General features: G+C 32.5%; 1 protein-coding gene across 1 annotated transcript; it reads left to right on the top strand.

Moving 5' to 3' along the window:
• Positions 1 to 42,593: 42,593 nt before the first annotated feature.
• On the top strand, positions 42,594 to 44,780 carry LOC149559972 (F-box/FBD/LRR-repeat protein At1g13570-like). The gene is made up of 4 exons (XM_089827531.1): positions 42,594 to 42,658; positions 42,806 to 43,387; positions 44,381 to 44,605; positions 44,696 to 44,780. The coding sequence occupies exons 1-4, from the start codon at positions 42,594 to 42,596 to the stop codon at positions 44,778 to 44,780; spliced, it is 957 nt and encodes a 318-aa protein (XP_089683657.1).
• Positions 44,781 to 72,089: the final 27,309 nt, after the last annotated feature.

Below are 72,089 nucleotides of genomic sequence, written 5' to 3'. Positions count from 1 at the left end.
TTCACATCTTTCAGTTTACTTCCACATCAAAATCACTAGTGTTGATTTATTCAGTTTCCTATCCACCCATTAAGGCAGGACTACCAAGCCTACTTCACGCTTTATTAAATTAGAGATCTGTTATAGTTTTCGGTCTGTTGTTTTACCATAATCTTGCACTCCATTTATGTTCAGCCTCTGGATTTTTTAGTTGAGGCTCTAAAAAAAAAATTGGGCTTGCAGCTTAAAACTTGATGCTGCCTCTGTTATCAAGTTCTAGTCTTCGTTGTTGCCTAATTTGTAATGTCTTGCCATTTGATAAGCAGTGCAGAATTTTTAATATATTTTTTTTGTGTCGAATGATTCCCGAGTAATAATTACTTGAATTCAATCAGCCGGTCAAAAGTTGGATTGTTACTGTAGATTAGTTAACAACTTGAGCTTATTAAAAGTAAAGAGTTGGTTTATAGTTAAAATAATACTCGAGGTTATTAAAACTCAGTTCTATGTTTTGCGATGCAGGGCGAAGCAGAGTTGACTATATGACTACCAAATTTGAAGACATTTAAATTATTGTGTATATATGTAGCAGGGGTTATGGAGAGTATGAAGATGAGGAATATCATGACGCTTCTATGTTGTGCTCCTGTGTTTTGAAAGGCTCTCCACTCTTGAAGACAATTAGAATCGGCATGGAGTCCGTTTTTGAAAGTCGCTGGTTTGATTATTCTCTTCAATTGATTACCAGTTTCCTAAGGCTTGCGAGGGATTTTCCAATCACAGAATTTTCAGTGTCAAGGAGGAAAGCAAATCCCAGGTTGGCGATTCTGCACAATTGACATCGAGCTGCAGTTGTTTTTATCTACTGGGTTTTCATTTGTTAATTGTAAGATTGTTGTTGTTTTAGCCAGTATATTGAACATAGAATACATTCGATTTCCAACTGTGTTAAACGTGCTGCACGGTTTAGTGCGCTTAGAAGAACCATGTAATAAGCTATGAAATTTAGTGCGTTTGTAGGGAATGTCAGTCTCGCACAATTTTTGTTTCGAGAAATGCTATTATCTTTCAAAATATAGCTTTTAATAGATAAGTATTTGTATGGGAATGATTTATGTTATTTTTAAGTTCAGTAAATCAGAAAAATATGAATAATCAATATTAATTATATTTAATAGCTACATCAGATGCACTGAAGTTGTCCAATCAAATTTTCTAAAGATGGCTATGTCAGATAGCTATGTCAGATGCCCAGCGTGAACTACATTTGATAGTAGAAAAAAACTCAAATTGTTGGTCTTCTTCACATGTTTTCAGAACTACAAACATTGAGTAGGTACTATTTTTTAATCCTATAAAAATGGGAGATTTTTATGGAGATGGTAGTTGTGGGCAATGTCTATCTAGCAGAAAATATGCACCTAATGTGACTGTTTCTGTGATGTATAAATTAATTAATACAATGCAGAAACAGTCACATCGGGTGCATATTTTCTGCTGTTTAGCCATGGGCGTAGTTGTGACTGTTGATGCACTTTTTTAATTTGTAATTTTTGTTCAATTTATAAATAGGCTAATGTTGTCCATTCATTATGTCTTTTCAATTAATATTAATATTAGATTGTATTTTTGTGAGAGTAAATTTATAATTTTAATTTTCGGGGGTCAAATTGATAGTTGAATATGCTTTTGCCTTTATTTTATATTTATAATTTTCATTTTATAATAAGTTATAAATATATTCAATTTTTTTAAATAGATAAGTTTTTAAAAAAGTTGTGTATAATTATTTTACAAAAACATTAAATAATCAATAGACTGGTTTATTACTTCCTATTGTTTATGTTAGTACATTTATTTTTTGTTAGTCCAATTGTTTCCCAAATAGCTTCATATTGTTTGCCTATTGTTTATGTTAGTGTGTATACCTTCCTGTCTATTGTATCTTTGTCTATTGTTTATGTTCTCTATTGTATCTATAGATATTTATTGTATACCTTCCTGCCTATTGTCCATTGTATTTGTTGTCTTAATTATTTCCATAACATATAGCTTTTAATAAATCAGTATTTGTGTGGAATGAAAGTTAAATAATATGAATCGATTATTTCTAAAATTTAGTATAAATAGTTTTTATCAATATTCTAATTAGCTATGAATAAAGGTAAAAACTTCAAATTCAATAATCTAATCTATCACTTAATGCAATTCTTGGAAATTCAAGAAAACACCAAGTTTTTGTTATTTTTGATCGCAAAAGATTCAAATCATGAACTTTTCAAAAAGAAGTCAGTATTTTGAAATTTGGTCAATTGTGCATTTTGTAGGGAGGATAATTGTGTCCATTCTTACATGCAATCAAATGCCATGTAATATAGTTTATTAACCAACTAAAAATGTGTACTGTTCCAACAAATTAAAAAAATTATTTTTGGGATAATGATATGGAAAACATATTATAAAATCTTTTTTAACAACTTGTTTCAGCCATTGCAATTTTTATATAAAGCGAAGTAAACTAGTTTAAATGTACTTATATATAATATGTAGAGAGTTATCCTTTATAGACACCTATTTTAATTCAAATCCTAGGATTTTTTTTTTTGTGTGGGTTAGGTCACTCTACCATGACATTTGTTAAGACATCTAGATGGTTATGTTAGGAGCAAGCAATATAATATTTTAATTTTAAAATATTTTCCCTTTGACGAAATTTGGATGATAATATTTTAATTTAAAATTTTAATTTCTTTTATATATGTATTTTTAAATTTCTCTATTTTTGATAAAGTTAGTATCAAATTATTTATTTATATTTAAATGTAGTTGTATAAATTTAGTATAAAATTTAGTTTTATAAACATACATTAAATTTATTAAATAATTTTTAACTATAGTTGTATAAAGTTATTATGAAATTAATTTTTGATATTTTATATTTTAATTCTATATATTGTGTTTAATTTGTATAACTTCAATTTGTTTTTATTTTAAGGACATAGTTACTATAAAATTATTCTTCAATATTTTATATTCTAATTATATATATGGTGTTTAATTTGCATAACTTTAATTTTTTTTTATTTTAAGGGCATTGTTACTTAAAATATTTAGTTATGAGTAGAATTATGGTTATGGTTATGGTTATTGTTAGGACTAGAGCTAGGGTGAGGGTTAGAATTAAAATTAGGAATAGGGATAGAGATAGATTTCAAGTTAGGGTTAGGGTTAGAATTAGAGATAGAGTTTGGATTAGGGTCAGGGTTAGAATAAGAGATAGAATTATGGTTAGGGTTAGGGTTAAGGATAGAATTAGAGTTCCAGTTCAGGTTATGGTTATAATTAGAATTAGGGTTAAAATTAAGGTTGGGTTGGGGTTAGGGTTAGAGTTAGAGTTAGAGTTAGGGCTAGGGTTAGGGTTAGAGCTAGAGCTAGAATTAGAGATAGAGTTGGGGTTAGAATCAGAGCTAGGGTTAAAGTTGGAGTTAGGTTGAGAATTGTTTATGTTAGTACATTTATTTTTTGTTAGTGCAATTGTTTCCAAAAAAGCTTCATATCCTTTGCCTATTGTTTTTTTTAGTGTGTATACCTTCCTATCTTTTGTGTCTGTTTTATATTTGTTGTCTATTGTATCTATTATATACCTTCTTGCCTATTGTTTCTATTAGTGCGTGTTAGTGCCTATTGTATACCTTCTTGTCTATTGTATCTATAGATATCTATTGTATACCTTCCTATCTATTGTCTATTGTATCTGTTGTCTCAATTATTTCCATAACTTATAGCTTTTAATAAATGAGTATTTTTATGGAAAGAAAGTTAAATAATATGACTAGCTTATTTCTAAAATTCAGTATAAATATTGTTTTATCAATATTCTAATTAGCTATGAACATGAACATTAAAGATAAGAAATTTTTTTTCTTCTAAAACTTCAAATTCAATAATCTAATCCATCACATCTAACACAATTCAATAATCTAATCTATCACCTAAGGCAATTCTTAAAGGTGCTGGCAATTTAGGAAAACATCTAAATTTTCTCCAAGTTTTTGTTATTTTTATCACAAAAGATGCAAGTCATGAAGATCAAATGGTGAAAATTTCAAAAAAATCAGGTTGTGGTTTCGATTTTTTGAAATATGGTCAACGTTGCATTTTGTAGGGAGGATAGTAGCGTCCATTCTTAAATGTTGTTCCAACAAATAAGACATATTTTTGTGATAATGACAGGGAAAACATATTATAAAATATTCTTTAACAACTTGTTTCAGCCATTGCAATTTTTATATAAAGCAAAGTAAACTAATTTATATCTACTTATATATAGTATGTCGAGAGTCATCCTTCCAAAGACACCAACTTTAATTCAAATCCTAGGGTTTTTTTGTGTGGGTTAGGTCACTCCACCATGACATTTTTAAAGACATTTTAGATGGTTATGTTAGAAGCAAGAAATATAATATTTTAATTTTAAAATATTTTCCCTTTAAAGAAATTTGAATGCTAACATTTTTATTTAAAATTTTAATTTTTTATATATGTATTTTTTAATTTCTCTATTTCTGATAAAGTTAGTATCAAATTATTTATTTATTTTAAAATGTAGTAGTATAAAATTTATTTTTATATGCATACATTAAATTATTAAATAATTTTTAACTATAGTTCTATAAAGTTATTATGAAATTAATTTGCAATATTTTATATTTTAATTCTATATACAGTGTTTAATTTGAATAACTTTAATTTGTTTTTATTTAAAGGACATAGTTACTATAAAATTATTCTTCATTATTTTATATTTTAATTATATATATGGTGTTTTATTTGAATAACATTAAATTTTATTTTTTTGAAGGACATTGTTACTTAAAATATTAAATTATGAATAGAATTATGGTTATGGTTATGGTTATGATTAGGTCTAGAGCTAGGCTGAGGGTTAGAATTAAAATTAGGGATAGGAATAGGGATAGATTTTGAGTTAGGGTTAGGGTTAGAATTAGACATAAAATTATGGTTATGGTTACAGTTAGGGTTGTGGATAGAATTAGAGTTACTATTTATGTTAAGGTTAGAATTATAATTAGGGTTAGAGTTAGAGTTATAGTTAGGGTCAGAGTTAGAGTTAGAGTGAAAGGTGAACCCTGTTAAAGGTTACAATGCACACTATTAAATGTGACCTAGTTAAAAGGATTTCAATCACCCTCTTAGGAGTGAGCCTTGTTAGAGCACTTTTGACCATTCACTTGGAATGTCACCTAGTTAAAAGATTTACAAATGATTGTTAGGTCAACCTTAATCCAAACGATTTACCGTACACTAATACAATTATTATAAAGTAAATGTAAGGCTTGATCTGATAACAACTTACAACTCCATTTTTAGATTATAGATCTCTGCCTCAGTCCTCCATTTTGCTTGGCTTACACACACTTAAGCTCTGATAGTCTATTCAATCTTCAAGCAGCCATGCCCTTAAGCCTTCTTTCTTAACTTGTCAATGCAAATTCTTCACTTAGGTCACTTAATGAAGTAATACCCTAGACACCATGTCTTCCTTAGGTTCTCACAGATGACAACCCTTGCTTCTGACCAACCATCCCTATAAATAGATAATTAACATATTATGTCATCCATTATCCATCATCCAATTTAGGGTTAGGAAAGATTAGGTAGGATTCAATGAATCCACGCCTCATTCCATTTTATTTCTAGAAACTTATCCTTCAATCCTCTTTGAATTTGCCACAACGATTTACCATGAGTTCTGTGCCAGCAGCTCATTAATATTATCTTCCATCTAGTTCACACAATCCAAGAAAAAAAAATTGTTTACTCAGGCCCATTGAATTCACGATCTTTCTAATAATGATGACACTTGACATTAACTTGCTTTTGATTCTCGGCACAAACTACATTGCTTGACATCCTTTGAAAAATTTCTTGGCACAAACTAAAGTTTACTGATGCTCGACATCAACAAGACTTTACTCAGCATCCTATGTTTTGCTTGGCATACACTAAAATAGACTTTTACTAGGCTCCAACTGATATTTTGCTTGGCTTGCATTAACTTTTCTCAGCACCTACCATCCATTCGGTCAAGCTTGGAAGAAAATTTTTTTGTAACTTATTCTTCTAAACTTTCTTAGTGTAACCAATCTTTACAACCTTAAGTTTATTATCAATGCACTATGATATCATTTTCTCAGCTAATTCTTGTACTTCTTTTCATATCATAACTCAACCTTTCCTCTAGGTGCTATTGTTACATCATTTGATCAAATCCACTTCATCAATCAAATAAGTGACAGTACTTAAATCATATAAGAAGCTATCTTGATAGTGAAATAGCAGGTTTGACATCAGTGAGAAAACAGTGATTGAAACACATTTATCATACTTGTATTGATCTATTTTGAACATCTTCAGCTAAGAATTCCTTATACGAAGGCTTCTCACTGGTTTTGCTATTATTTTCAAGGTTGGCATTTCCATCATTAATAAACACACTATAAACCCTCTCGTTGTCATCATTACTCAAAGCACATTGATCATATTACATAACATCATTGTTAGCGACTTCATTGCCTCCTTGCAAATCACCCGAGTTTTTTCCATCATTTCCTGTTAACCCTGATTCACATGAGCAAGCTAGAGAAGAGGTCAAAGGTACCCAACCCACCTTGGCACACCATACTCAACACTACAAAAAATAGTCAGAATAAAGCAAGACAATTAAGTCACCAAAAAATACCCATGCACCACACAAGATTTCATAGAGGACACATAGGGCCACCACAAGAGGCCACCAATCTCGCATGCACTCCAAGGTTATAGAGTCCTATAGAGTTGCAATGCCTCCACAGAAGATGACCTTTCTATTCAATAAATTTGAGCATAATTAAATCTAAAATAAAAAAATTTGAACCATAATCAAATTTAAAATATAAAAATTTAAAGTCATCATAATAAAGATAGGAACCATCTCTAGAGAGAACAAGCCTTCAAAAATAAAGTAGAGAGTAATCAAACTTATCTCTTTCCTTTCCCAACCTTATTATTATTTTTATTTTTAATAACATTCCTTCTCAATTAATAGATTTGATTGGATTGAGTTAACAAATTTTAGAATCAACTTTTATGATGCAATCTAATTTAATTTGTATTAAAAATTTAGAAACATAATCAAATTCAAAATAGAAAAATATTATTGACATGGATTGTAAAATATATATAAAAAAAAAAATATTGACATGGATTGTAAAAAATTGTTTGCACTAATAATCCTTTTTAATTATATTTAATTAATATCAATTTGTGAATATATCATTTTTTTATTTTTGAAATTAAGATATCTATCATATACTTATATCACAATTATATTTTAAAAATTTGTTTAAAGATTTTTTGTAACCATATTTATACTTCAAAATATTCAAAATTAAGATTCGTTTAAAGGAAAAATAATTTGAATATTTTTTAATATTGATAAACATATTTCTAAGCAGAGGTAATTCATCAGCATACCTCCTTATGAAATCTTTAGAAAATATCTTCAAATACCTTATTAAATTCAAATTCATCCAATCATTCACCATATATAACAGAGATACTTACTGCCCTTCACATGCCTTATGAAGTTCAAATTCATTGAAATCAAATATCTTTAGACAGAAAGGCTTCAAATAGCTTACTAAATTCAAATTCATTCGAATCATTCCCCATTCATCATATAAAATAAAGATTATTCTCTTCTCTACTTCTTTTTAGTTCACTAGGTTCACGTATATTCCTCGTGAATGGAACAGAGCTGCTGATTGTTTAGCCAAATGGGCTTCTAGTCATGATCCAGGTTTGAATATTAGGGATAGGAGGCAACTGTTCTTTGAGATGGTGCTAGAATTTGATGATCGTGTTGCTCAGGATCGAGCTCCTTGTTGAGCTCTCCTTGTTGTATTGCTTTCTGTCTTAATAAATTTTTACCCCTCTTTTCAAAAAAAAGAAGATATTTTTGACCTTCAATATGCATTAATTCATTCATTCTTCCAACTATTTTATGACCCAAAATATATTGAGCACAAACCAAAACCCATCCTTCCATTTATGGTCACATAAATTCCACTGTCCTATTCGCAAAAAGATTTCATTTCATGGACAGTTCTTTCATAAGACTGTAGTTGAGGCATCTTGTTTCCTTGATATTATTTCGTGACAAAATTATTTTAGTCTCAGTGGATGTTCGCGGAATATTCACCAATCGGTTGATAAATCACAATCCAGTAATACCTTCGAATCCTTTCTCCCGAGACACCAAAATAGTTTTCATAGCAGGAGCCAATCGAAAAAGATAAGTAAGAACAAGAACAAGATCCTTAAATGAGTATATTCTCAGATGAACCCACTTCAGATTCTCCAATAGTAAAAGTGTTTCGTCATCAAAAGCAGGCGAGTTTTCCTGCAAAGCACCATAGACCAAGGCAAAACATCGATAACTTAAAAAGAATGAATGGAAGATTTCAGACATGCAAGTCTACTGTTCCTTTGAGTTTTATAATTAAAATGGCCAAGAGATGAAATATTCCAATTCTTTTATAAGCCAAGATTTTAGAAATTTAGAAATTTGATTTCTGTGTCATGTTTCTACCACAACTTGGCGTATCAACCCCTTTCTCAAATTGTAACATTTGTTATCACTCAATAAGCATTGTGTTCTTTTGCTCAATTATTAGTATGTAGCTAGACATACACTATACTATCTCACTCAGCATCAACATGCTTGCTCGACCATAACTATGCTTTTTCGCTATTGACACTTCTTCATACCATTGCTCAACAATAGCTAATACTCAGTTTGAATTGCTTTGTTCAACTTCTCCTTAAGTTCCTTAATCTTCTGCTTCAAATCCTTCATTCACTGTGCAATGCTGATACTAAATGAAGCTTATCCTTATGAATTGTTTCAACTCAGATCTTTATCCAAATTTCTTCCTCACTTCATGTCTTGATAAAGAAAATGCATTATCTTGTCAATGACTAACTTATCAAGTGCCCATTGCATTTCCATAATACTTGAAACATCCCGACTCAACCTTTCACTAGGGCATCTCATAATCTCTTCTTTTCAAATCCTCTAAATCAATCAATAGATATGACACTCTCTACTATTAGTAAAATGTCTCTCTGGTAGGTTTCACACTTTTTCTTCCCAATAGGTTTGACATCAATGGAAACATACCAATTGCTTCAATTGTAGTTTCCAACACACATGGCCAAATGTAACAATTTATAGGTGCGATTATTTAACTTTGCATACAAAACAACAGGTCTGATTGTGAGGCCTTCTTAGTTGCCACATTATACATATTTTAGAAATAAAATTTTGGCTCATCCAAGCTTGCACTTTTAGTTTCTATTCTCTAATAATGCTTACTTTCCTACATCTAACCAAGCTTCTTTTATAGCTAGCTAAGCCACAAGTAGGCTAGTCAAACATTTAATTACAATATAGGTCCAGACTTGGAAGAGTAAACAAAAACTCAAGAAAATGAAAATATAAAAAAACTTGCACTTAATAGTATGCCCACACGTGTGTTAAAGGAGTCGGCTCCCAACTGTGCAAGACACTACATGAGCATAAGAAACCATGCCAAATGGACTCGCATGCTGAAAACAAGGACCTCAATTAACAACACAGAACTTGAAGTAGATGAAACATAAGAACTCACACACTTAGGAAAAGGATCTAGGATAGGTCCTCGACGTGATATCAACTGCACATCACATGAAATCAAAAGTAGCAACAACCACTTTGTGAATAACAGAGACATATAGAAAATAAGAAATATTTTTGATTGATGTAAGATTGCTCAAAGACCAAGATGCTCCTTCATTAATTTTAATCTCTACCCAATATTACAAATATATATGTTAGTTGAGACATGATGTCAATTTATTATTTATAATTAATCATTATGAATTTAGTAAATTTTTCTATATCATTGACAATTAACACACCATATCATATTTTAATTCAATTTAAAACTAAACTATATTAACCACTTAAATACAATTCAACCTATAGAAGCTTCCATATATAAATCCATTATTATAACAACCTTACATTTATCAATCATAATTACTCTATTAGTGTTAATATTATTTTATCATTACTTTTACCATACCAATTACAAAATATATTGGAGAAGTTAAAACGAAACAAATAATTTATGGAAGAATGCTTCTTCATATATCTATTTTACTCTTTTATAAGATTGAATTTTCAATTAAAAATTAAGTAATAGAATATCTTGGTAAAATCTCAAATTATGCATTATATATAATTTAGAAGCTAAAATTATGCATAAGTATGGTTTGACCCCTACACCCCAACAACCATAAGTGACAAAAACAAAGGGGAAAATTTGTCATCATGGGGATATGCAATATATTTGTATGAGGGAAATATGTCATAAAATAAAAAGTACATGTATTGTTCTTTGAACATTCTTTTACAAGTAAAATATGTCGAATTCATGTATATATATTGTACATATTGAAGTCTTTATGAAGACAGAGTCATATTCTAAGGGGGGGAACTCTGTTTTTTTGCCAGTTTTGAGATGTAATGTTGAATCATGACAACGTGTTTTTGCCACTAATGTCAAAGGGGAAGATTGTTGATCCCTATAGTTTGTTGTCTATTAATGTCAAATAGTTAGTCATTTATTTGGTAGAGTTGGTCAATCATCACTGCAACTGAGCCATCCATTGAAGGTCGAATAATATTTTTAGAATTGTTCATATTCTAGTTATTGCCAAGCATTTGTTATTGTTGAGCAATTTTTATTGCTAAGCAATTCTATGGTCACCAGGTGCTCCTATACATGTCGAGTAAGGTAGAAGTTAGTTGGTGCTGAGCAACACAAAGTTAGTTCATGTCGAGCATTCAAAAGCCGAGGGACAACATGAAGACTAGTCATGACCGAGTGCCAGAGTGTTCATGTGCCAAGTGAATCAGTTTTGATTTTTTTTTTTGGAATTACACAAATTTACTGAGGTAAACATTTTTTGGCCTACTCATTGCATGTTTTGAGGATCGAGGAGTAATTTAAGGAGTTAATTGTGCATTTTGAGTTGGATCATTAATCCCTATGCAAGGTGTTTAAACTATACAAAAAGTGGAATTTTTAAGTAGAAAAAGGGAGAAATCTAGATCGTTGATCTTAATCTAGAACCTTCTCCATTTGGTTATATATGGAGGATATGAACCCTAATGGAGGATATGAACTCTAATGGAGGATTTCAAAGAGCGTAATGGCCAGAGCATATGTGTGAGAAGTGAAGTTTGAATGCCTGTGAAAAATTTGAAGGTGAATCAATCCAAAGTGACCAAGCAGAGTAGTGAAGTGCAAAACAATGTTATATCATATTAGTAAAGGATTAGACAGTGGAAATAGGAGATCCATAATCAAGCATTGCATTATTAAGGTAAGGATCATGTACTGACACATTTTGGAAGAGTTAAATGGGGTAAATCTCTTAACTAAGTGGTCCTAATAGGCTTATGTAAATATCTTAACATATTTCCTACTTTATTGTAAGTTTTAGATCCTTTAGTGAAGGTAGACTGAATAAGTCTTGTAGGCTCCTAGCTAGGAAAACCCCTTACAAGGTATATCATCATAAGTAATCAAAATTGTAGCCCTAACATGCAAACTTTGTTTACTACAGTAGTGAAGATTTGTCGATCGCATCCCCACTCGAGTTTTACCTTCACCTTGGAGGGTTTCTAGGTAACCAAATCTTTGTGTTATGTGTTGATCATTCAGTTTATGTTTATGGTTGTGATCAATAGATTAGATTTGATACATCATTACAATGTATGTTTATGTGATTTGTGATATTGATGAGATAAGAGTTAGTGGTGAAAGATATTAGTTTGATAATTGTTTAGAAGGTTAAAAGTTTTATAGATCCTAATTCAACAACCCCCCCTCTCACCCCCCCCCACCCCCCCCCCCCCCCCCCCGCCCCTCTCAATATCTTAGTTTCCCAACAGACTTCTAACATTCACCTCTATAGTTTCCATTTCACCTAAATTTTTCTTTGGTCCAGTGATGCAGATATTAACTCAATGGAAGCAAAAATAAAAAGGAACCGACACTAGAAAGAGATAGATAATAATATTCTTCTAATTGATTCATCAAATGAACAACATATACACTTGCTCTCCTACAGATTTCTTCTCCTTGTAACTTTGTATCCAAAAACTTGACCTAAACCTAAACCTAATAACTCTATTTATACTTGCTAGGACTATTTATGGAACATTCTAGATTATTACAAAATAGCAAAACTGACCCAAAGAGACATCCCACCAAAATGGCTTACAGAATACTCTAGATCAATATAGAACATAGAAGGATGACCCCACAATGGTCAGAAAAAATCCCAGGAAAAGATCTTATCCTAATGACAAAATGTCTAAAATGTGGCAACATGTACAATCATTATGTGGGTGCTCCTACACCATACTCCTAGGGATAATAGAATCCAAGTCCCTTCGATTGCCCTTCCTCTTTCTTATTTTCCAATTCCTTGGTATTTGTTGTTTGTACTTTGGCCAAGTACCCAAGTCAACTTTCATATTTTCATAAACCTCTTCCATATAAGAATTTAGGTAGAAATCCTATACACCTACAATAAATGGATTGGAAAAAACAAATAGGACCTCATCATATATGAATTCATCAATTTGGTTCACTATAGGAACCTTTGCATCCTTTTTTCAATGTCTTTATGCTGTAATATCTCCATGATTGGAGACGAATTCATCACTATTTGATCCTTATCTATCCTCTTAGCTTCATCATAAATCTTCTTCCTTGTTGCAACTATTATCCTTTTGATAGGCCATATCATTTTCTTACTTAACTTCAAATGCCATCTCTTGGTTCCATCAAGAACGAGCACATTCACCTCTTTTCCATCTTTATGAACCTTTTCATGACAATGCTCATCAAAAATTACATTTACAACCTCTTTGCTCTCTTCAAGAACCTTTTTATCATAATGTTCATCAACAACTATTTACTGCAAACTTTTTATATCAACATCAATTTGTTCATTTTGTCCTTCCAATGGGAAAATATTTGCTTCATTAGAAACCAAGTTCTCTATTCCATCTTCACAAGTTTTTGTAATCTCAATGGATTGTTTCTCCAAATCACTACTTTCTCTTCTATCTCTTGATTCATTCTAGCTTCCTCTCTTTTTTTCCTTTTTTTTTTTCTCTTGCTCTCTTTTCTTTCTCTAAATATCACAATATGAAACCCATGCATCTAAAAGTATCCTCTTATCATGAGATAAATCCCCTCTTGTGACCATTTTCTCCTATCTACGTTCTCTCCACTCAACCTAGACTTGTGGCCACTCTACAGGTTAAGCAAAAACAAAAAGGAACGAACACTAGAAAGAGATAGATAATAATATTCTTGTAATCAATTCATCAAATGAACAACATATGCACTTGCTCTCCTATAGATTTTTCCTCCCCGTAACTTTGTATCCAAAAACTTAACCTAAACCCAAACCTAAAAACTCTATTTATACTTGCTAGGACTATCTACGGAACATTCTAGATGATTACAAAATAGAAAAATCAAACCAAAGAGACTTTCTGCCAAAATGGCTTGTAGAATACTCTAGATCAATATAGAATAGGGAAAATTGACCCCACAATGGTCTGAACAAATCCCAAGAAAAGATCTTATCCTAATGACAAAATTTCTGAAATTTGGCAACATGTACAATCATTATGTGGGTGCTCCTGCATCATCTGACTTTAACCAAACTTGGGTTATCCTTTAGTTTCTTCTGAAAATCTTTTTTAAGATGCTCATTAAGCTTGCAATGGAAGCAAACATGAAGATTACCTAATAGGGCAATTTCACAGGAGAAATTTTCTCCTTCTAAGTCCAATGAAATGACTTTTGGGATATCAACTTTAGGAGTGAGCTAAAAGGTCTCTTGCTTTTAAATGTGGCAATGTAACCCTAGATTCCATGACTTGCAGAACAGACCCACATAGGCTTAAAATTTGAGAAATAAATGGCCAAAATTCCACTTGAAAACTTTTAATCTGAACCAAAATATGTGTAGATCTCTCTACAAATTTATCAAAATTCCCTTTTGGAGACCATATGAATGCACGAATCACATTCCAGAAACCTTTTTTTTTAACACTCTTTATGACTTTTAAACAAAAACAACGAAGAAACCCTTTAGAATTATTCTACAAAAACTAACATGTATTTCAATTTTATTTTTCAAACTAAATTTAACCATTCATCAAAATATTCTTGTAATGGCAAAACTTTATGATCTAAGAAAACAAAGAAAATAGCATTTTTTTTCAACCTACTTTATTCTATCCCAACTATCCTAATCATGTCTTCATTGGGAGATGGAGTAAGAGTTTTCTAACTGGAAGATGATGCCCTACCATTGCTTCCATTTTTGGCATCATGTCTGTGTCCTCATTTATTTCCTCCAGTTGCAGCTCCTGCCAGTCCTCTTGGGTATACTGCAATTTGTTTTCAAATACACCATTGAAACTAGGTAATGTTGGACAAACTGCCGTACAATATTCAGCTAAAATGTCCTTATACGAAGGTTTCTCACCGGTTTTACTATCATTTTCATGGTTGGCATTCCCATGATTAACAAACACACCCAAAACCCTCTCATTGTCATCATTACTCGGCACACATTGATCACATTACATAACATCATTGTTAGTGACTTCATTTTCTCCTTGCAGATCACTTGAGTCTCTGCCATCATTTCCCATTAACCTTGACTCACATGAGCAAGCTAGAGAAGAGGTCGAAGGTACCCAAACCACCCTGGCACACAATACTCAACACTGCAAAAAATAGTCAAAATAAAGCAAGACAATTAAATCATTAAAAAAATACTTGTGCACCACACAAGGTTTCATAAAGGACACACAAAACCACCACAAGACGCTACCAATCTCGCATGCACTCCAAGGTTATAGAGTCTTACAGAGTTGCAAATCCTCCATGAGAAAAGATGACCTTTCTATTCAATAATTTGAAACATAATTAAAAGTAAAATAAAAAAATTTGAACCATAATCAAATTCAAAATATAAAAATTTAAAGTCATCATAATAAAGATGTGCACTGTTTCTAGAGAGAACAAGCCTTGAAAAATAAAGTAGAGAATAATCAAACTTATCTCTTTCCTTTCCTAACCTTATTATTCTTATTTTTAATAACATTCCTTTCTAATTAATAGATTTGTTTGGATTGAGTTAACAAACTTTAGAATCAACTTTTATGGTGCAATCTAATTGAATTTGTATTCAAAATTTAGAAACACAATCAAATTCAAAATAGAAAAATATTATTGACATGGATTGTAAAATAAATAAATAAAACTATTGATATGGACTATAAAAAAATTGTTTTCACTTATAATCCTTTGCAAGAGCTTCTTAATTACTGGGGCAATGCCCCTTGTATTGTTGCTAGGGTACCTCCAGATGCCTTGGTGGATACCCCAATGCCGAGAGGCCGCCACCAAAGGCGTAGTTCTTCAGGTCGCCGCTCGCACACACCACGTTCACATGCCTCTCACCACTACTTTTCTAGTTGTGGCAAAGGTGGGTGGAGGCACTACTCCATTTTCCTACTTCGTGGTGGCACTGGCTATCCCTGAATCCTCTTGGTACTCTGCAAGTGGTTTCTGGAAAGTGGCCTTTTCACCTAGAATTCATCATCTCTCCTCTGTTCCCTGATATGAAGGATGCTAACCAAGCCCCTGATGATGATGTTGATGACTAGACTGTTCCTAGCTCACTTGCTAATCCCAAGGATGACTGGGGATTTTATGATAAGGATGAATCGTCCCCCTTAGCTGGCACTACTATAACTCCCTGAAGCTTGCTTTATACCATGTGAATTCTTGCGGAGTGATCTTGTATCCCGCAACCCATTTTTGTGAGCCGTAATCTTAGTATATTATTTATTAATAGAAAAGAAATATTTTTCAGAAAAACTTATTTGCACTAATAATCCTTTTTAATTATATTTAATTAATATCACTTTGCAATTATATCATTTTTTATTTTTAAAACTAAGATATCTATCATATATTTATATCACAACTATATTTTAAAAATTTGTTTCAAGATTATTTCTAACCATATTTATACTTCAAAATTAAAATTTCATTTGAAGGAAATATACGTTGAATATTTTTAAATATTGATAAACATATTTCTAAAATGAGGCAGTTCAGATTAAATGAAAAGAAGTTTGATAACTGAAATATATTTAGAAAAACGTTCAGCATACCTCCTTCTTCTGAAGTCTTTAGAAAAATAGTTTCAAATACTTTAGTAAATTCAAATTCATCCAATTATTCCCCTTATATAACAGAGCTACTTTCTGCCCTTCACATACCTCATGAAGTTCAAATTCTTTGAAACCAAATATCTTTAGAAAAAAAAGGCTTCAAATAGCTTACTAAATTCAAATTCATTCGAATAATTCTCCATTCCCCATACAAAATAAAGATAATTTTGACCTTAAATATGCATTAATTCATTCGTTCTTCCAACTGCTTTATGACCCAGAATATATTGAACACAAACCCTAACCCATACTTCCATTGATGCGCGCCCACACAAATTGTACTTTCCTAATCGCAAAAGTATTTCAAATCATGTGTTCTTTTGCAAGATCGGAGTTGAGGCATCTCGTTTCCTTGATAGTGTTTCGTGACAACATTATTTTAGTCTCTGTGGATGTTCGCGGGAGATTCCCCAATCGGTTGATAAATCGCAATCCACTAATGCCGTCGAATCCTTTCTCCCGAGACACCAAAATAGTTTTCACACCAGGAGCCATTCCGAAAAGACGAGTAAGAAGAGGAATAAGATCCTGAAATGAGTATATTCTCAGATGAACCCACTTCAGATTTTCCAGCGGTCAAAGTGTTTCATCGTCAAAACCAGGCGAGTTTGCCTGCAAAGTACCGTAGACCAAGGCAAAACATCGATAATTAAAAAAGAATGAATGGAAGATTTCGCACATGCAAGTCTACTGTTCCTTTGAGTTTTATAATTGAAATGGCCGAGAGATGAAATATTGGATTATCTACAACCCTGAAGAGAAATGGACAACACTCCAATATTACCAAGGCCGTGGCTTAAAATGAGTATTGGCTAAAATCTAAACTAAAATGTAAATCTTGCCAAGCGGTAGGGTATCCCTAAAATGCTATATACTCGGAACCATTATCTATTTCTCACAGTTCAATTTAATTTGGAAAATGGGAAACGCAATATTTGCAATTGCCTGTGCCGCAGACTCAGCCCCGTCTATGCAAATTTGTTCCAAGTGTGGAAATTCTCTTAGAAACATTAAATCACGCATAAAGCCAAGCGCGTTCACTAAGGAAATCTTTCTCAGCAACTTTAGACACGTAAACTCCCTTAGTGCTAGATTCATGCATAAATGTGAACATTCAGGCAAATACAAATCCTTCTTGATTGGACCAAACCGTTGTTTGATCGTGAAGTTCCTCAATTGCGGGCAACTCACTATTACCGCTTGGATTTTACAGTCGAGATAGAGGGAAGTAAGACTGGGGGAACAGATCTTTAATCTGTCTAGTCCATAGCAAAGGCTAACGATTACAACTTCTAAAATTGGGCACAAATACAACATCAGTTCAACCGTTTTATCATTTAATTGAACATGTGAAAAACTCCATGTTGTGAGACAGACGAAGCCACCAAAACAACTAGGTATACCTGTAAGAAGGAAATCTTCGAGAGCCAAATATCTGAGGCGATGGCATGAAAAAATGGATAGAGGAACCTCAATCATTTCTGAGCAGAGGCGTCCTTTAATTTTCATCTCTCTAACATCTTTGAGAGCAGCGCAGTGAATCCAATCATAAACCTTAGCCTTGTCAAGTTTGAAAAAGACATATCTTAACTCTAGAAGCTGAAGAGGAGCACAATGGCGCTCAAAGATTCTATCAATTATATTTTGGAATTCGACTGGAATATATGGGGAACAGAAAAAATCATTTGAAAATTTCAGATCTGGCAAGCGGTTCCAAAGGATTTTCCACTGTTTTGAGACAACATAACAACGCACAGCCTACTACAAAGGAATATGATCTGCAGTAGAAATAAATTCCCACCGAACAAATCTCGAGGAATATTATTAGCCAACGACATAAATGCAGGAGGGAGATTGGGCGCTGGCGAAACGGAGTAAGGACAGAGCTTTTCACGACGCCACAAGGTATTTATTTATTATTCCTCCGAAGAATTGAATGTTTTATTGTGTGGTGAATCCAAACAAGGGTCTTTCCATTGCAATATCTTCTCGGCGCTTCTCGTATCGCGCATAGATCATTTCTCTTTCAAATTGTATGTACAAATTGTTAAGCGAAGAAATGGGTAAAATAGACCTTATGAATTTTCCAGACCAACTGTTTTGTTCTGAGATTTTAACAAGAATTCCTCTGAAAGAAGCTATTCGTTTTTCTGCGGTTTGTCGGAAGTGGTGTAAAGCGTGGACTCACTTACCTCATTTGAAGATTTCTGACGAGTTTTTTACTTCTATAACACCGAGAGAGTCTGAATCAGAAGATATAGTTGTTGGCATCATTAACAAAATTATCGTTGTGCAGTGTGCTGATGTGGAGACTTTTGAAGTTCGTAACTGTAACTGGTTTGAAAGTAGAATTCTGTTAAAAATAATGTTTATTATAGTAGCTGGGCATTTAATGCACAGTCCAGAACTTTCTACTTGCTTCTTGGAGCCTCTCTCTTTGTGCAAAATTTGAATTTTAAAATTATGTAGAAATCTCTAGAGTGCTTCCTTTCTTGAAGCTTCTCAAGAACCCTCTAGAAATATGTATGAGCTCTATAAATAGAGCATTCCTCTCAGCTGTAATAACAAGAAGAAACTTTATAGCTCTTTGATATATTTGAGTTTTGCTGCTCTGTTTTTAAGCTCTGTTTTATGCTCTGCTTTTCTTTCTTTGTGCTGCTGTTTTAATTCATCATGGTATCAGAGCACTTTCAGTTCTTTGGGCTGTGAATATATGATGCTTTTGGAATGAATATATGTGTTTTCTTTGTGTGAATCTTTACATTTGCAGGCTGTAACTAAGGAGTGAACAGCAGTTTGGTTTGGGACAAAAAACTACATCAAAGGAAGGATATTGCAGCAAAAGAAAAGTTTTTTTTCTTCAACAAATTGGTGAGACTTTTTCAGTTTCAAGCTTGGGTGTTCAAGTTCTTAAATATCTTTCATTCTCATCCAAAAAAAAAGGGGAGAGAATTTAACAATGGAATCACTTGGTGTGACTTTGCCTACAGTTAAATTAAATGGAAAAAATTATTATGATTGGGTATCTCATGTTGAAATCACTCTAACCCTTCAAAATTGTTATGATATTGTGACTGGTAGTGAACAAAGGCCTACAAATCCAGGAAATGATCAAGATAATTGGGATAAAAGGGACAAGAGGGCAGCAGCACTAATCAAGCTTACACTTTCAGAAGAAGTTTTTCCAGAAGTTCGTAATGAGAGAAGTGGAGTCAAAGTTTGGGAGATTTTGAAAGATTTATATCAAAATTCAGGTGATGTATGGATCTTATCTCTCACAACTGAATTATACAATTTGAAATTATCAAGCTCACAAGAGGTAGTCCCACATTTAAGTAAGTTAAAGGAAAAGAAAAATGAGCTTGCTTCTCTTGGAAAAGATATAGATGATAAAGATTTTGTGCAAATTATATTACAAAGTCTTCCAGGATCTTATCAATCATTTATAAGGGGTTTAGATACTGCAGATAAATTAAAAAGTATTAAATCAGAAGAATTGTGTGCTAAGTTGGTTCAAGAAGAGAAAAGACAAGTTAAAGAAAAAGAATCATTTGATGGTGAATCTCAAGCATTTGTAATGAAAGGAAAACAATATTATAAGAAGTCACAAGAAAATGAATCTAAAGAAAGAAATTGGAAGAATGAAAATAAGAGTATTTCATATATAGATCATAATAGAAGTAAATGGAAATGTCATTATTGTGGTAAAGTGGGTCATAAGGCAAATGAATGTTTCAAGAAGAAAAGAGATGTAGAAAAGAAAGTAAATAATTATCCAAAATTAGGAGATTCTAAAAGAAATGCATTTTGTGTTGCACTTAAAGAAAATAATACTTTCAAAGAAGATTGGGTTATTGATTCTGGTGCTACACAACACATGTCTCATAATGAGAATCAATTTGAATCAATAAGTGAAAATAATGTAGAGAAAATATATTTGGGGGATAATAGTGCTTTAGAAGTTAAAGGGACTGGTAATGTCATAATTGATAATGGTTTGTTCAAAAATGTGAAATTAGTCCCTGAATTAAAAACAAATCTGCTTTCAGTATCTCAAATTGCAAGTCAAGGACATAAAATAGAATTCTACAATGATAAGTGCTTAATCAAGGATGTCAATGATAATTATAGAGTCATTGCAATTGGTAAAATGGAGAATGGTTTATATAAATTTCAAGAATTTACTTCTAAATATGGAGATAAACATATGTGTGCTATTGCTCAATATGATGATATGAGCAGGTTATGGCATGAGCGTTTGGGGCACATCAATTTTCAAAGTCTCAAGCTTATGGAGAAATTACAAATGGTGCATGGGCTGCCAAAGATATCATTAAGCCCTAAGGTGTGTGAAGGATGTGCAATGGGAAAACAACATGTGGAAAGTTTTCCTCAAGGTAAATCATGGAGAGCAAAAACTCCTCTACATTTAGTCCATAGTGATGTAATGGGTCCTTTCAAAACATCATCAATTGGAGGATCAAGGTATGCCCTCACTTTTATAGATGATTATAGTAGAAGAATTTGGGTGTATTTTCTACAAAAGAAAGATGAAGTGTTTCAAAAGTTTAAAGAGTTTAAAGCTTTGACTGAAAAACAAAGTGGAAAGTACTTAAAGATACTAAGAACTGATAGAGGGACTGAATACATGAATAAAGCTCTTTTAGATTTTTGTAAAGAACATGGCATTAAAAAGGAATCAACTGTCTCTTATTCACCCCAACAAAATGGTGTTGCTGAAAGGAAAAATAGAACTATAATAGAAATGGCTAGGTGCATGCTTCATTCTAGAAATCTAGAAGCTAAATTTTGGGCTGAAGCAGTTCATACTGCCGTATATATCTTGAATAGAACACCTACTAAGGCAGTTTTGAACATAACACCAGAAGAGGCATGGAGTGGAAGAAAGCCTACAGTATCTCATTTTAGAATTTTTGGTTGTAAAGCATATGCTCACATTCCTGATGAAAGGAGGAGCAAACTTGAAAGGAAAAGCGAGAAGTGCATAATGGTTGGATATAGTGAGGAATCGAAAGGATATAGGTTATACAATCCTAGAACTAATGAAATCTATATTAAAAGAAATGTATGGTTTGATGAAGATGTTAAGAATGATAATTCTCCAACATTATCTTTCTTTCCAATTTTGATTGATGAAGAAAATTCTACTTCTACCAATAGTCAAAGTCAAGGTGTGCAAACCACTACATGGGATGAGACTCAAGAAAGTGATAATGAAAATCCAAAGAAATTTAGAAGCATCAAAGAAATTTATCAAGAATGTCCTAGATATATATTTGCTAACTATGCTCTTATGACTAAGGTGATGCAGGTTGACACTCCAAACACATATGAAGAAGCAAAAGGAAAAGAAGAATGGGAAGCAGCTATGCAAGAAGAATACAATTCTTTGATGAAGAATGGAACATGGGAACTAACAACACTTCCAGAAGGCAAAAATGTGGTTGGTTGCAAGTGGACCTATAGAACCAAATTCACATCAGATGGAGCTATTGAAAAATACAAAGCAAGGTTAGTGGCTAAAGGTTTCTCACAAGAAGAAGGTATAGACTATACTGAAACCTTTGCTCCAGTAGCTAAGATGACTTCCATTCGTACAATAGTTGCTTTAGCTGCAAAGTTTGGTTGGAAAATTTTTCAAATGGATGTAAAAAGTGCATTTTTGCATGGTGACTTAAAAGAAGAAATTTATATGCAACAACCACCAGGATTTATTAAGTATGGAGAAGAGAATTTGGTGTGTAGATTAAGAAAATCACTCTATGGTCTCAAACAAGCACCAAGGGAATGGTACTCAAAAATTAACAAGTACTTCCTAGAAGTTGGATTTAAAAGAAGTAATGCTGATCCAGATGTGTATGTAAAATATTGTGATAATAAGGTTGTTATCATTGTATTGTATGTGGATGACTTGATTATTACAGGAAATCACGCACATGATATTGAGATAACTAAAAATCAACTCAAACAAGCTTTCGAAATAACTGATTTAGGACTAATGCACTATTTTTTGGGTATGCAAGTATGGCAAGAAGAAGGAAGAATCATGCTCTCTCAAACTAAATATGCTCTTGATGTACTTAAAAAATTCAATATGAGTGATTGTAAACCATGTAATACACCATGTGAAATAGGAGTAAAGTTAGGTGCTAACTCTACTCAAAAGAAAGTGGATGGAAAATTATATAGGCAGCTTGTTGGAAATCTTTTGTATCTTACTATAACTAGACCAGATATTGCATATGCAGTTGGTATTGTATCAAGATACATGGCAGATCCACACATTGAACACTGGAAAGCAGCTAAAAGAATATTAAGATATATTAAGGGTACTTACCAGCTTGGCATTGAATACAAATATGGAGGAGAACCTACTTTAGTTGGATATACAGATTCTGATTATGCAGGTGACATTGATGATAGAAAGTCAACTTCAGGATATATCTTCCATCTTGGATCGGGACCGATTTCATGGAGTAGCAAGAAGCAATCAACAGTGTCACTCTCATCTACAGAAGCTGAATATATTGGTTTATCAAAGGCGTCTCAAGAAGCATTATGGCTTAGGAGGTTACTTGAAGAATTGCATCATCCACAAGACTCTCCAACAACAATATTTTGTGATAATCAAAGTACTATCAAGCTAGCAAAAAATCCGGTATATCATGCAAGGTCCAAGCATATAGAAGTGCATCATCATTTTGTTCGAGATCTAATTGAAAGACAAGAGGTGGAGCTTCAATTTTGCGGAACAGAAGATCAACTTGCTGATATATTTACAAAAGCATTGTCTATCGTAAAATTTACGAAATTTAGAGATCTATTGCAGCTCAAAGATGTTCCTACTCTCTTCAAATAAACATTATGGGGGGGTGTTAAAAATAATGTTTATTATAGTAGCTGGGCATTTAATGCACAGTCCAGAACTTTCTACTTGCTTCTTGGAGCCTCTCTCTTTGTGCAAAATTTGAATTTTAAAATTATGTAGAAATCTCTAGAGTGCTTCCTTTCTTGAAGCTTCTCAAGAACCCTCTAGAAATATGTATGAGCTCTATAAATAGAGCATTCCTCTCAGCTGTAATAACAAGAAGAAACTTTATAGCTCTTTGATATATTTGAGTTTTGCTGCTCTGTTTTTAAGCTCTGTTTTATGCTCTGTTTTTTATTCTTTGTGCTGCTGTTTTAATTCATCAAATTCACAAGTGGCTTTTGTGGAATTCTTTATCGGGTGTGAAGCGCATAAATTTGAAAAATAGTCGGGATCTCATGGATGTTTCGGAGTCGATCTTTTCATGTTTGATCCTTACATCTCTATCTCTCACGAATTTTAAGCTAACAAAAGTGCCTCCGTTGTTTGCGGGATTCTCACAACTTCTATCATGTTATCTTAGAAATGTTGAGCTAAGAAAGGAAGCATTTGAGGCGATTTTAAAATTATGCTGCCTTCTAGAAACATTGGCGGTATTGGACTGCGAAATGTATTTAAATGTGGCAATAATTTCCTCGAGTCTTAAATCTCTGTCTTAATGGACTCTACATCTATTCACTGGAAGTCAAATGCCCACGATTAGAAAGCATTAAACTTACTGATTTCGCTGAGTTGACAATGAAGAACATATGTTTACCTAAATGTGTGGACTTGGAAACTGATTTTTATATTCTCCATGAATTCTTAACTATCAAATCGTTGAGGAAAATCACCAGTATCGTTGAAACAAATTTCCATCGTGTCAAACTTCTACAGAGCTTTCCTTGCTTGGAAGAGTCGTGCATAGACATCCCCCTTTTTAATATTATCCAAAGGCAAGTATTTCTCCTCTTTCCATCTGCATAAATAAGAAATGACATTTTGGAAAATATATTTTAGTATTCTTATTTGCTTCTGAATGCTTAACATTACTTCACATCTTTCAGTTTACTTCCACATCAAAATCACTAGTGTTGATTTATTCAGTTTCCTATCCACCCATTAAGGCAGGACTACCAAGCCTACTTCACGCTTTATTAAATTAGAGATCTGTTATAGTTTTCGGTCTGTTGTTTTACCATAATCTTGCACTCCATTTATGTTCAGCCTCTGGATTTTTTAGTTGAGGCTCTAAAAAAAAAATTGGGCTTGCAGCTTAAAACTTGATGCTGCCTCTGTTATCAAGTTCTAGTCTTCGTTGTTGCCTAATTTGTAATGTCTTGCCATTTGATAAGCAGTGCAGAATTTTTAATATATTTTTTTTGTGTCGAATGATTCCCGAGTAATAATTACTTGAATTCAATCAGCCGGTCAAAAGTTGGATTGTTACTGTAGATTAGTTAACAACTTGAGCTTATTAAAAGTAAAGAGTTGGTTTATAGTTAAAATAATACTCGAGGTTATTAAAACTCAGTTCTATGTTTTGCGATGCAGGGCGAAGCAGAGTTGACTATATGACTACCAAATTTGAAGACATTTAAATTATTGTGTATATATGTAGCAGGGGTTATGGAGAGTATGAAGATGAGGAATATCATGACGCTTCTATGTTGTGCTCCTGTGTTTTGAAAGGCTCTCCACTCTTGAAGACAATTAGAATCGGCATGGAGTCCGTTTTTGAAAGTCGCTGGTTTGATTATTCTCTTCAATTGATTACCAGTTTCCTAAGGCTTGCGAGGGATTTTCCAATCACAGAATTTTCAGTGTCAAGGAGGAAAGCAAATCCCAGGTTGGCGATTCTGCACAATTGACATCGAGCTGCAGTTGTTTTTATCTACTGGGTTTTCATTTGTTAATTGTAAGATTGTTGTTGTTTTAGCCAGTATATTGAACATAGAATACATTCGATTTCCAACTGTGTTAAACGTGCTGCACGGTTTAGTGCGCTTAGAAGAACCATGTAATAAGCTATGAAATTTAGTGCGTTTGTAGGGAATGTCAGTCTCGCACAATTTTTGTTTCGAGAAATGCTATTATCTTTCAAAATATAGCTTTTAATAGATAAGTATTTGTATGGGAATGATTTATGTTATTTTTAAGTTCAGTAAATCAGAAAAATATGAATAATCAATATTAATTATATTTAATAGCTACATCAGATGCACTGAAGTTGTCCAATCAAATTTTCTAAAGATGGCTATGTCAGATAGCTATGTCAGATGCCCAGCGTGAACTACATTTGATAGTAGAAAAAAACTCAAATTGTTGGTCTTCTTCACATGTTTTCAGAACTACAAACATTGAGTAGGTACTATTTTTTAATCCTATAAAAATGGGAGATTTTTATGGAGATGGTAGTTGTGGGCAATGTCTATCTAGCAGAAAATATGCACCTAATGTGACTGTTTCTGTGATGTATAAATTAATTAATACAATGCAGAAACAGTCACATCGGGTGCATATTTTCTGCTGTTTAGCCATGGGCGTAGTTGTGACTGTTGATGCACTTTTTTAATTTGTAATTTTTGTTCAATTTATAAATAGGCTAATGTTGTCCATTCATTATGTCTTTTCAATTAATATTAATATTAGATTGTATTTTTGTGAGAGTAAATTTATAATTTTAATTTTCGGGGGTCAAATTGATAGTTGAATATGCTTTTGCCTTTATTTTATATTTATAATTTTCATTTTATAATAAGTTATAAATATATTCAATTTTTTTAAATAGATAAGTTTTTAAAAAAGTTGTGTATAATTATTTTACAAAAACATTAAATAATCAATAGACTGGTTTATTACTTCCTATTGTTTATGTTAGTACATTTATTTTTTGTTAGTCCAATTGTTTCCCAAATAGCTTCATATTGTTTGCCTATTGTTTATGTTAGTGTGTATACCTTCCTGTCTATTGTATCTTTGTCTATTGTTTATGTTCTCTATTGTATCTATAGATATTTATTGTATACCTTCCTGCCTATTGTCCATTGTATTTGTTGTCTTAATTATTTCCATAACATATAGCTTTTAATAAATCAGTATTTGTGTGGAATGAAAGTTAAATAATATGAATCGATTATTTCTAAAATTTAGTATAAATAGTTTTTATCAATATTCTAATTAGCTATGAATAAAGGTAAAAACTTCAAATTCAATAATCTAATCTATCACTTAATGCAATTCTTGGAAATTCAAGAAAACACCAAGTTTTTGTTATTTTTGATCGCAAAAGATTCAAATCATGAACTTTTCAAAAAGAAGTCAGTATTTTGAAATTTGGTCAATTGTGCATTTTGTAGGGAGGATAATTGTGTCCATTCTTACATGCAATCAAATGCCATGTAATATAGTTTATTAACCAACTAAAAATGTGTACTGTTCCAACAAATTAAAAAAATTATTTTTGGGATAATGATATGGAAAACATATTATAAAATCTTTTTTAACAACTTGTTTCAGCCATTGCAATTTTTATATAAAGCGAAGTAAACTAGTTTAAATGTACTTATATATAATATGTAGAGAGTTATCCTTTATAGACACCTATTTTAATTCAAATCCTAGGATTTTTTTTTTTGTGTGGGTTAGGTCACTCTACCATGACATTTGTTAAGACATCTAGATGGTTATGTTAGGAGCAAGCAATATAATATTTTAATTTTAAAATATTTTCCCTTTGACGAAATTTGGATGATAATATTTTAATTTAAAATTTTAATTTCTTTTATATATGTATTTTTAAATTTCTCTATTTTTGATAAAGTTAGTATCAAATTATTTATTTATATTTAAATGTAGTTGTATAAATTTAGTATAAAATTTAGTTTTATAAACATACATTAAATTTATTAAATAATTTTTAACTATAGTTGTATAAAGTTATTATGAAATTAATTTTTGATATTTTATATTTTAATTCTATATATTGTGTTTAATTTGTATAACTTCAATTTGTTTTTATTTTAAGGACATAGTTACTATAAAATTATTCTTCAATATTTTATATTCTAATTATATATATGGTGTTTAATTTGCATAACTTTAATTTTTTTTTATTTTAAGGGCATTGTTACTTAAAATATTTAGTTATGAGTAGAATTATGGTTATGGTTATGGTTATTGTTAGGACTAGAGCTAGGGTGAGGGTTAGAATTAAAATTAGGAATAGGGATAGAGATAGATTTCAAGTTAGGGTTAGGGTTAGAATTAGAGATAGAGTTTGGATTAGGGTCAGGGTTAGAATAAGAGATAGAATTATGGTTAGGGTTAGGGTTAAGGATAGAATTAGAGTTCCAGTTCAGGTTATGGTTATAATTAGAATTAGGGTTAAAATTAAGGTTGGGTTGGGGTTAGGGTTAGAGTTAGAGTTAGAGTTAGGGCTAGGGTTAGGGTTAGAGCTAGAGCTAGAATTAGAGATAGAGTTGGGGTTAGAATCAGAGCTAGGGTTAAAGTTGGAGTTAGGTTGAGAATTGTTTATGTTAGTACATTTATTTTTTGTTAGTGCAATTGTTTCCAAAAAAGCTTCATATCCTTTGCCTATTGTTTTTTTTAGTGTGTATACCTTCCTATCTTTTGTGTCTGTTTTATATTTGTTGTCTATTGTATCTATTATATACCTTCTTGCCTATTGTTTCTATTAGTGCGTGTTAGTGCCTATTGTATACCTTCTTGTCTATTGTATCTATAGATATCTATTGTATACCTTCCTATCTATTGTCTATTGTATCTGTTGTCTCAATTATTTCCATAACTTATAGCTTTTAATAAATGAGTATTTTTATGGAAAGAAAGTTAAATAATATGACTAGCTTATTTCTAAAATTCAGTATAAATATTGTTTTATCAATATTCTAATTAGCTATGAACATGAACATTAAAGATAAGAAATTTTTTTTCTTCTAAAACTTCAAATTCAATAATCTAATCCATCACATCTAACACAATTCAATAATCTAATCTATCACCTAAGGCAATTCTTAAAGGTGCTGGCAATTTAGGAAAACATCTAAATTTTCTCCAAGTTTTTGTTATTTTTATCACAAAAGATGCAAGTCATGAAGATCAAATGGTGAAAATTTCAAAAAAATCAGGTTGTGGTTTCGATTTTTTGAAATATGGTCAACGTTGCATTTTGTAGGGAGGATAGTAGCGTCCATTCTTAAATGTTGTTCCAACAAATAAGACATATTTTTGTGATAATGACAGGGAAAACATATTATAAAATATTCTTTAACAACTTGTTTCAGCCATTGCAATTTTTATATAAAGCAAAGTAAACTAATTTATATCTACTTATATATAGTATGTCGAGAGTCATCCTTCCAAAGACACCAACTTTAATTCAAATCCTAGGGTTTTTTTGTGTGGGTTAGGTCACTCCACCATGACATTTTTAAAGACATTTTAGATGGTTATGTTAGAAGCAAGAAATATAATATTTTAATTTTAAAATATTTTCCCTTTAAAGAAATTTGAATGCTAACATTTTTATTTAAAATTTTAATTTTTTATATATGTATTTTTTAATTTCTCTATTTCTGATAAAGTTAGTATCAAATTATTTATTTATTTTAAAATGTAGTAGTATAAAATTTATTTTTATATGCATACATTAAATTATTAAATAATTTTTAACTATAGTTCTATAAAGTTATTATGAAATTAATTTGCAATATTTTATATTTTAATTCTATATACAGTGTTTAATTTGAATAACTTTAATTTGTTTTTATTTAAAGGACATAGTTACTATAAAATTATTCTTCATTATTTTATATTTTAATTATATATATGGTGTTTTATTTGAATAACATTAAATTTTATTTTTTTGAAGGACATTGTTACTTAAAATATTAAATTATGAATAGAATTATGGTTATGGTTATGGTTATGATTAGGTCTAGAGCTAGGCTGAGGGTTAGAATTAAAATTAGGGATAGGAATAGGGATAGATTTTGAGTTAGGGTTAGGGTTAGAATTAGACATAAAATTATGGTTATGGTTACAGTTAGGGTTGTGGATAGAATTAGAGTTACTATTTATGTTAAGGTTAGAATTATAATTAGGGTTAGAGTTAGAGTTATAGTTAGGGTCAGAGTTAGAGTTAGAGTGAAAGGTGAACCCTGTTAAAGGTTACAATGCACACTATTAAATGTGACCTAGTTAAAAGGATTTCAATCACCCTCTTAGGAGTGAGCCTTGTTAGAGCACTTTTGACCATTCACTTGGAATGTCACCTAGTTAAAAGATTTACAAATGATTGTTAGGTCAACCTTAATCCAAACGATTTACCGTACACTAATACAATTATTATAAAGTAAATGTAAGGCTTGATCTGATAACAACTTACAACTCCATTTTTAGATTATAGATCTCTGCCTCAGTCCTCCATTTTGCTTGGCTTACACACACTTAAGCTCTGATAGTCTATTCAATCTTCAAGCAGCCATGCCCTTAAGCCTTCTTTCTTAACTTGTCAATGCAAATTCTTCACTTAGGTCACTTAATGAAGTAATACCCTAGACACCATGTCTTCCTTAGGTTCTCACAGATGACAACCCTTGCTTCTGACCAACCATCCCTATAAATAGATAATTAACATATTATGTCATCCATTATCCATCATCCAATTTAGGGTTAGGAAAGATTAGGTAGGATTCAATGAATCCACGCCTCATTCCATTTTATTTCTAGAAACTTATCCTTCAATCCTCTTTGAATTTGCCACAACGATTTACCATGAGTTCTGTGCCAGCAGCTCATTAATATTATCTTCCATCTAGTTCACACAATCCAAGAAAAAAAAATTGTTTACTCAGGCCCATTGAATTCACGATCTTTCTAATAATGATGACACTTGACATTAACTTGCTTTTGATTCTCGGCACAAACTACATTGCTTGACATCCTTTGAAAAATTTCTTGGCACAAACTAAAGTTTACTGATGCTCGACATCAACAAGACTTTACTCAGCATCCTATGTTTTGCTTGGCATACACTAAAATAGACTTTTACTAGGCTCCAACTGATATTTTGCTTGGCTTGCATTAACTTTTCTCAGCACCTACCATCCATTCGGTCAAGCTTGGAAGAAAATTTTTTTGTAACTTATTCTTCTAAACTTTCTTAGTGTAACCAATCTTTACAACCTTAAGTTTATTATCAATGCACTATGATATCATTTTCTCAGCTAATTCTTGTACTTCTTTTCATATCATAACTCAACCTTTCCTCTAGGTGCTATTGTTACATCATTTGATCAAATCCACTTCATCAATCAAATAAGTGACAGTACTTAAATCATATAAGAAGCTATCTTGATAGTGAAATAGCAGGTTTGACATCAGTGAGAAAACAGTGATTGAAACACATTTATCATACTTGTATTGATCTATTTTGAACATCTTCAGCTAAGAATTCCTTATACGAAGGCTTCTCACTGGTTTTGCTATTATTTTCAAGGTTGGCATTTCCATCATTAATAAACACACTATAAACCCTCTCGTTGTCATCATTACTCAAAGCACATTGATCATATTACATAACATCATTGTTAGCGACTTCATTGCCTCCTTGCAAATCACCCGAGTTTTTTCCATCATTTCCTGTTAACCCTGATTCACATGAGCAAGCTAGAGAAGAGGTCAAAGGTACCCAACCCACCTTGGCACACCATACTCAACACTACAAAAAATAGTCAGAATAAAGCAAGACAATTAAGTCACCAAAAAATACCCATGCACCACACAAGATTTCATAGAGGACACATAGGGCCACCACAAGAGGCCACCAATCTCGCATGCACTCCAAGGTTATAGAGTCCTATAGAGTTGCAATGCCTCCACAGAAGATGACCTTTCTATTCAATAAATTTGAGCATAATTAAATCTAAAATAAAAAAATTTGAATCATAATCAAATTTAAAATATAAAAATTTAAAGTCATCATAATAAAGATAGGAACCATCTCTAGAGAGAACAAGCCTTCAAAAATAAAGTAGAGAGTAATCAAACTTATCTCTTTCCTTTCCCAACCTTATTATTATTTTTATTTTTAATAACATTCCTTCTCAATTAATAGATTTGATTGGATTGAGTTAACAAATTTTAGAATCAACTTTTATGATGCAATCTAATTTAATTTGTATTAAAAATTTAGAAACATAATCAAATTCAAAATAGAAAAATATTATTGACATGGATTGTAAAATATATATAAAAAAAAAAATATTGACATGGATTGTAAAAAATTGTTTGCACTAATAATCCTTTTTAATTATATTTAATTAATATCAATTTGTGAATATATCATTTTTTTATTTTTGAAATTAAGATATCTATCATATACTTATATCACAATTATATTTTAAAAATTTGTTTAAAGATTTTTTGTAACCATATTTATACTTCAAAATATTCAAAATTAAGATTCGTTTAAAGGAAAAATAATTTGAATATTTTTTAATATTGATAAACATATTTCTAAGCAGAGGTAATTCATCAGCATACCTCCTTATGAAATCTTTAGAAAATATCTTCAAATACCTTATTAAATTCAAATTCATCCAATCATTCACCATATATAACAGAGATACTTACTGCCCTTCACATGCCTTATGAAGTTCAAATTCATTGAAATCAAATATCTTTAGACAGAAAGGCTTCAAATAGCTTACTAAATTCAAATTCATTCGAATCATTCCCCATTCATCATATAAAATAAAGATTATTCTCTTCTCTACTTCTTTTTAGTTCACTAGGTTCACGTATATTCCTCGTGAATGGAACAGAGCTGCTGATTGTTTAGCCAAATGGGCTTCTAGTCATGATCCAGGTTTGAATATTAGGGATAGGAGGCAACTGTTCTTTGAGATGGTGCTAGAATTTGATGATCGTGTTGCTCAGGATCGAGCTCCTTGTTGAGCTCTCCTTGTTGTATTGCTTTCTGTCTTAATAAATTTTTACCCCTCTTTTCAAAAAAAAGAAGATATTTTTGACCTTCAATATGCATTAATTCATTCATTCTTCCAACTATTTTATGACCCAAAATATATTGAGCACAAACCAAAACCCATCCTTCCATTTATGGTCACATAAATTCCACTGTCCTATTCGCAAAAAGATTTCATTTCATGGACAGTTCTTTCATAAGACTGTAGTTGAGGCATCTTGTTTCCTTGATATTATTTCGTGACAAAATTATTTTAGTCTCAGTGGATGTTCGCGGAATATTCACCAATCGGTTGATAAATCACAATCCAGTAATACCTTCGAATCCTTTCTCCCGAGACACCAAAATAGTTTTCATAGCAGGAGCCAATCGAAAAAGATAAGTAAGAACAAGAACAAGATCCTTAAATGAGTATATTCTCAGATGAACCCACTTCAGATTCTCCAATAGTAAAAGTGTTTCGTCATCAAAAGCAGGCGAGTTTTCCTGCAAAGCACCATAGACCAAGGCAAAACATCGATAACTTAAAAAGAATGAATGGAAGATTTCAGACATGCAAGTCTACTGTTCCTTTGAGTTTTATAATTAAAATGGCCAAGAGATGAAATATTCCAATTCTTTTATAAGCCAAGATTTTAGAAATTTAGAAATTTGATTTCTGTGTCATGTTTCTACCACAACTTGGCGTATCAACCCCTTTCTCAAATTGTAACATTTGTTATCACTCAATAAGCATTGTGTTCTTTTGCTCAATTATTAGTATGTAGCTAGACATACACTATACTATCTCACTCAGCATCAACATGCTTGCTCGACCATAACTATGCTTTTTCGCTATTGACACTTCTTCATACCATTGCTCAACAATAGCTAATACTCAGTTTGAATTGCTTTGTTCAACTTCTCCTTAAGTTCCTTAATCTTCTGCTTCAAATCCTTCATTCACTGTGCAATGCTGATACTAAATGAAGCTTATCCTTATGAATTGTTTCAACTCAGATCTTTATCCAAATTTCTTCCTCACTTCATGTCTTGATAAAGAAAATGCATTATCTTGTCAATGACTAACTTATCAAGTGCCCATTGCATTTCCATAATACTTGAAACATCCCGACTCAACCTTTCACTAGGGCATCTCATAATCTCTTCTTTTCAAATCCTCTAAATCAATCAATAGATATGACACTCTCTACTATTAGTAAAATGTCTCTCTGGTAGGTTTCACACTTTTTCTTCCCAATAGGTTTGACATCAATGGAAACATACCAATTGCTTCAATTGTAGTTTCCAACACACATGGCCAAATGTAACAATTTATAGGTGCGATTATTTAACTTTGCATACAAAACAACAGGTCTGATTGTGAGGCCTTCTTAGTTGCCACATTATACATATTTTAGAAATAAAATTTTGGCTCATCCAAGCTTGCACTTTTAGTTTCTATTCTCTAATAATGCTTACTTTCCTACATCTAACCAAGCTTCTTTTATAGCTAGCTAAGCCACAAGTAGGCTAGTCAAACATTTAATTACAATATAGGTCCAGACTTGGAAGAGTAAACAAAAACTCAAGAAAATGAAAATATAAAAAAACTTGCACTTAATAGTATGCCCACACGTGTGTTAAAGGAGTCGGCTCCCAACTGTGCAAGACACTACATGAGCATAAGAAACCATGCCAAATGGACTCGCATGCTGAAAACAAGGACCTCAATTAACAACACAGAACTTGAAGTAGATGAAACATAAGAACTCACACACTTAGGAAAAGGATCTAGGATAGGTCCTCGACGTGATATCAACTGCACATCACATGAAATCAAAAGTAGCAACAACCACTTTGTGAATAACAGAGACATATAGAAAATAAGAAATATTTTTGATTGATGTAAGATTGCTCAAAGACCAAGATGCTCCTTCATTAATTTTAATCTCTACCCAATATTACAAATATATATGTTAGTTGAGACATGATGTCAATTTATTATTTATAATTAATCATTATGAATTTAGTAAATTTTTCTATATCATTGACAATTAACACACCATATCATATTTTAATTCAATTTAAAACTAAACTATATTAACCACTTAAATACAATTCAACCTATAGAAGCTTCCATATATAAATCCATTATTATAACAACCTTACATTTATCAATCATAATTACTCTATTAGTGTTAATATTATTTTATCATTACTTTTACCATACCAATTACAAAATATATTGGAGAAGTTAAAACGAAACAAATAATTTATGGAAGAATGCTTCTTCATATATCTATTTTACTCTTTTATAAGATTGAATTTTCAATTAAAAATTAAGTAATAGAATATCTTGGTAAAATCTCAAATTATGCATTATATATAATTTAGAAGCTAAAATTATGCATAAGTATGGTTTGACCCCTACACCCCAACAACCATAAGTGACAAAAACAAAGGGGAAAATTTGTCATCATGGGGATATGCAATATATTTGTATGAGGGAAATATGTCATAAAATAAAAAGTACATGTATTGTTCTTTGAACATTCTTTTACAAGTAAAATATGTCGAATTCATGTATATATATTGTACATATTGAAGTCTTTATGAAGACAGAGTCATATTCTAAGGGGGGGAACTCTGTTTTTTTGCCAGTTTTGAGATGTAATGTTGAATCATGACAACGTGTTTTTGCCACTAATGTCAAAGGGGAAGATTGTTGATCCCTATAGTTTGTTGTCTATTAATGTCAAATAGTTAGTCATTTATTTGGTAGAGTTGGTCAATCATCACTGCAACTGAGCCATCCATTGAAGGTCGAATAATATTTTTAGAATTGTTCATATTCTAGTTATTGCCAAGCATTTGTTATTGTTGAGCAATTTTTATTGCTAAGCAATTCTATGGTCACCAGGTGCTCCTATACATGTCGAGTAAGGTAGAAGTTAGTTGGTGCTGAGCAACACAAAGTTAGTTCATGTCGAGCATTCAAAAGCCGAGGGACAACATGAAGACTAGTCATGACCGAGTGCCAGAGTGTTCATGTGCCAAGTGAATCAGTTTTGATTTTTTTTTTTGGAATTACACAAATTTACTGAGGTAAACATTTTTTGGCCTACTCATTGCATGTTTTGAGGATCGAGGAGTAATTTAAGGAGTTAATTGTGCATTTTGAGTTGGATCATTAATCCCTATGCAAGGTGTTTAAACTATAAAAAAAGTGGAATTTTTAAGTAGAAAAAGGGAGAAATCTAGATCGTTGATCTTAATCTAGAACCTTCTCCATTTGGTTATATATGGAGGATATGAACCCTAATGGAGGATATGAACTCTAATGGAGGATTTCAAAGAGCGTAATGGCCAGAGCATATGTGTGAGAAGTGAAGTTTGAATGCCTGTGAAAAATTTGAAGGTGAATCAATCCAAAGTGACCAAGCAGAGTAGTGAAGTGCAAAACAATGTTATATCATATTAGTAAAGGATTAGACAGTGGAAATAGGAGATCCATAATCAAGCATTGCATTATTAAGGTAAGGATCATGTACTGACACATTTTGGAAGAGTTAAATGGGGTAAATCTCTTAACTAAGTGGTCCTAATAGGCTTATGTAAATATCTTAACATATTTCCTACTTTATTGTAAGTTTTAGATCCTTTAGTGAAGGTAGACTGAATAAGTCTTGTAGGCTCCTAGCTAGGAAAACCCCTTACAAGGTATATCATCATAAGTAATCAAAATTGTAGCCCTAACATGCAAACTTTGTTTACTACAGTAGTGAAGATTTGTCGATCGCATCCCCACTCGAGTTTTACCTTCACCTTGGAGGGTTTCTAGGTAACCAAATCTTTGTGTTATGTGTTGATCATTCAGTTTATGTTTATGGTTGTGATCAATAGATTAGATTTGATACATCATTACAATGTATGTTTATGTGATTTGTGATATTGATGAGATAAGAGTTAGTGGTGAAAGATATTAGTTTGATAATTGTTTAGAAGGTTAAAAGTTTTATAGATCCTAATTCAACAACCCCCCCCCGCCCCTCTCAATATCTTAGTTTCCCAACAGACTTCTAACATTCACCTCTATAGTTTCCATTTCACCTAAATTTTTCTTTGGTCCAGTGATGCAGATATTAACTCAATGGAAGCAAAAATAAAAAGGAACCGACACTAGAAAGAGATAGATAATAATATTCTTCTAATTGATTCATCAAATGAACAACATATACACTTGCTCTCCTACAGATTTCTTCTCCTTGTAACTTTGTATCCAAAAACTTGACCTAAACCTAAACCTAATAACTCTATTTATACTTGCTAGGACTATTTATGGAACATTCTAGATTATTACAAAATAGCAAAACTGACCCAAAGAGACATCCCACCAAAATGGCTTACAGAATACTCTAGATCAATATAGAACATAGAAGGATGACCCCACAATGGTCAGAAAAAATCCCAGGAAAAGATCTTATCCTAATGACAAAATGTCTAAAATGTGGCAACATGTACAATCATTATGTGGGTGCTCCTACACCATACTCCTAGGGATAATAGAATCCAAGTCCCTTCGATTGCCCTTCCTCTTTCTTATTTTCCAATTCCTTGGTATTTGTTGTTTGTACTTTGGCCAAGTACCCAAGTCAACTTTCATATTTTCATAAACCTCTTCCATATAAGAATTTAGGTAGAAATCCTATACACCTACAATAAATGGATTGGAAAAAACAAATAGGACCTCATCATATATGAATTCATCAATTTGGTTCACTATAGGAACCTTTGCATCCTTTTTTCAATGTCTTTATGCTGTAATATCTCCATGATTGGAGACGAATTCATCACTATTTGATCCTTATCTATCCTCTTAGCTTCATCATAAATCTTCTTCCTTGTTGCAACTATTATCCTTTTGATAGGCCATATCATTTTCTTACTTAACTTCAAATGCCATCTCTTGGTTCCATCAAGAACGAGCACATTCACCTCTTTTCCATCTTTATGAACCTTTTCATGACAATGCTCATCAAAAATTACATTTACAACCTCTTTGCTCTCTTCAAGAACCTTTTTATCATAATGTTCATCAACAACTATTTACTGCAAACTTTTTATATCAACATCAATTTGTTCATTTTGTCCTTCCAATGGGAAAATATTTGCTTCATTAGAAACCAAGTTCTCTATTCCATCTTCACAAGTTTTTGTAATCTCAATGGATTGTTTCTCCAAATCACTACTTTCTCTTCTATCTCTTGATTCATTCTAGCTTCCTCTCTTTTTTTCCTTTTTTTTTTTCTCTTGCTCTCTTTTCTTTCTCTAAATATCACAATATGAAACCCATGCATCTAAAAGTATCCTCTTATCATGAGATAAATCCCCTCTTGTGACCATTTTCTCCTATCTACGTTCTCTCCACTCAACCTAGACTTGTGGCCACTCTACAGGTTAAGCAAAAACAAAAAGGAACGAACACTAGAAAGAGATAGATAATAATATTCTTGTAATCAATTCATCAAATGAACAACATATGCACTTGCTCTCCTATAGATTTTTCCTCCCCGTAACTTTGTATCCAAAAACTTAACCTAAACCCAAACCTAAAAACTCTATTTATACTTGCTAGGACTATCTACGGAACATTCTAGATGATTACAAAATAGAAAAATCAAACCAAAGAGACTTTCTGCCAAAATGGCTTGTAGAATACTCTAGATCAATATAGAATAGGGAAAATTGACCCCACAATGGTCTGAACAAATCCCAAGAAAAGATCTTATCCTAATGACAAAATTTCTGAAATTTGGCAACATGTACAATCATTATGTGGGTGCTCCTGCATCATCTGACTTTAACCAAACTTGGGTTATCCTTTAGTTTCTTCTGAAAATCTTTTTTAAGATGCTCATTAAGCTTGCAATGGAAGCAAACATGAAGATTACCTAATAGGGCAATTTCACAGGAGAAATTTTCTCCTTCTAAGTCCAATGAAATGACTTTTGGGATATCAACTTTAGGAGTGAGCTAAAAGGTCTCTTGCTTTTAAATGTGGCAATGTAACCCTAGATTCCATGACTTGCAGAACAGACCCACATAGGCTTAAAATTTGAGAAATAAATGGCCAAAATTCCACTTGAAAACTTTTAATCTGAACCAAAATATGTGTAGATCTCTCTACAAATTTATCAAAATTCCCTTTTGGAGACCATATGAATGCACGAATCACATTCCAGAAACCTTTTTTTTTAACACTCTTTATGACTTTTAAACAAAAACAACGAAGAAACCCTTTAGAATTATTCTACAAAAACTAACATGTATTTCAATTTTATTTTTCAAACTAAATTTAACCATTCATCAAAATATTCTTGTAATGGCAAAACTTTATGATCTAAGAAAACAAAGAAAATAGCATTTTTTTTCAACCTACTTTATTCTATCCCAACTATCCTAATCATGTCTTCATTGGGAGATGGAGTAAGAGTTTTCTAACTGGAAGATGATGCCCTACCATTGCTTCCATTTTTGGCATCATGTCTGTGTCCTCATTTATTTCCTCCAGTTGCAGCTCCTGCCAGTCCTCTTGGGTATACTGCAATTTGTTTTCAAATACACCATTGAAACTAGGTAATGTTGGACAAACTGCCGTACAATATTCAGCTAAAATGTCCTTATACGAAGGTTTCTCACCGGTTTTACTATCATTTTCATGGTTGGCATTCCCATGATTAACAAACACACCCAAAACCCTCTCATTGTCATCATTACTCGGCACACATTGATCACATTACATAACATCATTGTTAGTGACTTCATTTTCTCCTTGCAGATCACTTGAGTCTCTGCCATCATTTCCCATTAACCTTGACTCACATGAGCAAGCTAGAGAAGAGGTCGAAGGTACCCAAACCACCCTGGCACACAATACTCAACACTGCAAAAAATAGTCAAAATAAAGCAAGACAATTAAATCATTAAAAAAATACTTGTGCACCACACAAGGTTTCATAAAGGACACACAAAACCACCACAAGACGCTACCAATCTCGCATGCACTCCAAGGTTATAGAGTCTTACAGAGTTGCAAATCCTCCATGAGAAAAGATGACCTTTCTATTCAATAATTTGAAACATAATTAAAAGTAAAATAAAAAAATTTGAACCATAATCAAATTCAAAATATAAAAATTTAAAGTCATCATAATAAAGATGTGCACTGTTTCTAGAGAGAACAAGCCTTGAAAAATAAAGTAGAGAATAATCAAACTTATCTCTTTCCTTTCCTAACCTTATTATTCTTATTTTTAATAACATTCCTTTCTAATTAATAGATTTGTTTGGATTGAGTTAACAAACTTTAGAATCAACTTTTATGGTGCAATCTAATTGAATTTGTATTCAAAATTTAGAAACACAATCAAATTCAAAATAGAAAAATATTATTGACATGGATTGTAAAATAAATAAATAAAACTATTGATATGGACTATAAAAAAATTGTTTTCACTTATAATCCTTTGCAAGAGCTTCTTAATTACTGGGGCAATGCCCCTTGTATTGTTGCTAGGGTACCTCCAGATGCCTTGGTGGATACCCCAATGCCGAGAGGCCGCCACCAAAGGCGTAGTTCTTCAGGTCGCCGCTCGCACACACCACGTTCACATGCCTCTCACCACTACTTTTCTAGTTGTGGCAAAGGTGGGTGGAGGCACTACTCCATTTTCCTACTTCGTGGTGGCACTGGCTATCCCTGAATCCTCTTGGTACTCTGCAAGTGGTTTCTGGAAAGTGGCCTTTTCACCTAGAATTCATCATCTCTCCTCTGTTCCCTGATATGAAGGATGCTAACCAAGCCCCTGATGATGATGTTGATGACTAGACTGTTCCTAGCTCACTTGCTAATCCCAAGGATGACTGGGGATTTTATGATAAGGATGAATCGTCCCCCTTAGCTGGCACTACTATAACTCCCTGAAGCTTGCTTTATACCATGTGAATTCTTGCGGAGTGATCTTGTATCCCGCAACCCATTTTTGTGAGCCGTAATCTTAGTATATTATTTATTAATAGAAAAGAAATATTTTTCAGAAAAACTTATTTGCACTAATAATCCTTTTTAATTATATTTAATTAATATCACTTTGCAATTATATCATTTTTTATTTTTAAAACTAAGATATCTATCATATATTTATATCACAACTATATTTTAAAAATTTGTTTCAAGATTATTTCTAACCATATTTATACTTCAAAATTAAAATTTCATTTGAAGGAAATATACGTTGAATATTTTTAAATATTGATAAACATATTTCTAAAATGAGGCAGTTCAGATTAAATGAAAAGAAGTTTGATAACTGAAATATATTTAGAAAAACGTTCAGCATACCTCCTTCTTCTGAAGTCTTTAGAAAAATAGTTTCAAATACTTTAGTAAATTCAAATTCATCCAATTATTCCCCTTATATAACAGAGCTACTTTCTGCCCTTCACATACCTCATGAAGTTCAAATTCTTTGAAACCAAATATCTTTAGAAAAAAAAGGCTTCAAATAGCTTACTAAATTCAAATTCATTCGAATAATTCTCCATTCCCCATACAAAATAAAGATAATTTTGACCTTAAATATGCATTAATTCATTCGTTCTTCCAACTGCTTTATGACCCAGAATATATTGAACACAAACCCTAACCCATACTTCCATTGATGCGCGCCCACACAAATTGTACTTTCCTAATCGCAAAAGTATTTCAAATCATGTGTTCTTTTGCAAGATCGGAGTTGAGGCATCTCGTTTCCTTGATAGTGTTTCGTGACAACATTATTTTAGTCTCTGTGGATGTTCGCGGGAGATTCCCCAATCGGTTGATAAATCGCAATCCACTAATGCCGTCGAATCCTTTCTCCCGAGACACCAAAATAGTTTTCACACCAGGAGCCATTCCGAAAAGACGAGTAAGAAGAGGAATAAGATCCTGAAATGAGTATATTCTCAGATGAACCCACTTCAGATTTTCCAGCGGTCAAAGTGTTTCATCGTCAAAACCAGGCGAGTTTGCCTGCAAAGTACCGTAGACCAAGGCAAAACATCGATAATTAAAAAAGAATGAATGGAAGATTTCGCACATGCAAGTCTACTGTTCCTTTGAGTTTTATAATTGAAATGGCCGAGAGATGAAATATTGGATTATCTACAACCCTGAAGAGAAATGGACAACACTCCAATATTACCAAGGCCGTGGCTTAAAATGAGTATTGGCTAAAATCTAAACTAAAATGTAAATCTTGCCAAGCGGTAGGGTATCCCTAAAATGCTATATACTCGGAACCATTATCTATTTCTCACAGTTCAATTTAATTTGGAAAATGGGAAACGCAATATTTGCAATTGCCTGTGCCGCAGACTCAGCCCCGTCTATGCAAATTTGTTCCAAGTGTGGAAATTCTCTTAGAAACATTAAATCACGCATAAAGCCAAGCGCGTTCACTAAGGAAATCTTTCTCAGCAACTTTAGACACGTAAACTCCCTTAGTGCTAGATTCATGCATAAATGTGAACATTCAGGCAAATACAAATCCTTCTTGATTGGACCAAACCGTTGTTTGATCGTGAAGTTCCTCAATTGCGGGCAACTCACTATTACCGCTTGGATTTTACAGTCGAGATAGAGGGAAGTAAGACTGGGGGAACAGATCTTTAATCTGTCTAGTCCATAGCAAAGGCTAACGATTACAACTTCTAAAATTGGGCACAAATACAACATCAGTTCAACCGTTTTATCATTTAATTGAACATGTGAAAAACTCCATGTTGTGAGACAGACGAAGCCACCAAAACAACTAGGTATACCTGTAAGAAGGAAATCTTCGAGAGCCAAATATCTGAGGCGATGGCATGAAAAAATGGATAGAGGAACCTCAATCATTTCTGAGCAGAGGCGTCCTTTAATTTTCATCTCTCTAACATCTTTGAGAGCAGCGCAGTGAATCCAATCATAAACCTTAGCCTTGTCAAGTTTGAAAAAGACATATCTTAACTCTAGAAGCTGAAGAGGAGCACAATGGCGCTCAAAGATTCTATCAATTATATTTTGGAATTCGACTGGAATATATGGGGAACAGAAAAAATCATTTGAAAATTTCAGATCTGGCAAGCGGTTCCAAAGGATTTTCCACTGTTTTGAGACAACATAACAACGCACAGCCTACTACAAAGGAATATGATCTGCAGTAGAAATAAATTCCCACCGAACAAATCTCGAGGAATATTATTAGCCAACGACATAAATGCAGGAGGGAGATTGGGCGCTGGCGAAACGGAGTAAGGACAGAGCTTTTCACGACGCCACAAGGTATTTATTTATTATTCCTCCGAAGAATTGAATGTTTTATTGTGTGGTGAATCCAAACAAGGGTCTTTCCATTGCAATATCTTCTCGGCGCTTCTCGTATCGCGCATAGATCATTTCTCTTTCAAATTGTATGTACAAATTGTTAAGCGAAGAAATGGGTAAAATAGACCTTATGAATTTTCCAGACCAACTGTTTTGTTCTGAGATTTTAACAAGAATTCCTCTGAAAGAAGCTATTCGTTTTTCTGCGGTTTGTCGGAAGTGGTGTAAAGCGTGGACTCACTTACCTCATTTGAAGATTTCTGACGAGTTTTTTACTTCTATAACACCGAGAGAGTCTGAATCAGAAGATATAGTTGTTGGCATCATTAACAAAATTATCGTTGTGCAGTGTGCTGATGTGGAGACTTTTGAAGTTCGTAACTGTAACTGGTTTGAAAGTAGAATTCACAAGTGGCTTTTGTGGAATTCTTTATCGGGTGTGAAGCGCATAAATTTGAAAAATAGTCGGGATCTCATGGATGTTTCGGAGTCGATCTTTTCATGTTTGATCCTTACATCTCTATCTCTCACGAATTTTAAGCTAACAAAAGTGCCTCCGTTGTTTGCGGGATTCTCACAACTTCTATCATGTTATCTTAGAAATGTTGAGCTAAGAAAGGAAGCATTTGAGGCGATTTTAAAATTATGCTGCCTTCTAGAAACATTGGCGGTATTGGACTGCGAAATGTATTTAAATGTGGCAATAATTTCCTCGAGTCTTAAATCTCTGTCTTAATGGACTCTACATCTATTCACTGGAAGTCAAATGCCCACGATTAGAAAGCATTAAACTTACTGATTTCGCTGAGTTGACAATGAAGAACATATGTTTACCTAAATGTGTGGACTTGGAAACTGATTTTTATATTCTCCATGAATTCTTAACTATCAAATCGTTGAGGAAAATCACCAGTATCGTTGAAACAAATTTCCATCGTGTCAAACTTCTACAGAGCTTTCCTTGCTTGGAAGAGTCGTGCATAGACATCCCCCTTTTTAATATTATCCAAAGGCAAGTATTTCTCCTCTTTCCATCTGCATAAATAAGAAATGACATTTTGGAAAATATATTTTAGTATTCTTATTTGCTTCTGAATGCTTAACATTACTTCACATCTTTCAGTTTACTTCCACATCAAAATCACTAGTGTTGATTTATTCAGTTTCCTATCCACCCATTAAGGCAGGACTACCAAGCCTACTTCACGCTTTATTAAATTAGAGATCTGTTATAGTTTTCGGTCTGTTGTTTTACCATAATCTTGCACTCCATTTATGTTCAGCCTCTGGATTTTTTAGTTGAGGCTCTAAAAAAAAAATTGGGCTTGCAGCTTAAAACTTGATGCTGCCTCTGTTATCAAGTTCTAGTCTTCGTTGTTGCCTAATTTGTAATGTCTTGCCATTTGATAAGCAGTGCAGAATTTTTAATATATTTTTTTTGTGTCGAATGATTCCCGAGTAATAATTACTTGAATTCAATCAGCCGGTCAAAAGTTGGATTGTTACTGTAGATTAGTTAACAACTTGAGCTTATTAAAAGTAAAGAGTTGGTTTATAGTTAAAATAATACTCGAGGTTATTAAAACTCAGTTCTATGTTTTGCGATGCAGGGCGAAGCAGAGTTGACTATATGACTACCAAATTTGAAGACATTTAAATTATTGTGTATATATGTAGCAGGGGTTATGGAGAGTATGAAGATGAGGAATATCATGACGCTTCTATGTTGTGCTCCTGTGTTTTGAAAGGCTCTCCACTCTTGAAGACAATTAGAATCGGCATGGAGTCCGTTTTTGAAAGTCGCTGGTTTGATTATTCTCTTCAATTGATTACCAGTTTCCTAAGGCTTGTGAGGGATTTTCCAATCACAGAATTTTCAGTGTCAAGGAGGAAAGCAAATCCCAGGTTGGCGATTCTGCACAATTGACATCGAGTTGCAGTTGTTTTTATCTACTGGGTTTTCATTTGTTAATTGTAAGATTGTTGTTGTTTTAGCCAGTATATTGAACATAGAATACATTCGATTTCCAACTGTGTTAAACGTGCTGCACGGTTTAGTGCGCTTAGAAGAACCATGTAATAAGCTATGAAATTTAGTGCGTTTGTAGGGAATGTCAGTCTCGCACAATTTTTGTTTCGGGAAATGCTATTATCTTTGAAAATATAGCTTTTAATAGATAAGTATTTGTATGGGAATGATTTATGTTATTTTTAAGTTTAGTAAATCAGAAAAATATGAATAATCAATATTAATTATATTTAATAGCTATATCAGATCCATTGAAGTTGTCCAATCAAATTTTCTAAAGATGGCTATGTCAGATAGCTATGTCAGATGCCCAGCGTTAACTACATTTGATAGTAGAAAAAAACTCAGATTGTTGGTCTTCTTCACATGTTTTCAGAACTACAAACATTGAGTAGGTACTATTTTTTAATCCTATAAAAATGGGAGATTTTTATGGAGATGGTAGTTGTGGGCAATGTCTATCTAGCAGAAAATATGCACCTAATGTGACTGTTTCTGTGATTTATAAATTAATTAATACAATGCAGAAACAGTCACATCGGGTGCATATTTTCTGCTGTTTAGCCATGGGCGTAGTTGTGACTGTTGATGCACTTTTTTAATTTGTAATTTTTGTTCAATTTATAAATAGGCTAATGTTGTCCATTCATTATGTCTTTTCAATTAATATTAATATTAGATTGTATTTTTGTGAGAGTAAATTTATAATTTTAATTTTCGGGGGTCAAATTGATAGTTGAATATGCTTTTGCCTTTATTTTATATTTATAATTTTCATTTTATAATAAGTTATAAATATATTCAATTTTTTTAAATAGATAAGTTTTTAAAAAAGTTGTGTATAATTATTTTACAAAAACATTAAATAATCAATAGACTGGTTTATTACTTCCTATTGTTTATGTTAGTACATTTATTTTTTGTTAGTGCAATTGTTTCCCAAATAGCTTCATATTGTGTGCCTATTGTTTATGTTAGTGTGTATACCTTCCTGTCTATTGTATCTTTGTCTATTGTTTATGTTCTCTATTGTATCTATAGATATTTATTGTATACCTTCCTGCCTATTGTCCATTGTATTTGTTGTCTTAATTATTTCCATAACATATAGCTTTTAATAAATCAGTATTTGTGTGGAATGAAAGTTAAATAATATGAATGGATTATTTCTAAAATTTAGTATAAATAGTTTTTATCAATATTCTAATTAGCTATGAATAAAGGTAAAAACTTCAAATTCAATAATCTAATCCATAACAGCTAAGATAATTCAATAATCTAATCTATCACTTAATGCAATTCTTGGAAATTCAAGAAAACACCAAGTTTTTGTTAGTTTTGATCGCAAAAGATTCAAATCATGAACTTTTCAAAAAGAAGTCAGTATTTTGAAATTTGGTCAATTGTGCATTTTGTAGGGAGGATAATTGTGTCCATTCTTACATGCAATCAAATGCCATGTAATATAGTTTATTAACCAACTAAAAATGTGTACTGTTCTAACAAATTTAAAAAATTATTTTTGGGATAATGATATGGAAAACATATTATAAAATCTTTTTTAACAACTTGTTTCAGCCATTGCAATTTTTATATAAAGCGAAGTAAACTAGTTTAAATGTACTTATATATAATATGTAGAGAGTTATCCTTTATAGACACCTATTTTAATTCAAATCCTAGGATTTTTTTTTTTGTGTGGGTTAGGTCACTCTACCATGACATTTGTTAAGACATCTAGATGGTTATGTTAGGAGCAAGCAATATAATATTTTAATTTTAAAATATTTTCCCTTTGACGAAATTTGGATGATAATATTTTTATTTAAAATTTTAATTTCCTTTATATATGTATTTTTAAATTTCTCTATTTTTGATAAAGTTAGTATCGAATTATTTATTTATATTTAAATGTAGTTGTATAAATTTAGTATAAAATTTAGTTTTATAAACATACATTAAATTTATTAAATAATTTTTAACTATAGTTGTATAAAGTTATTATGAAATTAATTTTTGATATTTTATATTTTAATTCTATATATTGTGTTTAATTTGTATAACTTCAATTTGTTTTTATTTTAAGGACATAGTTACTATAAAATTATTCTTCAATATTTTATATTCTAATTATATATATGGTGTTTAATTTGCATAACTTTAATTTGTTTTTATTTTAAGGGCATTGTTACTTAAAATATTAAGTTATGAGTAGAATTATGGTTATGGTTATGGTTATTGTTAGGACTAGAGCTAGGGTGAGGGTTAGAATTAAAATTAGGAATAGGGATAGAGATAGATTTCAAGTTAGGGTTAGGGTTAGAATTAGAGATAGAGTTTGCATTAGGGTCAGGGTTAGAATAAGAGATAGAATTATGGTTAGGGTTAGGGTTAAGGTTACAATTAGAGTTCTAGTTCAGGTTATGGTTATAATTAGAATTAGGGTTAGAATTAGGGTTGGGTTGGGGTTAGGGTTAGAGTTAGAGTTAGGGTTAGGGCTAGGGTTAGGGTTAGAGCTAGAGCTAGAATTAGAGATAGAGTTGGGGTTAGAATCAGAGCTAGGGTTAAAGTTAGAGTTAGGTTGAGAATTGTTTATGTTAGTACATTTATTTTTTGTTAGTGCAATTGTTTCCCAAAAAGCTTCATATCCTTTGCCTATTGTTTTTTTTAGTGCGTATACCTTCCTATCTTTTATGTCTGTTTTATATTTGTTGTCTATTGTATCTATTATATACCTTCTTGCCTATTGTTTCTATTAGTGCGTGTTAGTGCCTATTGTATACCTTCTCGTCTATTGTATCTTTGTCTATTATTTCTGTTCTCTATTGTATCTATAGATATCTATTGTATACCTTCCTATCTATTGTCTATTGTATCTATTGTCTCAATTATTTCCATAACTTATAGCTTTTAATAAATGAGTATTTTTATGGAAAGAAAGTTAAATAATATGACTAGCTTATTTCTAAAATTCAGTATAAATATTGTTTTATCAATATTCTAATTAGGTATGAACATGAACATTAAAGATAAGAGATTTTTTTTCTTCTAAAACTTCAAATTCAATAATCTAATCCATCACATCTAACACAATTCAATAATCTAATCTATCACCTAAGGCAATTCTTAAAGGTGCTGGCAATTTAGGAAAACACCTAAATTTTCTCCAAGTTTTTGTTATTTTTATCACAAAAGATGCAAGTCATGAAGATCAAATGGTGAAAATTTCAAAAAAATCAGGTTGTGGTTTTGAATTTTTGAAATATGGTCAATGTTGCATTTTGTAGGGAGGATAGTAGCGTCCATTCTTAAATGTCGTTCCAACAAATAAGACATATTTTTGTGATAATGACAGGGAAAACATATTATAAAATATTCTTTAACAACTTGTTTCAGCCATTGCAATTTTTATATAAATCAAAGTAAACTAATTTACATCTACTTATATATAGTATGTCGAGAGTCATCCTTCCAGAGACGCCAACTTTAATTCAAATCCTAGGGTTTTTTTGTGTGGGTTAGGTCACTCCACCATGACATTTTTAAAGACATTTTAGATGGTTATGTTAGAAGCAAGAAATATAATATTTTAATTTTAAAATATTTTCCCTTTAAAGAAATTTGAATGCTAACATTTTTATTTAAAATTTTAATTTTTTATATATGTATTTTTTAATTTCTCTATTTCTGATAAAGTTAGTATCAAATTATTTATTTATTTTAAAATGTAGTAGTATAAATTTAGTATAAAATTTAGTTTTATTTGCATACATTAAATTATTAAATAATTTTTAACTATAGTTCTATAAAGTTATTATGAAATCAATTTGCAATATTTTATATTTTAATTCTATATACAGTGTTTAATTTGAATAACTTTAATTTGTTTTTATTTAAAGGACATAGTTACTATAAAATTATTCTTCATTATTTTTGTATTTTAATTATATATATGGTGTTTTATTTGAATAACATTAAATTTTATTTTTTTTAAGGACATTGTTACTTAAAATATTAAATTATGAATAGAATTATCGTTATGGTTATGGTTATGATTAGGGCTAGAGCTAGGCTGAGGGTTAGTATTTAATTTAGGGATAGGAATAGGGATAGATTTTGAGTTAGGGTTAGGGTTAGAATTAGACATAAAATTATGGTTATGGTTACCTTTAGGGTTGTGGATAGAATTAGAGTTACTATTTATGTTAAGGTTAGAATTATAATTAGGGTTAGAGTTAGAGTTATAGTTAGGGTCAGAGTTAGAGTTAGAGTGAAAGGTGAACCCTGTTAAAGGTTACAATGCACACTATTAAATGTGGCCTAGTTAAAAGGATTTCAATCACCCTATTACGAGTGAGCCTTGTTAGAGCACTTTTGACCATTCACTTGGAATGTCACCTGGTTAAAAGATTTACAAATGATTGTTAGGTCAACCTTAATCCAAAGGATTTACCGTACACTAATACAATTATTAGAGAGTAAATGTAAGGCTTGATCTGATAACAACTTACAACTCCATTTTTAGATTATAGATCTCTTCCTCAGTCCTCCATTTTGCTTGGCTTACACACACTTAAGCTCTGATAGTCTATTCAATCTTCAAGCAACCATGCCCTTAAGCCTTCTTTCTTAACTTTTCAATGCAAACTCTTCACTTAGGTCACTTAATGAAGTAATACCCTAGACTCCATGTCTTCCTTAGGTTCTCACACATGACAACCCTTGCTTCTGACCAACCATCCCTATAAATAGAGAATTAACATATTATGTCATCCATTATCCATCATCCAATTTAGGGTTAGGAAAGATTAGGTAGGATTCAATGAATCCACCCCTCATTCCATTTTATTTCTAGAAACTTATCCTTCAATCCTCTTTGAATTTGCCTCAACGATTTACCATGAGTTCTGTGCCAGCAGCTCATCAATCTTATCTTCCATCTAGTTCACACAATCCAAGAAAAAAAAATTGTTTACTCAGGCCCATTGAATTCACGATCTTTCTAATAATGATGACACTTGACATTAACTTTCTTTTGATGCTCGGCACAAACTACATTGCTTGACATCCTCTGAAAAATTTCTTGGCACAAACTAAAGTTTACTGATGCTCAACATCAACAACACTTTACTCAACATCCTATGTTTTGCTTGGAATACACTAAAATAGACTTTTACTAGGCTCCAATTGATTTTTTGCTTGGCTTGCATTACTTTTCTCAGCACCTACCATCCATTCGGTCAAGCTTGGAAGACAATTTTTTTGTAACTTGTTCTTCTAAACTTTCTTAGTGTAACCAATCTTTACAACCTTAAGTGTATTATCAATGCACTATGATATCATTGTCTCAGCTAATTCTTGTACTTCTTTTCATATCATAACTCAACCTTTCCTCTAGGTGCTATTGTTACATCATTTGATCAAATCCACTTCATCAATCAAATAAGTGACAGTACTTAAATCATATAAGAAGCTATCTTGATAGTGAAATAGCAGGTTTGACATCAGTGAGAAAACAGTGATTGAAACACATTTATCATACTTGTATTGATCTATTTTAAACATCTTCAGCTAAGAATTCCTTATACGAAGGCTTCTCATTGGTTTTGCTATTATTTTCATGGTTGGCATTTCCATCATTAATAAACACACTAAAAACCCTCTTGTTGTCATCATTACTCAAAGCACATTGATCATATTACATAACATCATTGTTAGCAACTTCATTGCCTCCTTGCAAATCACCCGAGTTTTTTCCATCATTTCCTGTTAACCTTGATTCACATGAGCAAGCTAGAGAAGAGGTCAAAGGTACCCAACCCACCTTGGCACACCATACTCAACACTACAAAAAATAGTCAGAATAAAGCAAGACAATTAAGTCACCAAAAAATACCCATGCACCACACAAGGTTTCATAGAGGACACATAGGGCCACCACAAGAGGCAAAAAATCTTGCATGCACTCCAAGGTTATAGAGTCCTATAGAGTTGGAATGCCTCCACAAAAGATGACCTTTCTATTCAATAAATTTGAGCATAATTAAATCTAAAATAAAAAAATTTGAACCATAATCAAATTTAAAATATAAAAATTTAAAGTCATCATAATAAAGATAGGAACCATCTCTAGAGAGAACAAGCCTTCAAAAATAAAGTAGAGAGTAATCAAACTTATCTCTTTCCTTTCCCAACCTTATTATTATTTTTAATTTTAATAACATTCCTTCTCAATTAATAGATTTGATTGGATTGAGTTAACAAATTTTAGAATCAACTTTTATGGTGCAATGTAATTTAATTTGTATTAAAAATTTAGAAACATAATCAAATTCAAAATAGAAAAATATTATTGACATGGATTGTAAAATATATATAAAAAAAAAATATTGACATGGATTGTAAAAAATTGTTTGCACTAATAATCCTTTTTAATTATATTTAATTAATATCAATTTGTGAATATATCATTTTTTTATTTTTGAAATTAAGATATCTATCATATACTTATATCACAATTATATTTTAAAAATTTGTTTAAAGATTTTTTGTAACCATATTTATACTTCAAAATATTCAAAATTAAGATTCGTTTAAAGGAAAAATAATTCGAATATTTTTTAATATTGATAAACATATTTCTAAGAAGAGGTAATTCATCAGCATACCTCCTTATGAAATCTTTAGAAAATATCTTCAAATACTTTATTAAATTCAAATTCATCCAATCATTCACCATATATAACAGAGATACTTTCTGCCCTTCACATGCCTTATGAAGTTCAAATTCATTGAAATCAAATATCTTTAGGCAGAAAGGCTTCAAATAGCTTACTAAATTCAAATTCATTCGAATCATTCCCCATTCATCATATAAAATAAAGATTATTCTCTTCTCTACTTCTTTTTAGTTCACTAGGTTCACGTATATTCCTCGTGAATGGAACAAAGCTGTTGATTGTTTAGCCAAACGGGCTTCTATTCATGATCCAGGTTGGAATATTAGGGATAGGAGGCAACTGTTCTTTGAGATGGTGCAAGAATTTGATGATCTTGTTGCTCAGGATCAAGCTCCTTGTTGAGCTCTCCTTGTTGTATTCCTTTCTGTCTTAATAAATTTTTACCCCTCTTTTAAAAAAAAAGAAGATATTTTTGACCTTCAATATGCATTAATTCATTCATTCTTCCAACTATTTTATGACCCAAAATATATTGAGCACAAACCAGAACCCATCCTTCCATTGATGGTCACATAAATTCCATTGTCCTATTCGCAAAAAGATTTCATTTCATGGACAGTTCTTTCACAAGACTGTAGTTGAGGCATCTTGTTTCCTTGATATTGTTTCGTGACAAAATTATTTTAGTCTCAGTGGATGTTTCCAGAATATTCACCAATCGGTTGATAAATCACAATCCAGTAATACCTTCGAATCCTTTCTCCCAAGACACCAAAATAGTTTTCATAGCAGGAGCCAATCGAAAAAGATAAGTAAGAACAGGAACAAGATCCTTAAATGAGTATATTCTCAGATGAACCCACTTCAGATTCTCCAACAGTAAAAGTGTTTCGTCATCAAAAGCAGGGGAGTTTTCCTACAAAGCACCATAGACCAAGGCAAAACATCGATAACTTAAAAAGAATGAATGGAAGATTTCAGACATGCAAGTCTACTGTTCCTTTGAGTTTTATAATTAAAATGGCCAAGAGACGAAATATTCCAATTCTTTTATAAGCCAATCTTTTAGAAATTTAGAAATTTGTTTTCTGTGTCATGTTTCTACCACAACTTGGCGTATCAACCCCTTTCTCAAATTGTAACATTTGTTATCACTCAATAAGCATTGTGTTCTTTTGCTCAATCATTAGTGTGTAGCTAGACATACACTATACTATCTCACTCAGCATCAACATGCTTGCTCGACCATAACTATGCTTTTTTGCTATTGACACTTCTTCATACCATTGCTCAACAATAGCTAATACTCAGTTTGAATTGCTTTGTTCAACTTCTCCTTAAGTTCCTTAATCTTCTGCTTCAAATCCTTCATTGATTGTGCAATGCTGATACTAAATGAAGCTTATCCTTATGAATTGTTTCAACTCAGATCTTTATCCAACTTTCTTCCTCACTTCATGTCTTGATAAAAAAAATACATTATCTTGTCAATGACTAACTTATCAAGTGCCCATTGCATTTCCATAATACTTGAAACATCCCGACTCAACCTTTCACTAGGGCATCTCATAATCTCTTCTTTTCAAATCCTCTTCATCAATCAATAGATATGAAACTCTCTACTATTAGTAAAATGTCTCTCTGGTAGGTTTCACACTTTTTCTTCCCAATAGGTTTGACATCAATGGAAACATACCAATTGCTTCAATTGTAGTTTCCAACACACATGGCCAAATGTAACAATTTATAGGTGCGATTATTTAACTTTGCATACAAAACAACATGTCTGATTGTGAGGCCTTCTTAGTTGCCACATTACACATATTTTAGAAATAAAATTTTGGCTCATCCAAGCTTGCACTTTTAGTTTCTATTCTCTAATAATGATTACTTTCCTACATCTAACCAAGCTTCTTTTATAGCTAGCTAAGCCACAAGTAGGCTAGTCAAACATTTAATTACAATATAGGTCCAGACTTGGAAGAGTAAACAAAAACTCAAGAAAATGAAAATAAAAAAAAAATTGCACTTAATAGTAGGCCCACATGTGTGTTAAAGGAGTCGGCTCCCAACTGCGCAAGACACTACATTAGCATAAGAAACCATGCCAAATGGACTAGCATGCTGAAAACAAGGACCTCAATTAACAACACAGAACTTGAAGTAGATGAAACATAAGAACTCACACACTTAGGAAAAGGATCTAGGATAGGTCCTCGACGTGATATCAACTACACATCACATGAAATCAAAAGTAGCAACAACTACTTGTGAATAACAGAAACATATAGAAAATAAGAAATATTTTTGATTGATGTAAGATTGCTCAAAGACCAAGATGCTCCTTCATTAATTTTAATCTCTACCCAATATTACAAATATATATGTTAGTTGAGACATGATGTCAATTTATTATTTATAATTAATCATTATGAATTTAGTAAATTTTTCTATATCATTGACAATTAACACACCATATCATATTTTAATTCAATTTAAAACTAAACTATATTAACCACTTAAATACAATTCAACCTATAGAAGCTTCCATATATAAATCCATTATTATAACAAACTTACATTTGATAAGTAGGAGATGATTTCCACAGCTAGTCAAATTGTGATGTGAATATCGGGATTTAACTGTGTGATTTTGAGTCAAACCCGATGACCCATGTTTCATGAGTAGTGATTCAACATGAATCCATATCTCATGAGAATAAATGTAACACTTAGCACTCATTGGATCTAGGTGATGCTCACAGGGGTGAAGCACCGGGACTTCTCGGGAGGTCACCCATCCCAGTACTACTCCAGCCTGAGCGCGCTTAACTATGAAGCTTCCTCCACAGTTAAACCCAAAGCTTGCAACCCCATTTGCAAAACCTTCACCAAGTGTTGTGCCTTATGAACCATTCATTAGAAAGCCCTTTAAGCTCATCAATTGATAAGTAGGAGATGATTTCCACAGCTAGTCAAATTGTGATGTGAATATCAGGATTTAACTATGTGATTTTGAGTCAAACCTGATGACCCATGTTTCATGAGTAGTGATTCAACATGAATCCATCTCTCATGAGAATAAATGTAACACTTAGCACTCATTGGATCTAGGTGATGCTCACAGGGGTGAAGCACCGGGACTTCCCGGGAGGTTAAGCGCGCTCAGGCTGGAGTAGTACTGGGATGGGTGACCTCCCGGGAAGTCCCGGTGCTTCACCCCTATGAGCATCACCTAGATCTAATGAGTGCTAAGTGTTACATTTATTCTCATGAGAGATGGATTCATGTTGAATCACTACTCATGAAACATGGGTCATCGGGTTTGACTCAAAATCACACAGTTAAATCCTGATATTCACATCACAATTTGACTAGTTGTGGAAATCATCTCCTACTTATCAATTGATGAGCTTAACTGGGATGCGTGACCTCCCGGGAAGTCCCGGTGCTTCACCCCTGTGAGCATCACCTAGATCCAATGAGTGCTAAGTGTTACATTTATTCTCATGAGAGATGGATTCATGTTGAATCACTACTCATGAAACATGGGTCATCGAGTTTGACTCAAAATCACACAGTTAAATCCTGATATTCACATCACAACCTTACATTTATCAATCATACTTGCCCTATTAGTGTTAATATTATTTTATCATTACTTTTACCATACCAATTACAAAATATATTGGAGAAGTTAAAACGAAACAAATAATTTATGGAAGAATGCTTCTTCATATATCTATTTTACTCTTTTATAAGATTGAATTTTCAATTAAAAATTAAGTAATAGAATATCTTGGTAAAATCTCAAATTATGCATTATATATAATTTAGAAGCTAAAATTATGCATAAGTATGGTTTGACCCCTGCACCCCAACAACCATAAGTGACAAAAACAAAGGGGAAAATTTGTCATCATGGGGATATGCAATATATTTGTATGAGGGAAATATGTCATAAAATAAAAAGTACATGTATTGTTCTTTGAACATTCTTTTACAAGTAAAATATGTCGAATTCATATATATATATATTGTACATATTGAAGTCTTTATGAAGACAGAGTCATATTCTAAGGGGGGAAACTCTTTTTTTTTGCCAGTTTTGAGATGTAATGTTGAATCATGACAAAGTGTTTTTGCCACTAATGTCAAAGGGGAAGATTGTTGATCCCTATAGTTTGTTGTCTATTAATGTCAAATAGTTAGTCATTTATTCGGTAGAGTTGGTCAATCATCACTGCAACTAAGCCATCCATTGAAGGTCAAATAATATTTTTAGAATTGTTCATATTCTAGTTATTGCCAAGCATTTGTTATTGTTGAGCAATTTTTATTGCCAAGCAATTCTATGGTCACCAGGTGCTCCTATACATGTCGAGTAAGGTAGAAGTCAGTTGGTACTGAGCAACACAAAGTTAGTTCATGTCGAGCATTCAAAAGCCGAGGGACAACATGAAGACTAGTCATGACCGAGTGCCAGAGTGTTCATGTGCCAAGTGAATCAGTTTTGATTTTTTTTTTTGGAATTACACAAATTTACTGAGGTAAACATTTTTTGGCCTACTCATTGCATGTTTTGAGGATCGACGAGTAATTTAAGGAGTTAATTGTGCATTTTGAGTTGGATCATTAATCCCTATGCAAGGTGTTTAAACTATCAAAAAGGTGGAATTTTTAAGTAGAAAAAGGGAGAAATCTAGATCGTTGATCTTAATCTAAAACCTTCTCCAATTGGTTATATATGGAGGATATGAACCCTAATGGAGGATATGAACTCTAATGGAGGATTTCAAAGAGCGTAATGGCCAGAGCATATGTGTGAGAAGTGAAGTTTGAATGCCTGTGAAAAATTTGAAGGTGAATCAATCCAAAGTGACCAAGCAAAGTAGTGAAGTGCAAAACAATGTTATATCATATTAGTAAAGGATTAGACAATGGAAATAGGAGATCCATAACCAAGCATTGCATTATTAAGGTAAGGATCATGTACTGACACATTTTGGAAGAGTTAAATGGGGTAAATCTCTTAACTAAGTGGTCCTAATAGGCTTATGTAAATATCTTAACATATTTCCTACTTTATTGTAAGTTTTAGATCTTTTAGTGAAGGTAGACTGAATAAGTCTTGTAGGCTCCTAGCAAGGAAAACCCCTTACAGGGTATATCATCATAAGTGATCAAAATTGTAGCCCTAACATGTAAAATTTGTTTACTACAGTAGTGAAGATTTGTGGATCGCATCCCTGACCGAGTTTTACCTTCACCTTGGAGGGTTTCTAGGTAACCAAATATTTGTGTTATGTGTTGATCATTCAGTTTATGTTTATCGTTGTGATCAATAGATTAGATTTGATACATCATTACAATGTATGTTTATGTGATTTGTGATATTGATGAGATAAGAGTTAGTGGTGAAAGATATTAGTTTGATAATTGTTTAGAAGGTTAAAAGTTTAATAGATCCTAATTCAACAACCCCCCCTCTCACACCCCCCCCCCCCCTCTCAATATCTTACTTTCCCAACAGACTTCTAACATTCACCTCTATAGTTTCCATTTCACCTAAATTTTTCTTTTACTCAGAGCACATTGATCATATTACATAACATCATTATTAGCAACTTCATTGCCTCCTTGCAAATCACCCGAGTTTTTGCCATCATTTCCTGTTAACCCTTATTCACATGAGCAAGCTAGAGAAGAGGTCGAAGGTACCCAACCCACCTTGGCACACAATACTCAACACTACAAAAAATAGTTAGAATAAAGCAAGACAATTAAGTCACCAAAAAATACCCATGCACCACACAAGGGCCACCATAAGAGGCCACCAATCTCGCATGCACTCCAAGGTTATAGAGTCCTATAGAGTTGCAATGCCTCCACAAAATATGACCTTTCTATTCAATAAATTTGAGCATAATTAAATCTAAAATAAAAAAATTTGAACCATAATCAAATTTAAAATATAAAAATTTAAAGTCACCATAATAAAGATAGGAACCATCTCTAGAGAGAACAAGCCTTCAAAAATAAAGTAGAGAGTAATCAAACTTATCTCTTTCCTTTCCCAACCTTATTATTATTTTTATTTTGAATAACATTCCTTCTCAATTAATAGATTTGATTGGATTGAGTTAACAAATTTTAGAATCAACTTTTATGGTGCAATGTAATTTAATTTGTATTAAAAATTTAGAAACATAATCAAATTCAAAATAGAAAAATATTATTGACATGGATTGTAAAATATATATAAAAAAAAAATATTGACATGGATTGTAAAAAATTGTTTGCACTAATAATCCTTTTTAATTATATTTAATTAATATCAATTTGTAAATATATCATTTTTTTATTTTTGAAATTAAGATATCTATCATATACTTATATCACAATTATATTTTAAAAATTTGTTTAAAGATTTTTTGTAACCATATTTATACTTCAAAATATTCAAAATTAAGATTCGTTTAAAGGAAAAATAATTTGAATATTTTTTAATATTGATAAACATATTTCTAAGAAAAGGTAGTTCATCAGCATACCTCCTTATGAAATCTTTAGAAAATATCTTCAAATACCTTATTAAATTCAAATTCATCCAATCATTCACCATATATAACAGAGATACTTTCTGCCCTTCACATGCCTTATGAAGTTCAAATTCATTGAAATCAAATATCTTTAGACAGAAAGGCTTCAAATAGCTTACTAAATTCAAATTCATTCGAATCATTCTCCATTCATCATATAAAATAAAGATTATTCTCTTCTCTACTTCTTTTCAGTTCATTAGGTTCACGTATATTACTCGTGAATGGAACAGAGCTGCTGACTGTTTAGCCAAATGGGCTTCTACTCATGATCCAGGTTGGAATATTAGGGATAGGAGGCAACTGTTCTTTGAGATGGTGCAAGAATTTGATGATCTTGTTGCTCAGGATCGAGCTCCTTGTTGAGCTCTCCTTGTTGTATTCCTTTCTGTCTTAATAAATTTTTACCCCTCTTTTAAAAAAAAAAGAAGATATTTTTGACCTTCAATATGCATTAATTCATTCATTCTTCCAACTATTTTATGACCCAAAATATATTGAGCACAAACCAGAACCCATCCTTCCATTGATGGTCACATAAATTCCACTGTCCTATTCGCAAAAAGATTTCATTTCATGGATAGTTCTTTCACAAGACTGTAGTTGAGGCATCTTGTTTCCTTGATATTGTTTCGTGACAAAATTATTTTAGTCTCAGTGGATGTTCACGGAATGTTCACCAATCGGTTGATAAATCACAATCCAGTAATACCTTCGAATCCTTTCTCCCAAGACACCAAAATAGTTTTCATAGCAGGAGCCAATCGAAAAAGATAAGTAAGAAGAGGAACAAGATCCTTAAATGAGTATATTCTCAGATGAACCCACTTCAAATTCTCCAACAATAAAAGTGTTTCGTCATCAAAAGCAGGCGAGTTTCCCTGCAAAGCACCATAGACCAAGGCAAAACATCGATAACTTAAAAAGAATGAATGGAAGATTTCAGACATGCAAGTCTACTGTTCCTTTGAGTTTTATAATTAAAATGGCCAGGAGATGAAATATTCCAATTCTTTTATAAGCCAAGCTTTTAGAAATTTAGAAATTTGTTTTCTATGTCATGTTTCTACCACAACTTGGCGTATCAACCCCTTTATCAAATTGTAACATTTGTTATCACTCAATAAGCATTGTGTTCTTTTGCTCAATCATTAGTATGTAGCTAGACATACACTATACTATCTCACTCTGTATCAACATGCTTGCTCGACCATAACTATGCTTTTTCGCTATTGACACTTCTTCATACCATTGCTCAACAATAGCTAATACTCAGTTTGAATTGCTTTGTTCAACTTCTCCTTAAGTTCCTTAATCTTCTGCTTCAACTCCTTCATTGACTGTGCAATGCTGATACTAAATGAAGCTTATCCTTATGAATTGTTTGAACTCGGATCTTTATCCAACTTTCTTCCTCACTTCATGTCTTGATAAAAAAAATACATTATCTTGGCAATGACTAACTTATCAAGTGCCCATTGCATTTCCATAATACTTGAAACATCCTGACTCAACCTTTCACTAGGGCATCTCATAATCTCTTCTTTTCAAATCCTCTTCATCAATAAATAGATATGACACTCTATACTATTAGTAAAATGTCTCTCTAGTAGGTTTCACACTTTTTCTTCCCAATAGGTTTGACATCGATGGAAACATACCAATTTCTTCAATTGTAGTTTCCAACACACATGGCCAAATGTAACAATTTATAGGTGTGATTATTTAACTTTGCATACAAAACAACATGTCTGATTGCGAGGCCTTCTTAGTTGCCACATTATACATATTTTAGAAATAAAATTTTGGCTCATCCAAGCTTGCACTTTTAGTTTCTATCCTCTAATAATGCTTACTTTCCTACATCTAACCAAGCTTCTTTTATAGCTAACTAAGCCACAAGTAGGCTAGTCAAACATTTAATTACAATATAGGTCCAGACTTGGAAAAGTAAACAAAAAATCAAGAAAATGAAAATATAAAAGTACTTTCACTTAATAGTAGGCCCACACGTGTGTTAAAGGAGTCGTCTCCCAACTGCGCAAGACACTACATGAGCATAAGAAACCATGCCAAATGGACTAGTATGCTGAAAACAACATGAAAACAAGGACCTCAATTAACAACACAGAACTTGAAGTAGATGAAACATAAGAACTCACACACTTAGAAAAAGGATCTAGGATAGGTCCTCGACGTGATATCAACTGCGCATCACATGAAATCAAAAGTAGCAACAACTACTTTGTGAATAATAGAGACATATAGAGAATAAGAAATATTTTTGATTGATGTAAGATTGCTCAAAGACCAAGATGCTCCTTCATTAATTTTAATCTCTATCCAATATTACAAATATATATGTTAGTTGAGACATGATGTCAATTTATTATTTATAATTAATCATTATGAATTTAGTAAATTTTTCTATATCATTGACAATTAGCACACCATATCATATTTTAATTCGATTTAAAACTAAACTATATTAACCACTTAAATACAATTCAACCTATAGAAGCTTCCATATATAAATCCATTATTATAACAACCTTACATTTATCAATCATAATTGCTCTATTAGTGTTAATATTATTTTATCATTACTTTTACCATACCAATTACAAAATATATTGGAGAAGTTAAAATGAAACAAATAATTTATGGAAGAATGCTTCTTCATATATCTATTTTACTCTTTTATAAGATTGAATTTTCAATTAAAAATTAAGTAATAGAATATCTTGGTAAAATCTCAAATTATGCATTATATATAATTTAGAAGCTAAAATTATGCATAAGTATGGTTTGACCCGTACACCCCAACAACCATAAGTGACAAAAACAAAGGGGAAAATTTGTCATCATGGGGATATGCAATATATTTGTATGAGGGAAATATGTCATAAAATAAAAAGTACATGTATTGTTCTTTGAACATTTTTTTACAAGTAAAATATGTCAAATTCATGTATATATATATTGTACATATTGAATTCTTTATGAAGACAGAGTCATATTCTAAGGGGGGAAACTTTTTTTTTTTTGCCAGTTTTGAGATGTAATGTTGAATCATGACAAAGTGTTTTTGCCACTAATGTTAAAGGGGAAGATTTTTTATCCCTATATTTTGTTGTCTATTAATTTCAAATAGTTAGTCATTTATTTGGTAGAGTTGGTCAATCATCACTGCAACTGAGCCATCCATTGAAGGTCGAATAATATTTTTAGAATTGTTCATATTCTAGTTATTGCCAAGCATTTGTTATTGTTGAGAAATTTTTATTGCCAAGCAATTCTATGGTCACCAGGTGCTCCTATACATGTCGAGTAAGGTAGAAGTCAGTTGGTGTTGAGCAACACAAAGTTAGTTCATGTCGAGCATTCAAAAGCCGAGGGACAACATGAAGACTAGTCATGACCGAGTGCCAGAGTGTTCATGTGCCATGTGAATCCGTTTTGATATTTCTTTTTGGAATTACACAAATTTACTGAGGCAAACATTTTTTGGCCTACTCATTGCATGTTTTGAGGATCGAGGAGTAATTTAAGGAGTTAATTGTGCATTTTGAGTTGGATAATTAATCCCTATGCAAGGTGTTGAAACTATCAAAAAAGTGAAATTTTTAAGTAGAAAAAGGGAGAAATCTAGATCGTTGATCTTAATCTAGAACCTTCTCCAATTGGTTATATATGGAGGATCTGAACCCTAATAGAGGATATGAACTCTAATGGAGGATTTCAAAGAGCATAATGGCCAGAGCATATGTGTGAGAAGTGAAGTTTGAATGCCTATGAAAAATTTGAAGGTGAATCAAGCCAAAGTGACCAAGCAGAGTAGTGAAGTGCAAAACAATGTTATATCATATTAGTAAAGGATTAGGCAGTGGAAATAGGAGATCCATAATCAAGCATTGTATTATTAAGGTAAGGATCATGTACTGACACATTTTGGAAGAGTTAAATGGGGTAAATCTCTTAACTAAGTGGTGCTAAGGTAAAAGCATAGATCCGTGTCACCGTTTGTGATACAAAAACCTATTTTGGTCAAAAACCTATTTTGCTCAAAATATTATAATTCGATATTTCAACATTTCAGAAGATGCTCTCTCAAAAAATGAAAAAAAAAAGTAAATCATATCAAAAAAAAAAAAAATATATATTTATCACTAGAGGAGAGAATCCTCTTCACGAATATGTAATTTATTTTCAAGAAGGTATAGATTTGATAGGGAAGTTTTGACGGGAGGAAAAAACTATTGGATTCTGACAAGGTCGAACTTTAGTACTTATAACAAAGAAAATATACATCAAAAATAATTATTTCTTTTTTTGTGCACTAGCTATACATGTCATCTATAAAATATTTTCAAATTAGAACAAGAAAAGGTGATTTGCACATACTTTTTTGATGGGAACTACATCCTATAATTTTTACAGTTAAAAAAGGGACTTCAAAATAAAATAAAATGAATAAATTATGAGTCAAAAAAATTATAAATATTATAGGCAAAAAATTCATACAATTCTACACATTTCATCAGTTTACATAATCTTCATATTTTAAACACAAATACCATTTTTTTTGTCATTAATGTTGAACTGTCACATTCTGATATCACTTTTCTTTATAAAAGGTGACACAAGTTTGTGCTATTACCCCCTAATAGGCTTATGTAAATATCTTAACATATTTCCTACTTTATTGTAAGTTTTAGATCCTTTAGTGAAGGTAGACTGAATAAGTCTTGTAGGCTCCTAGCAAGGAAAACCCCTTACAGGGTATATCATCATAAGTGATCAGAATTGTAGCCCTAACATGCAAACTTTGTTTACTACAGTAGTGAAGATTTGTGGATCGCATCCCCACCCGAGTTTTACCTTCACCTTGGAGGGTTTCTAGGTAACCAAATCTTTGTGTTATGTGTTGATCATTCAGTTTATGTTTATGGTTGTGATCAATAGATTAGATTTGATACATCATTACAATGTATGTTTATGTGATTTGTGATATTGATGAGATAAGAGTTAGTGGTGAAAGATATTAGTTTGTTAATTGTTTAGAAGGTTAAAAGTTTTATAGATCCTAATTCAACAACCCCCCCTCTCAAACCCCCCCCAACCCCCCCCCCCCCCCCCCCCCCCTCAATATCTTGCTTTCCCAAAAGACTTCTAACATTCACCTCTATAGTTTCCATTTCACCTAAATTTTTCTTTGGTCTAGTGATGTAGAGATTAACTCAACGGAATCAAAAACAAAAAGGAACCGACACTAGAAAGAGATAGATAATAATATTCTTCTAATTGATTCATCAAATGAACAACATATACACTTGCTCTCCTACAAATTTCTTCTCCTTGTAACTTTGTATCCAAAAACTTGACCTAAACCTAAACCTAAAAACTCTATTTATACTTGCTAGGACTATTTATGGAAAATTCTAGATTATTACAAAATAGGAAAATTGACCCAAAGAGACATCCCACCAAAACAGATACCAGAATACTCTAGATCAATATAGAATATAGAAGGATGACCCCACAATAGTCAGAACAAATCCCTGGAAAAGATCTTATCCTAATGAAAAAATGTCTAAAATGTGGCAACATGTACAATCATTATGTGGGTGCTCGTACACCATACTCCTAGGGATAATAGAATCCAAGTCCCTTTGATTGCCCTTCCTCTTTCTTATTTTCCAATTCCTTGGTATTTATTGTTTGTACTTTGGCCAAGTACCCAAGTCAACTTTCATATTTTCATAAACCTCTTCCATATTAGAATTTAGGTAGAACTCCTATACACCTACAATAAATGGATTAGAAAAAACAAATAGGACCTCATCATATATGAATTCATCAATTTGGTTCACTCTAGGAACCTTTGCATCCTTTTTTCAATGTCTTTATGCTGCAATATCTCCATGATTGGAGACGAATTCATCACTATTTGATCCTTATCTATCCTCTTAGCTTCATCATAAATATTCTTCCTTGTTGCAACTATTATCCTTTTGATAGGCCATATCATTTTCTTACTTAACTTCAAATGCCATCTCTTGGTTCCATCAAGAACGAGCACATTCACCTCTTTTCCATCTTTATGAACCTTTTCATGACAAGGCTCATCAACAATTACACTTACAACCTCTTTTCTCTCTTCAAGAACCTTTTTATCATAAGGTTCATCAACAACTATTTGCTGCAAACGTTTTATATCAACATCAATTTGTTCATTTTGTCCTTCCAATGTGAAAATCTTTGCTTCATTAGCAACCAAGTTCTCTATTCCATCTTCACAAGTTTCTGTAATCTCAATGGATTGTTTCTCCAAATCACTATTTTCTCTTCTATCTCTTGATTCATTCTAGCTTCTTCTCTTTTTTTCCTTCTTTTAATTTTTTTCTCTTCCTCTCTTTTCTTTCTCTAAAAATCACAATATGAAACCCATGCATCTAAAAGTATGCTCTTATGATGCGATAAATCCCCTCTTGTGACCATTTTCTCCTATCTACGTTCTCTCCACTCAACCTAGACTTGTGGCCACTCTACAAGTTAAGCAAAAACAAAAAGGAACCAACACTAGAAAGAGATAGATAATAATATTCTTGTAATCAATTCATCAAATGAACAACATATGCACTTGCTCTCCTATAGATTTTTCCTCCCCGTAACTTTGTATCCAAAAACTTTACATAAACCCAAACCTAAAAACTCTATTTATACTTGCTAGGACTATCTACGAAACATTCTAGATGATTACAAAATAGAAAAATCAAACCAAAGAGACTTTCTGCCAAAATGGCTTGTAGAATACTCTAGATCAATATAGAATAGGGAAAAATGACCCCACAATGGTCTGAACAAATCTCAAGAAAATAACTTATCCTAATGACAAAATGTCTGAAATGTGGCAACATGTACAATCATTATGTGGGTGCTCTTGCACCATCTGACTTTAACCAAATTTGTGTTATCCTTTATTTTCTTCTGACAATGTTTTTTAACATGCTCATTAATCTTACAATGGAAGCAAACATGAAGATTACCTAATAGGGCAATTTCATAGGAGAAATTTTCTCCTTCTAAGTCCAATGAAATGACTTTTGGGATATCAACTTTAGGAGTGAGCTAAAAGGACTCTTGCTTTTAAATGCGGCAATGTAACCCTAGATTCCATGACTTGTAGAACAGACCCACCTAGGCTTAAAATTTGAGAAATAAATGGCCAAAATTCCACTTGAAGACTTTTAATCTCAACCCAAATATGTGTAGATCTCTCTACAACTTTATCAAAATTCCCTTTTAGAGACCATATGAATGCACGAATCACATTCCAAAAACCTTTTTTTTTAACACTCTTTATGACTTTTAAACAAAAACAACGAAGAAACCCTTTAGAATCATTCTACAAAAACTAACATGTATTTCAATTTTTTTTTCAAACTAAATTTAACCATTCATCAAAATATTCTTGTAATGGCAAAACTTTATGATCTAAGAAAACAAAGAAAATAGCATTTTTTTTCAACCTACTTTATTCTATCCCAACTATCCTAATCATGTCTTCATTGGGAGATGGAGTAAGAGTTTTCTAACTGGAAGACGATGCCCTTGTTAGAATATGAAAAGATTAATAACCCAGAAAAACTAGTGCGAAGAGTAAATATCTAAACTATGAATGCAAATGATACAAAATCAAAATAGCATCATAGAGTTAGTCTCCAAGAGAGTAATGCAAATGCTGGAAGCAAAATAGCATTAAGAGGATGCAAAAATAAGAGATACAAATACAAGCCAGGTAGCATGCTTATATAGGCAAGGAAGAGAGAGGAGGTGGCAACACCAACCAATGAGGAGCAACCATCTATCGGACTAAAGATAGCAAAGTATCTTCCCAAGATAGCTAATGGATGCTCACATGTAGGAAGGTGACACCTCACAACCATTCACCTAATAAGACATGCTTTATTAACCTAAGCGAGATTATTAAAAGTGTAGGAAAAACCTAGCAAAATAGGAAAAAATAAAAAACTACACTAACACCCCCCCATAAGAGAAGCTTAGGTGGATGTAGAAATGGGTCCCGGTAATGAGGCCATGTTAGGTACCCAAGTACAATGCAAGAAGATGCAACCTCTGAAAGCGGGGAAAGAGAGAAAACCACAAGGGAAAAACCGTCCCCCAAAAAGAGGTAAGAACCTAGTGAAGAACTGAAGAAGTCTCCCACTAGGGAAATTGTCCCCTAAAATAGGAACAAGGAGTGATCATGAAGAAGCAGCATCACTGAAGCATGAAGAACTGCAAAACTCTGTCAAAATGCTGATCTGTAGAACCCCCATGGAAATAGAAGGCACGAACCATCAACCAAAGGAACCTCCATGGAAATAGAAGGCACAAACCATCAACCAAAGGAACCTCCATGGAAATAGAAGGCACGAACCATCAACCAAAGAAGCATAGAACAACAATATAACCTCCCCTTAAGGTAGGTGAGGTGACAGGCAGCTGAAAAGATGGGCCAAAAATCTCCTACAACACAGGAGCCAAACTCATCGAGAGTGAGGTACAAACACAAATAAAGGCATGTGTCGTCGACACTGCATGAGGAATTAGAGAAAGAGAGCCTATAAGTGGCAAACAACTATCCCCCCCATGGCACTTTATATAATAGTGCGAGTACAACGAATCACAATGATGAAAAGGATCCCAAAACACAAGAGTGGCACTTTATTTCAGTGTGTTGCATAAAGATGCTTACAGTGAATATCAACAATGATAAAAAAAAACATAAGGCTGAAACAACAGAAACTAAAGCCCAAAACGAAGCAACTGAAGCAACAAAATCGATCTCCGGAGCTGAAACAAACAAAATATCCACCAGAATGCTAAAATGTAAAAGACTGAATGGATGTGTCTAGAATAGAATCTGGAACAACAACTAGAATCGCTGGAAAGAGCACAGAAAGAGCTTTCCAACGATATAAAGAAGTCCAAAATTGGAGATCGGAAGCTCAGGATACGCCTCTCGGAGTGCAAAATAGAACATCCAGCTTCAACTGCCATAATAGGCAACCAAACTGAATCAAAACTCAAAAAAACCTATACTGGCATCTCCGTCTTAGAACCAGCTTTCTGGTGCTTTTTTCGGATCGGAAAAATACCTCCATATGCAAAAGTTAGGGCCAAAAAACCACAAGTAGGTCTTGATTTCAATGCATTACAAACCCTCATGAAGAGCATATGTTAAAAGTGAAACTTGGGCATAATAATCAAGGAAACGAATAGCACCACTACGATCTACTCAAAAAATCATGCACTTTCAAAAAAAGAATCGCCTCGATATGAGGTCGTATGAGAAAGTTATGATCCTCCGAAGTTTCCAAAACAAGAACTGTGCACAGTCACGGCTGAGAATCTGCAATTTCTGAAGAATTCATGCATGAAAATCAAAAAATAACTCCAATAGTGGATAGAGCACAAAAAAATAGCCAATTTCATAACAAGAATCATCAAAATCGGAGTCCGTATGAGCAAGAACGAGACATTTAAAAACTGCATTCAAATCTGTGGCTGCCAACGGAGAGGGGTATGGCTGTAGCTTTGCATGCTCGATTCTGAAAAATATACAACCTGAATGTAAAACCTAAAAGATACCCAGATGGTTTTTCAGGGCTACAAACAAAACCCAGAAAGCGTTTTTCTTCTTGATGAACAAAAGATGTTGCTGTAGTGTAAATCATACACCTTTAACAGAAAAAAACGGCTCCAAAAATCAGAAAACGACCCCAGCAACCAAAATTTGACATGCAAATGCTGGATCAGCTTCTCAAGTCCATCAATGGCATGCTGGAACTTGCAAAACTGATTGAAAACTCCAAATATGCAAGTTGGTTGTCAGATTTGAGATTGAAACCCTAGAGAAAAACTGTTTTTGTCAAAACTTTTCTGATTCTCAAGGTCATCCAAAGATGCAAGAGAAGAGCATACTTCGTTTTTCAAAAAACTAAAATAAAGTTTATTTGCCCCCCCCGAATCTCTCAAATAAGGAAACTAAAATCTACTCTTGCACATAGAAAAGCTCTGATACCATGTTAGAATCTGAAAAGATTAATAACCCAGAAAAACTAGTGCAAAGAGTAAATATCTAAACTATGAATGCAAATGATACAAAATCAAAATAGCATCATAGAGTTAGTCTCCAAGAGAGTAATGCAAATGCTAGAAGCAAAATAGCATTAAGAGGATGCAAAAATAAGAGATACAAATACAAGCTAGGTAGCATGCTTATATAGGCAAGGAAGAGAGAGGAGGTGGCAACACCAACCAATGAGGAGCAACCATCTATCGGACTAAAGATAGCAAAGTATCTTCCCAAGATAGCTAATGGATGCTCACATGTAGGAAGGTGACACCTCACAACCATTCACCTAATAAGACATGCTTTATTAACCTAAGCGAGATTATTAAAAGTGTAGGAAAAACCTAGCAAAATAGGAAAAAATAAAAAACTACACTAACAACCCTACCACTGCTTCCATTTTTGGCTTCACGTCTGTGTCCTCATCTATTTCCTCCAATTGCAGCTCCTCCCACTCCTCTTGGGTATACTGCAATTTGTTTTCAAATACACCATTGAAACTAGCTAATGTTGGACAAACTGCCGTACAATATTCAGCTAAAATGTCCTTATATGAAGGTTTCTCACTGGTTTTACTATCATTTTCATGGCTGACATTCCCATGATTAACAAACACATGCAAAACCCTCTCATTGTCATCATTACTCGGCACACATTGATCACATTACATAACATCATTGTTAGTGACTTCATTTTCTCCTTGCAGATCACTTGAGTCTCTGCCATCATTTCCCATTAACCTTGACTCACATGAGCAAGCTAGAGAAGAGGTCGAAGGTACCCAACCCACCCTGGCACACAATACTCAACACTGGAAAAAATAGTCAGAATAAACCAAGACAATTAAATCATTAAAAAAATACTTGTGCACCACACAAGGTTTCATAAAGGACACATAAAACCACCACAAGATGCCACCAATCTCGCATGCACTCCAAGGTTATAGAGTCTTACAGAGTTGCAAAGCCTCCATGAGAAATGATGACCTTTCTATTCAATAATTTGAAACATAATTAAATTTAAAATAATAAAAATTGAACCATAATCAAATTCAAAATATAAAAATTTGAAGTCATCATAATAAAGATGTGCACTGTTTCTAGAGAGAACGAGCCTTGAAAAATAAAGTAGAGAATAATCAAACTTATCTCTTTCCTTTCCTAACCTTATTATTCTTATTTTTAATAACATTCCTTTGTAATTAATAGAATTGATTGTATTGAGTTAACAAACTTTAGAATCAACTTTTATGGTGCAATCTAATTCAATTTGTATTAAAAATTTAGAAACACAATCAAATTCAAAATAGAAAAATATTATTGACATGGATTGTAAAATAAATAAATAAAACTATTGATATGGACTATAAAAAAATTGTTTTCACTTATAATCCTTTGCAAGAGATTCTTAATTACTAGGGTAATGCCCCGGGTATTGTTGCTAGGGTACCTCCAGATTCCTTGGTGGATACCCCGATGCCGAGAGGCCGCCACCAAAGGCGTAGTTCTTCAGGTCACCGCTCGCACACGCCACGTTCACATGCCTCTCACCACTACTTTTCTAGTTGTGGCAAAGGTGGGTGGAGGCACTACTCCATTTTCCTACTCCGTTGTGGCACTGGCTATCCCCGAATCCTCCTAGTACTCTGCAAGTGGTTTCTGGAAAGTGGCCTTTTCACCTAGAATTCATCATCTCTCCTCTGTGCCCTGATATGAAGGATGCTAACCAAGCCCCTGATGATGATGCTGACGACTAGACTATTCCTAGCTCGCTTGCTAATCCCAGGGATGAATGGGGATTTTATGATAAGGATGAATCGTCCCCCTTAGCTGGCACTATTGTAACTCCCTGAAGCTTGCTTTATACCATGTGAATTCTTGCGGAGTGATCTTGTATCCCCCAGCCCATTTTTGTGAACCATAATCTTAGTATATTATTTATTAATAGAAAAGAAATATTTATCAAAAAAACTTATTTGCACTAATAATCTTTTTAAATTATATTTAATTAATATCACTTTGCAATTATATCATTTTTTATTTTTAAAACTAAGATATCTATCATATATTTATATCACAACTATATTTTAAAAATTTGTTTCAAGATTATTTCTAACCATATTTATACTTCAAAATTAAAATTTCATTCGAAGGAAATTTACATTGAATATTTTTAAATATTGATAAACATATTTCTAAAAAGAGGCAGTTTAGATTAAATGAAAAGAAGTTTGATAACTGAAATATATTTAGAAAAATGTTCAGCATACCTCCTTCTTCTGAAGTCTTTAGAAAAATAGTTTCAAATACTTTAGTAAATTCAAATTCATCCAATTATTCCCCTTATATAACAGAGATACTTTCTGCCCTTCACATACCTCACGTCATTCAAATTCTCTGAAACCAAATATCTTTAGAAAAAAAGGCTTCAAATAGCTTACTAAATTCAAATTAATTCGAATAATTCTCCATTCCCCATACAAAATAAAGATAATTTTGACCTTAAATATGCATTAATTCATTCGTTCTTCCAACTGCTTTATGACCCAGAATATATTGAACACAAACCCTAACCCATACTTCCATTGGTGCGCGCCCACACAAATTGTACTTTCCTAATCGCAAAAGTATTTCAAATCATGTGTTCTTTTGAAAGATCATAGTTGAGGCGCTTCGTTTCCTTGATAGTGTTTCGTGACAACATTATTTTAGTCTTTGTGGATGTTCGCGGGAGATTCCCCAATCGGTTGATAAATCGCAATCCACTAATGCCGTCGAATCCTTTCTCCCGAGACACCAAAATAGTTTTCACATCAGGAGCCATTCCGAAAAGACGAGTAAGAAGAGGAATAAGATCCTGAAATGAGTATATTCTCAGATGAACCCACTTCAGATTCTCCAGTGGTCAAAGTGTTTCATCGTCAAAACTAGGCGAGTTTGCCTGCAAAGTACCGTAGACCAAGGCAAAACATCGATAATTAAAAAAGAATGAATGGAAGATTTCCCACATGCAAGTCTACTGTTCCTTTGAGTTTTATAATTGAAATGGCCGAGAGATGAAATATTGGATTATCTACAACCCTGAAGAGAAATGGACAACACTCCAATATTACCAAGGCCGTGGCTTAAAATGAGTATTGGCTAAAATCTAAACTAAAACGTAAATCTTGCCAAGCGGTAGGGTATCCCTAAAATGCTATATACTCGGAACCATTATCTATTTCTCACAGTTCAATTTAATTTGGAAAATGGGAAACGCAATATTTGCAATTGTCTGTGCCATAGACTCAGCCCCGTCTATGCAAATTTGTTCCAAGTGTAGAAATTCTCTTAGAAAAATTAAAATCATGCATAAAGCCAAGCGCGTTCACTAAGGAAATCTTTCTCAGAAACTTTAGACATGTAAACTCCCTTAGTGCTAGATTGGTGCATAAATGTGAACATTCAGGCAAATACAAATCCTTCTTGATTGAACCAAACCATTGTTTGATCGTGAAGTTCCTCAATTGTGGGCAACTCACTATTACCGCTTGGATTTTACAGTCGAGATAGAGGGAACTAAGACTGGGGGAACAGATCTTTAATCTGTCTAGTCCATAGCAAAGGCTAACGATTACAACTTCTAAAATTGGGCACAAATACAACATCAGTTCAACTATTTTATCATTTAACTGAACATGTGAAAAATTCCATGTTGTGAGACAGACGAAGCCACCAAAACAACTAGGTATACCCGTAAGAAGGACATCTTCGAGAGCCAAATATCTGAGGCGATGGCATGAAAAAATGGATAGAGGAACCTCAATCATTTTTGAGCAGAGGCGTCCTTTAATTTTCATCTCTCTAACATCTTTGAGAGCAGCGCAGTGAATCCAATCATAAACCTTAGCCTTGTCAAGTTTGAAAAAGACATATCTTAACTCTAAAAGCTGAAGAGG

Source organism: Cupressus sempervirens, chromosome 4, assembly GCF_028749045.1.
Source record: "Cupressus sempervirens isolate cs-2001-9-10 chromosome 4, ASM2874904v1, whole genome shotgun sequence".
In the NCBI taxonomy this organism is placed as follows: Eukaryota; Viridiplantae; Streptophyta; class Pinopsida; order Cupressales; family Cupressaceae; genus Cupressus; species Cupressus sempervirens.
The sequence above is the reverse complement of the archived record's forward strand: the minus strand, read 5'-3'. Positions and strand labels throughout refer to the sequence as shown.

Bases quoted from the DNA above. Each gene is read 5' to 3' on its own strand.
- LOC149559972 (XM_089827531.1), top strand. From the start codon at position 42,594: ATGCAGGAGGGAGATTGGGCGCTGGCGAAACGGAGTAAGGACAGAGCT. The intron at 42,659-42,805 runs GTATTTATTTAT...CAAATTGTTAAG, and splicing joins GCTTTTCACGACGCCACAAG to CGAAGAAATGGGTAAAATAG. The intron at 43,388-44,380 runs GTATTTAAATGT...TATATGTAGCAG, and splicing joins GCGGTATTGGACTGCGAAAT to GGGTTATGGAGAGTATGAAG.